Source organism: Nerophis ophidion, linkage group LG09, assembly GCF_033978795.1.
Source record: "Nerophis ophidion isolate RoL-2023_Sa linkage group LG09, RoL_Noph_v1.0, whole genome shotgun sequence".
NCBI classification, from domain to species: domain Eukaryota; kingdom Metazoa; phylum Chordata; class Actinopteri; order Syngnathiformes; family Syngnathidae; genus Nerophis; species Nerophis ophidion.
Genome location: NC_084619.1, coordinates 18,249,324 through 18,321,412, shown reverse-complemented (window position 1 = coordinate 18,321,412; position 72,089 = coordinate 18,249,324). Strand labels below are relative to the sequence as shown.

General features: G+C 40.1%; 1 protein-coding gene and 1 long non-coding RNA gene across 5 annotated transcripts; one reads left to right on the top strand and one right to left on the bottom strand.

The window, feature by feature from the left end:
• Positions 1 to 12,313: 12,313 nt before the first annotated feature.
• On the bottom strand, positions 12,314 to 18,782 carry LOC133559092 (uncharacterized). 3 transcript variants are annotated; one of them, XR_009808093.1, is made up of 4 exons: positions 18,555 to 18,782; positions 18,090 to 18,481; positions 16,213 to 16,311; positions 12,314 to 13,219 (listed from the first exon to the last, which is right to left on the bottom strand). It is a non-coding gene; the product is annotated as an uncharacterized LOC133559092 (long non-coding RNA). The 3 variants fall into 3 exon arrangements; XR_009808094.1 differs by lacking the exon at positions 12,314 to 13,219 and adding an exon at positions 15,735 to 16,033; XR_009808092.1 differs by lacking the exon at positions 12,314 to 13,219 and having other exon boundaries at positions 15,735 to 16,311.
• A 13,098-nt stretch (positions 18,783 to 31,880) lies between these two features.
• Positions 31,881 to 70,403, top strand: foxn2a (forkhead box N2a). Of its 2 annotated transcripts, none has more exons than XM_061910467.1 (6): positions 31,881 to 32,212; positions 56,357 to 56,934; positions 62,862 to 62,986; positions 63,160 to 63,209; positions 65,793 to 65,861; positions 67,620 to 70,403. In XM_061910467.1, exons 2-6 carry the CDS (start codon positions 56,371 to 56,373, stop codon positions 68,045 to 68,047), a joined length of 1,236 nt encoding a protein of 411 aa, XP_061766451.1. In that variant the 5' UTR covers positions 31,881 to 32,212; positions 56,357 to 56,370; the 3' UTR covers positions 68,048 to 70,403. The 2 variants fall into 2 exon arrangements, with proteins under 2 accessions (XP_061766451.1, XP_061766450.1); XM_061910466.1 differs by lacking the exon at positions 31,881 to 32,212 and adding an exon at positions 32,261 to 32,391.
• The last annotated feature ends 1,686 nt before the right edge of the window (positions 70,404 to 72,089 follow it).

The window sequence follows — 72,089 nt, the reverse complement described above, 5'->3', positions numbered from 1 at the left end:
TGGGTATTTGTTCTGTTGTGTTTATGTTGTGTTACGGTGCGGATGTTCTCCCGAAATGTGTCCTTCTTGTTTGGTGTGGGTTCACAGTGTGGCGCATATTTGTAACAGTGTTAAAGTTGTTTATACGGCCACCCTCAGTGTGACCTGTATGGCTGTTGACCAAGTATGCCTTGCATTCACTTGTGTGTGTGTAAAAGCCGCATATATTATGTGACTGCGCCAGCACGCTGTTTGTATGGAGGAAAAGCGGACGTGGCGACAGGTTGTAGAGAACGCCAAAGGCAATGCCTTTAAGGCCCACCCCTAATATTGTTGTCCAGGATGAAATTTGGGAGGGGCACTGTACTTTGGTAGTCTTCCGGGAAAATCGGGAGGGTTGGCAAGAAAAAGTATTAGCGGTGAATCCGGTGTTACAGCAGCGGGCCAGCTCTAATGTTAATTTGATATTGCCTCAAGGGCCAAATTAAATTACACGGCGGGCCAAATTTGGCCCGCGGGCCAGAGTTTGACACCCATGATTTACACGGTAAATGGTAATCTTACATTTTAAATACAGTATTTAACCGAAAAATTACTGTTAAATTCTGTGATACCCTGGTGATTTTTTACAGTGCATCTTTCCTCTGAAAACGGAGGAGCAGCGTCTCATTAAGATAAATGTTGGACATGAATACTTCAGTGAGGGTAATTATTGAGCAGTTACTTTAATATGATTAGAAACTACACATTTAAACCATAATATCAAATAATCGTCTCCCATGATAACTAATGAGGTAGTAATAAGGCATGGCAGGACCACATTTATATTTTGGGAGCAGCATCGAGGCAGGCCTGCATCACCTAGCCATTCGTCGGTTGCATAGGAACACGAGGGCCATGCCTACCCTGCAGACACGCTCCTTTCCGCTCTTTTCTGCCATGCTTCATTACCCTGTGCTCAGCCAGGCACGGAGACACTGCACCACTTTTCTCCACACTGCAGCCCTCTTACTGCTTCTAACCAGGCTCTTTGTATAGTCTTCAAGCTGAGTATTTGCTCACCCTCAAGCGTTGGGTCACTCTGGCTTTGTGTGTGTTAAGCAGAGACAACGCTTGGGACCCATTGTCAGGCGAGGAACCGTATTTGGCATCCAACTTGTGTGAGGGAGTCAATAAGGATACCACACGTGTCTCTAAAGGCAGTGGAACCGTGTGATTTATCCTTATGAGCACTATTGTTATGCTCTCATCTGGGTTTGGGTGGCAGCCTAAGAAGGATACCGAGATTTTCCTGCCTCCATCCACCATTTCCAACTCCCCTGAGAGAGACATTTTAAGGCCTTTCAAGGCCGACTGTAAGGCCTTCGGAGTAGGGGCGGGCGATAAAAGGTTAACGATATATTGCAGAATAACCTTTCCGCGACAGTAATAAGATAGTATCGGTTTGTCATTTGGAAATGACCAAGTTTTAATGGTCAAATCAACGTTAGAACCCAACATTGAATAAATGTCAAAAAGCATGTTTCAACGTAGTATTTGTGTTGTAGAATATTGGTTGGAAAATTACAAAAATTCAATGATCAATTTAACATCACAACTGACATTAAACCTTGTCAAAAAGCATGTTGTTTCAACATTGTATTTGTGTTGTTGAATATTGGAGGGAAAATAACCAAATTTCAATGGTCAAATCAACGTCACAACCTGACTTTGATTAAACATTGTCAAAAAGTGTGTTGTTTCAACGTTGTATTTGTTGTAGAATATTGGTTGGAAAATGACAAAAATTCAATGATCAATTTAACATCACAACTGACATTAAACCTTGTCAAAAAGCATGTTGTTTCAACATTGTATTTGTGTTGTTGAATATTGGAGGGAAAATAACCAAATTTCAATGGTCAAATCAACGTCACAACCTGACATTGATTAAACATTGTCAAAAAGTGTGTTGTTTCAACGTTGTATTTGTTGTAGAATATTGGTTGGAAAATGACAAAAATTCAATGATCAATTTAACGTCAGAACTGACATTGAATAAACGTTGTCAAATAGCTTGTTGTTTCAACGTTGTATTTGTGTTGTAGAATATTGGTTGGAAAATGACCAAATTTCAATGGTCAAATCAACGTCACAACCTGACATTGATAAAACATTGTCAAAAAGTGTGTTGTTTCAACGTTGTATTTGTTTTGTAGGATATTGGTTGGAAAATGACAAAATTTCAATGATCAGTTTAACGTCAGAACTGACATTGACTAAACGTTGTCAAAAAGCATGTTGTTTCAATGTTTCATTTGTGTTGTAAAATATTGGCTGAGAAATGACCAAGTTTTAATGGTCAAATCAACGTTAGAACCCAACATTGAATAAATGTCAAAAAGCATGTTTCAACGTAGTATTTGTGTTGCGTAATATTGGTTGGAAAATGCCTAAAATTCAAAGGTCAAATCAACGTCAGAACTGAGATTGAATAAATGTTGTCAAAAAGCATGTTGTTTCAACGTTGTATTTGTGTTGTAGAATATACGTTGGAAAATGGCAAAAATTCAATGATCAAATTACGTCAGAACCTGACATTGTTAAAACATTGTCAAAAAGTGTGTTCTTTCAACGTTGTATTTGTGTTTAGAATATTGGTTGGAAAATGACAAAAATTCAATGATCAATTTAACGTCAGAACTGACATTGACTAAACGTGGAAAAAAGCATGTTGTTTCAATGTTTCATTTGTGTTGTAGAATATTGGTTGGAAAATGACAAAAATTCAATGATCAATTTAACGTCAGAACTGACATTGACTAAACGTGGCAAAAAGCATGTTGTTTCAATGTTTCATTTGTGTTGTCAAATATTGGCTGAGAAATGACCAAGTTTTAATGGTCTAATCAACGTTAGAACCCAACATTGAATAAATGTCAAAACGGATGTTTCAACATAGTATTTGTGTTGTGTAATATTGGTTGGAAAATGCCTAAAATTCAATGGTCAAATCAATGACAGAACTGACATTGAATAAACGTTGTCAAAAAGCGTGTTGTTTCAACGTTGTATTTGTGTTGTAGAATATTGGTTGGAAAATGACCAAAATTCTATGGTCAAATCAACGTCACAACCTGACATTGATAAAACACTGTCAAAAAGTATGTTGTTTCAACGTTGTATTTGTGTTGTAGAATATACGTTGGAAAATGGCAAAAATTCAATGATCAAATTACGTCAGAACCTGACATTGTTAAAACATTGTCAAAAAGTGTGTTCTTTCAACGTTGTATTTGTGTTTAGAATATTGATTGCAAATGGACAAACATTTCAATGATCAATTTAACGTCAGAACTGACATTGAATAAACGTTGTCAAAAAGCATGTTGTTTCAACGTTGTATTTGTGTTGTAGAATATTGGTTGGAAATGGACAATAATTCAATGATCAATTTAACGTCAGAACCTGACATTAAATAAACCTTGTCAAAAAGCATGTTATTTCAACGTTGTATTTGTGTTGTAAAATATTGGCTGAGAAATGACCAAGTTTTAATGGTCAAATCAACGTTAGAACCCAACATTGAATAAATGTCAAAAAGCATGTTTCAACGTAGTATTTGTGTTGCGTAATATTGGTTGGAAAATGCCTAAAATTCAAAGGTCAAATCAACGTCAGAACTGACATTGAATAAATGTTGTCAAAAAGCATGTTGTTTCAACGTTGTATTTGTGTTGTAGAATATTGGTTGGAAAATGACCAAAATTCTATGGTCAAATCAACGTCACAACCTGACATTGATAAAACACTGTCAAAAAGTATGTTGTTTCAACGTTGTATTTGTGTTGTAGAATATACGTTGGAAAATGGCAAAAATTCAATGATCAAATTACGTCAGAACCTGACATTGTTAAAACATTGTCAAAAAGTGTGTTCTTTCAACGTTGTATTTGTGTTTAGAATATTGATTGCAAATGGACAAACATTTCAATGATCAATTTAACGTCAGAACTGACATTGAATAAACGTTGTCAAAAAGCATGTTGTTTCAACGTTGTATTTGTGTTGTAGAATATTGGTTGGAAAATCACCAAAATTCAATGGTCAAATCAACGTCACAACCTGACATTGATAAAACACTGTCAAAAAGTGTGTTGTTTCAACGTTGTATTTGTGTTGTAGAATATTGGATGGAAAATGACCAAATTGCAATGGTCAAATCAACGTCACCACCTGACTTTGATAAAACATTGTCAAAAAGTGTGTTGTTTCAACGTTGTATTTGTGTTATTGGAAAATGTAGAATGTAGACTGTAGAATATTGGATGGAAAATGACAAAGTTTTAAAGGTCAAATCAACGTCAGTACATTGAATAAACGTCGTCAAAAAGCATGTTGTTTCCACGTTGTATTTGTGTTGTAGAATATTGGTTTGAAAATGACCAAATTTCAACGGTCAAATCAACGTCAGAACCCAACAATGATGAAATGTTAACAAAAAGCATGTTGTTTCAACGTTGCATTTGTGTTATAGAATATAAGTTGGAAAATTACCAAAATTCGATGGTCAAATCAACGTCAGAACTGGACATTGAATAACCGTTGTCAAAAAGCATGTTTTTTCATTTTGTGTTGTAGAATATTGGTTGGGAAATAACAAATATTCTATTGTCAACTCAACGTCAGAACCTGACATTGATTAAACATTGTCCAAAGGTATGTTGTTTCAATGTTGTATTTGTGTTGTAGAATATTGGTTGGAAAATTACAAAAATTCAATGGTCAAATCAGCGTTAGAACCCAACATTGATTAAACATAGCTAAAAAGCATGTTTCAATGTTATATAAGATGTAACTCAAGCCTGCTAAAGACTTCTACAGCAGCATGCAGCTCAAAGATCATACATAGCCATGGTGAAAAAGGGGTCTCACTATGTCACGAGTCTTCGCTGTATGAAGCGTGGGTGACATTAGTGGCTTTAAATAGTGGAGCTAGGACAATTGACATTCAACAAAAAGTGTCAAATATTGACAATAAGCTGTGCAGCGACCCCTCGTAACTCTGAAAGGGACAAGAAAACGGATGGATGGATTAATAGAGTATATAATGTATATACAAAACAGGATGGCGGAACAGGAGTTAGTGCATGTGTCTCACATTTCGAAGGTCCTGAGTATTCCTGAGTTCAATCCCGGGCTCGGGATCTTTCTGTGTCGAATTTGCATGTTCTCCCCGTGACCGTGTGGGTTCCCTCCGTAAGCGACAAGGCCGAAAACCAACAAAGGATTCCCATGACCTTCGATCGCTTAGGCGGTACTGCAGCAAAAACTGACATCAGTCTGTATAGGATATCACCACATGGGCTAAGGAACACTTTGGAAAACCACTGTCAGTAATTACAGTTTGTTACTACATCTGTAAGTGCAAGTTAAAAATCTACTATGCAAAGCGAAAGCCATTTATCAACAACACCCAGAAACGGCGCCGACTTTGCTGGGCCCGATCTCATCTAAGATGGACAGATGCAAAGTGGAAAAGTGTTCTGTGGTCTGACGAGTCCATAGTTTAAACAGTTTTTTGGAAAATGTGAACGTCGTGTCCTCCGGACCAAAGAGGAAAAGAACCATCCGGATTGTTATAGGCGCAAATTTCAAAAGCCGGCATCTGTGATGGTATGGGGGTGTATTAGTGCCCAAGGCATGGGTAACTTACACATCTGCGAGGGCACCATTAATGCTGAAAGATACTTATGTAGCTGAGTGTATTTGGGATCTGCATAAGTCCCAAAAGTTTAAAATAAAACCAAAAAGCTATTCTTAAAACATTTTTGCATACCTTAATAGTTCCTCCCAAATGAGCCATTTCTAATTTCCCCCTTTTGTGACGTTTTTCTCATTGGTGACATCAGTGGATGTATCCATATATGGTCAAGTTAGACCCAAAGAGCTTTGCACGAGTCCGCCATTATAGTCCGACATTGTAGTCAATAAGCTCCTTTTTTTCCCATTTATCGTCTTGTTGTGGAGGCAAACTGTCTTGTACATGCACATGCATCCTCTGATGTTACCATTTTTAACATAAAGTGTAGTTCTACTTCTGTCAGTATAATCGATATGGAAGTGTTAAGAAACTACAACATGGCTAACAATGCGCAGTTGAAATGGAGGCACGAAAATAAGACCGCCCACAAAACGGGACATCCTGAAGAGACAGTCAGAAACTGGCTAGAAAACGGTCTGTAAAATATCTATGCAACATTTTGACCAAAGAAGCACCATTACATGTTATACAGACCACAAGGAAGTGTTTTAGATGTGATTAAAAAAGATCATAAGATGGCCCCTTTTATTTAAAGCATAATAATTAGCTGGGAGACAGCTCTTATCTCAAAACACTCTTAAATTTCGGGTAACACTGAATTTCAATAACGACGTTATATGGAGCGGGCCCCAACAAAGGTAATGATCTTTTCGCTGGTTTTCACATGGATACTTTGATAGAGACTTTTACTTTCTCTATTTGGTCAAGTTTAATGTCTTCTTGGTTCTGCGCCAAAACCGAGACCCTTTCACAAACGTTTTTTGAGGTGTAAAAAGTTGCAAACTTTGTTCTGTTCACTTTAATGAAAAACTATATTCCGTTTATGAATATATTTAATTAACATGGAATATTTATGTGTACGTGTGTGTGGAAGTCGCTTCCTAGCAGCTCCACTGTCGACACGGCACAAGAGCCAAGCGTGCAGGTGAAACAAAATTTTAATGTTTTTTCACAAGATCTTTTCCAAGTGCCTTTCAGCATGTCGTGACGTTGCCATCACTCCCAATCCTCTCTCTCGCTCTGCTCCCGACCGCTTACCGTTCAAGACAACAAATTAGATTAACACGAACCACCTGTGAAATCTAATCACCTGCCGGCTGTGTCTCGCCATCAGCAGATGCCTCGCCCCTGCCCGCTGGTGCTTGTCCTCATTACCATGGACAGCGGCGGTGACTTTTCCTCCTACAGGCAGCGCTGACTGTACTTTCCCTCCACAACGTGTTAAAGCGCATCCATGTGACATTACTGAGTCTTTGTGACCAGTCAGTCCACACTACCACAGTGCTTCTCAAACTTTTAGTACCACCTCAGAAAAAAACTTGTCTCTCCAATTACCACCATAATGACTAACATTCAAATATAGTAGCGTAGTAGGCCTAAGTATTTATTGAAAACAAGCCAGAGGTTATATTTAACAAGTTTAATATTTTAGACCACTGTAACATAACACTCAGTTTGAACAGTGACACTGTGTTTGAATATGTGATTGTTTTTTTGGGATGTAGCCCACTGTTTGAGAATGTCTGCACTACAACATCCAGAATCATCTGTTTAATTTTCTTACAAAAAATGCCATAAATTCAACTGATCGTCGACAATGAGCAAAATCCAACGAATCTGAACCGACTATGAAAATCATTAGTCTATGACCCTGATTGTGATATATATCGATATGACAAAAATTATCGTGATATGATTTTTTCACCCACCATATTCCAAAGCTCTTTTTCAAAGACTTCCCTCTCTCGGAGAAGGTCCTCTCCAAGATGGGTGCATTATAATGGCTTAAGTGAGTGCTCAAAGTGGAGCCTGAATGCCTTGCAAGAGACGGACAAAACATGTCTTCATCTAATCACTGAAGAAAAAAATGCCATTTGTTATTTCGCTTATCTCTTGTCAGATCTTGAGGTTTCTGACCTTGAATGAGTGGCGGGGTACCCACCAAGACAGCTCGCCAGGCTAACAATGAAAAATATATTTTCACATTTAATGACATTCAATGGCAGCATGGTGGTCTTGTAGTTCGAACAAGACATTCTTTTAGAAAATCAAATTATAATCTAATAGTCATGATTTAAAAAGTAAACACACTTACTTAAAGGGGAACTGCACTTTTGGGGGGATTTTTGCCTATTGTTTTTTTTTATGATTTTAAAGATGATAAAAAATGCTGTAGCCTTCAAAGCCCTCGAAAACAACATCACAACCCTCCATCAACATTTTATATACAGACTGTAAGTCTTTATATAATGTAGTAAGAGACACTTTCATAACAATATGTAATATGTAGTATATTTACCGTATTTTGGTAATGTTATGCACAGCCGGAACTATTTAATTTATTTACGTTTCCCTAGCAGCGCACTTCTGACTTCCTGCAACACATTTCTTCTTACCGGTACTCCCAGAATCAAACTCGAGTGTGTTTTCTAATCATGGCAGACTTAATAGACAACAAAGATGACTATTTTTGGACAAATGAGGATTCACAACCTTGTCTTTTTGAGGCTGAATATATTGAGGATGAACTACTGCTTCTTGAAGCGAGCACAAAGAAGATGCTGAGACATTGGAGCAGACGGAAGCCGAGAGAGTGTGGCATCGTCACGCTGCTGATGTGGAACTTTGAGTCAAGTAATTAATTAAAGGATTGTTTACCCAAATCATTTCGAAACGTACCTGGCCAGCTCGACCAAATGAACAACTGTCCATCTAGTGGGTCACTACACGACTGATCATGATTTACCGTATTTTCCTGACCATAGGGTGCACCGGATTATAAGGTGCAGTGCCAATGAATGGTCTATTTTCAATTTTTATTCATATGTAAGGCAAAACAACAACAAATATGTCCCGTGAAAAACTGTCCGACCGTAACTCTCTAATAACTAATGTTCCTTTGGTGAATAGGTATGTTTTTGCGCTTTCGTGGCGAGTTTACTGACTGATATAAATGAGAACTTTACACTACTTTATATTAGAAATGGCAACAGCAGAGGATGACTGTCCCATAGCAAAAAAAAAGAGAAAAAGAGGCTTATCGACTACCGTGTCGGACGGACTACGAAGGCGGAAGCGTGCAATTTTTCAGGATTTATGCAGATCTCAAATACAGATCAGCAGGTGCCAGAAGGTAAGAAAAGTATATTTTGCATAATATTTCATTATAAACAAAACGCCAGATAATATGTCTTACTTTATACACACACCATTATAATACTCCAATGTTTAATGCGACGACAATCCATCAAGTGGTGCGGTTTCATAGCTTACCAAAGCCGTACTAAAACATTTTGTAAGATTTTTGAGCGCCGTGTGTAACGTTCTATATTTTCCATGGAACATATAAAATCTTTGTGTTGTTTACTGGAGTCATATTGCTGTCATATTGCATTCTACACGTATCTCGTATGTTTGACTGCCATCTACTGGTCACACATATCATTACACCATGAACGAAATAATATATCTTCGAGGTCGGTAGGCAAAACCAGAATTATTCCGTACATTAGGCGTTACGAATTTTCAAAATTGGGTCCCACGGACCCCATCAAGTCATAAAAATTGGGTCCCACATTAAATTTTTGGGGGTCCCACCTTTGTAAGCATTTTTAAAACAAATGATAAACTTATGCATTGTTCTGTTATATCTCACATTCTATTTTGTGTTTTGGAAAAAGGTTGTCATTAACGTTACTTCATTCATTAAAATAAATAGCATAAAAATAAGACAAATTTGTATGCATATGTAAATGTATTCTGTTATAAACATTTATTCACTTTCTTTTTTCCTTCATGGATCTAAACTTTACCGCTGCTAGTAGTTTATTTCTATGTTTTTATTTAATTAGTTGTAGGTGTATTTATTTCAGTATAAAAGTGTAAAAAGTGTTTTGCTTCGGTCAGGAAATAGAATAGAATAGAATAAAATAGAATAGAATAGAATAGAAAGTACTTTATTGATCCCTGAGGGAAATTCAGCACCACAATTCGCTCACAATAGACGATAAAAATAATAAATAATATATACCATATATTATATATATAATATATGAATAATATAAATATATTCTACATATATTCTACATTTAAGTGCAGTCAGGAAGGACATATGCATTACACAGTCTGGTGGCTGTCGGTATGAAGGACCTCCTGATGGTAATGGTGTGCCAGGGCATACTTACATTTTATATTTAACGCTTAAATCTCTGGAGTCTTCACATGTATTCCTCATGTCAAAATGTTTTAGTTTTTTTTAATGTTGTTTTTTTGTTTGTTTGTTTTCCGCCCTTTTTTGTCAAAGAAAAGTATGTTTTTTTATGGCAAAATATTCCACCAAAAATATTTTTCATAGTGGAATATTTGATGTGACGTAATCAGTGTTGAGGTGGGGGGAGGGGTGGCGGGGTTGTATATTGTAGCATCCCGGAAGAGTTAGTGCTGCAAGGGATTCTGGATACTTGTTCGGTTGTGTTTATGTTGTGTTACAGTGCTGATGTTCTCCCGAAATGTGTTTGTCATTCTTGTTTGGTGTGGGTTCACAGTGTGGCGCATATTTGTAACCGGGTTAAAGTTGTTTATACGGCCACCCTCAGTGGGACCTGTATGGCTGTTGACTAAGTTTGTCTTGATTGACAATGAATTAACTAAATTGCTCTCTCGCTCTCTCTGTCTCTGCCCTTCCCTCAAGACTGTTGCTGCGTGCGCACACCTTTACAATTTGTTTTGTTATTACCCTATCTTAACCCTGGACGTACATTGAAAATACACACAACCTTGACACAAAACACCGGACATTTGAGGCATTTAAGAAACCCCGCCCGGACACCCCGGACAGTCCTACAAAAGAGGACATGTCCGGGGAAAAGAAGACGTAAGGTCAGTTTATTTAAAGCAGGGGTCTGAAACTCAAATTACCTAGGGGCCACTGGATGCAGTCTGGGTGAGGCTGGGCCGCAAGAAAACATTTCTTAAATTAGTTTTTTGCATACCTCATTGTATAATGACGTTTCAAATTGTATTCCTTGTGGGCCGCAACTTTCTCTGTGCAAATAAGACACATCGGGGTGCCTCTGTGCTCAACAAAGAAATATTACATCCCCCACTTTTCCTGGAATTGTCTTTGCTCATCACTAACCTTTCTTTTCACTGCAGGCTTTGAAAAAGACATGTTTGGGGCTGTGGAATATAATTGTATTTAGCCGACGCACGGAGAATAATGTTATTTCTGCAATGTGTGTTTTTCCACTTTTCCTCCCTACAGCAACACGGCGGTCGGTGGGAAGTACCAGGATAGCGAGCGCAAAAAAGTGACGGCTCTCGGAGTGTTATCCAGTGTCCTATAGAAATATTTGTAGTGTTCGAGTGCGGCAATGCAAATAAACCATAAAAAAAAAAAAAGCTTTGAATTGGTCCAGGGTTATCGGGGACTGTTATTACTGACAGGTGTAGCGGTGTGACTGCAGCCACGCACGCAAGAAAATTCTCGTCTCCATGGCAACGTCTCTGTTGCTTTCACTCATTTGCCGCTTTTCCACTAATGCAGGGGTAGGCAACCCAGAACGTTGAAAGAGCCATTTTGGACCCAAATAACATAACACTGTCAAGCTCCATTCATATAAAACTCACGGGCCGCACTAACATTAGACTTTCATATTAAGATGAAGGCCGCAAAATAACGTCTCGCGGGCCGCAATTGGCCCGCGGGGCGCGTGTCTGAGACCCCTGATTTAAAGGTATGGCCTTTAAGGGGTTAACATGCAGTATGTTTGCAACCGACTGGTTGTGGTTACAATAGAGGAGCTCACAGCTCTATGTGTTCATGACAGTAAATGTTTCACCTGATCATCATCACTTGAATAATGTCCCCCCCCCCCCCCACCCTCTTTTGAATAAGTCATTGCAAAAAGTAGATACTCCCCAGGCATGACAGAGCTGCAGGAGCATTAGCAATGCATGACACTGGTAGTGCCAGCCAACACTGTCGGGAATAAGACCACAATTGTCCAACAAAATAAAGTGTGTTTGTGACCGAGGAATGGCGGGGCGGACAAGTTGAGCAAATACACGCGAGTGTCAAGAGAACAAAGCTTTTGGGTGTTGAGTTGTTGTTTACAGCGAAGCCATCAGCCAGATGTCTCCGCAGACGTCCCGGCTTTGCATAACTGATAGGGCCTTTTTTAATTGACACAAATACGGGACATGTCAGAGGGTGTCGCTTTTCCTCTATGCAGCACCCGCTTGACTTTTAATGGACTACAAGTGTTCATTTGCGTGCGAGGAGCAGTCATTAAGGGCAAATAACTACATTTGGTTTGGCAATAAGAACGGCCAAGGATCAATGGGTTTATTCAATTACCCCCCACATGTGGTGTATTGTCTAACTCAGCCATTTCGAGGCCCTTTGAAGGGGAGCCCTGCCGTTCCAGAGATAGCAGCGGTCAGTACGGAGAGAAACAAACACACTCAAGGCGATGCAAGGAAAAAATGACAGTCGAGTGCAGTGTTTGTCTTCTGTAAACAAAGAGGTTTAATGGATCAAGTTGCAACAAACGGTACGATCACTTTCAGTCTATTGATTGTGTTTTAAACCTCTGGTCATTGATGTAATCAGGAGGAGGATCTCAGCAGAAGAATGTCATCTGTGGGCATGTAACAATTCTTGGCTGGATTGCAGTTCATGGATAGTTTCCATCCATCCATCCATTTTCTACCGCTTATTCCCTTTCGGGGTCGCGGGGGGCGCTGGCACCTATCTCAGCTACAATCGGGCGGAAGGCAGGGTATACCCTGGACAAGTCGCCACTTCATCGCAGGGCCAACACAGATAGACAGACAACATTCACACTCACGTTCACACACTAGGGCCAATTTAGTGTTGCCAATCAACCTATCCCCAGGTGCATGTCTTTGGAAGTGGGAGGAAGCCGGAGTACCCGGAGGGAACCCACGCATTCACGGGGAGAACATGCAAACTCCACACAGAAAGATCCCGAGCCTGGATTTGAACCCAGGACTGCAGGAACTTCGTATTGTGAGGCAGACGCACTAACCCCTCTGCCACCGTGAAGCCCTATGGGTAGTTTCATCTATGAAAAATGAGCTTTGTGACACGGTTGCCCCTGCCAGCTGATGCAGAGACAAAGAATTCAATTCTTTACTTAAAAATTACGAAGGTCCTGGGTTCGATCCATGGGCTAGGGGTTTTTGCATGTGACTGCGTTGGCTCCCTCCGGGGGGTCCGGCTTTCTCCCACCTCCAAAGACATGCACCTGGGGATAGGTTGATTGGCAACACTAAATTTGGCCCTGGTGTGTGAATGTGAGTGTGAATGTTGTCTGTCTGTGTTGGCTCTGTGATGAGGTGGTGATTTGTCCAGGGTGTACTCTGCCTACCGCCCGAATGCAGCGAAGATAGGCTCCAGCGCCCCCCGCCACCCTAAAAAAGGGACAAGCGGTAGAAAAAGGATGGATGGACTTAAAAAATAAAAAAAAACTGCAACAACAGAAGGTTAGTGCAAGGGCCATAACAGTAACAGAGTAACTCGTGCACACTGACACAAGACAACGATCCAGCGGTGGCAAGACGCAACAGGTGGACCTGAAAAGACTTGATTAGAAATGGTAAAAAAAAAAAACAGGTGCGCTGGCAGGGAACTAAACAAAGTGAAGGGGCAGAAGTTCAACACGAAGTAAAGTCAAAATATGAGCACCAGGATAGGAAATGAAACAAAACAGAAAAATAATTAATGACGGCCAAACCATAATGTGGGATCATGACAGTCTGACCTGCATCATGGTGCTCATGGCACTAGGGTTGTACTGTATACCTGTATTAATATAGTACCACAGTACTAATCAATCATAATCGGTACTATACTGCCTGAAAAGTACCGCTGCCTGACCAGGGCTCAGAAAATCTGCAGAGACTCCTGCCACCCCCACCAAGGACTGTTTTCACTGCTGGACTCGAGAAAGAGGTTCCGCAACCTCCGTAGCAGAACCTCCAGTTTCTGTAACAGCTTCCTCCCTCAGACTCTTGAACGTATCATAATAATTCCCTCAATTCCCCCCAGAATGGATTATCCATCCATCCATTTCCTACCGCTTATTCCCTTTCAGGGGTCGCGGGGGGCGCTGGCGCCTATCTCAGCTACAATCGGGCGGATAGCCGGCGAACACCCTGGACAAGTCGCCACCTCATCGCAGGGCCAACACAGATAGACAGACAACATTCACACTCACATTCACACACTAGGGCCAATTTAGTGTTGCCAATCAACCTATCCCCAGGTGCATGTCTTTGAAAGTGGGAGGAAGCCAGAGTACCCGGAGGGAACCCACACATTCACGGGGAGAACATGCAAACTCCACACAGAAAGAATGGATTAACTCGCTGGGATATAAAGACAATACAACATACATCCATAAACGTGGATGCATATGCAAAAGTGCAATATACATATATACACACTACATTGTCAAAAGTATTTGGCCACCTGCCTTTACTCATAAGAACTTGAAGTGACATCCCATGGAATTTTCCAAAATGTTTTGGTATCCTGGAGCATTCAAAATTCCTTTCACTGGAACTAAGGGGCCAAGCCCAACTCCTGAAAAATAACCCCACACCATTAAAAATCTTCACCAAATTTCACGCTCGGCACAAAGCAGTCCGAAATGTGCCGTTCTCCTGGCAACCCCCAAACCCAGACTGGTCCATCAGATTGCCAGATTGAAAAGCGTGATTCATCACTCCAGAGAACACGTCTCCACTGCTCTAGAGTCCAGTGGCGACGTGCTTTACACCACTGCATCCCACGCTTTGCATTGGACTTGTTGATGTATGGCTTAGAAGCAGCTGCTCGGCCATGAAGCTCTCTGCGTAGTGTATGTGGGCTAATTGGAAGGTCACATGAAGGTTGGAGCTCTGCAGCAACTGACTGGGCAGAAATGTTTTGCTCTAAGCGCTTCAGCATCCGCTGACCCTTCTCTGTAGGTTTATGTGGCCTACCACATGGTGGCTGAGTTGCTGTGGTTTCCAAACGCTTCACTTTTCTTATAATCCATTTGACTTTGGAATATTTGGGAGCAAAAAAATTTCACAACTGGATTTGTTGCACAGGTGGCATTCTATGACAGTTCCACGCTGGAAATCACTGAGAGCGGCCCATTCTTTCACAAATGTTTGTAGAAACAGTCTCCAAGCCCAAGTGCTTCATTTTATACACTGGGCCAAGTGATTAGGACACCTGATTCTCATCATTTGGATGGGTGGCCCAATACTTTTGGCAATATAATGTATATATATATATATATATATATATATGTGTGTATTGTCATGATCCGCTACTTGGATCATGTCATGTTCTGGTTAGGTTCTGTTTTCTGTTTTGTATTACATCCTGTCTAGTATTTGACGTCCTTAGTTCCTGGTGGGACTTCCTGTTTTGTTTCCGTTGCCATAGTAACGTATTGTGTCACCTGACTTCTGTCTTTCTCGCGCACAAGCCTCCTAATTTCTGTCGCTATTTAAGACTGCCCTTGTTTGTCATTCGGTCTCGCAGTCTCAACTTGCTTTCGATGCAACAGGTGACGTCGCCATCCCTCATTGTGGTAAAGACTATTTTGATACTTGTTAGCTACCACTCTATTCATTTGTTTATTTCCCTAGCTCACATGCTAGCGTCTTTCATTCTTCCTTTGTGCAAGTATTTATGTTCTTAATTTGTTCTATAGTGTTAAATAAATCATCATTCTTACCTTCACGCTGTGTCCATCCCACCTGCACGATTGAGAGAACGCAACCGCATCACCACTATGCCAGCTAAACGTCACATATATATATATAAATAAATATATATATATATATATATATATATATATATATATATATATATATATATATATATATATATATATATATATAAAATGTTCTTATCTGTACTGTAAAGTTAAATTTCGAATGACAATAAAGGGAAGTGTAGTCTAAAAAACCGGTCTGTGTTTGGTAAGCGCCTGTGCAGTTTATATCAAAATTATAAGAAGGACACAAGTGTTGCTGGCCTTGCTTTTTTTCAAGTACACTTTTTGCCGAGCACCTCTTTATTTTTGTTTTTTTATGTTTTTTCGGGAGAGTGCGTGTTTTTTCCTGTATTTTGTCCCCCTCAAGGCTGCCATGTGTAATCCTCCAAAAGGACCACATTGACACTTGGGCCCCGTAATACTCTGGCGTGTTCCTAGCTGCTGTAACCTGTATAAATAGACAGAATCAATACCGAATCACAAGATATTTGTTTGCCTATTGAAAAGATCATTCCCCTTGCCCTCCACGTTGAGAATTTTATTGCCTGCACCTGAAAGGAGGCACTTATCTGCTGACAGATAACAGACAATCAGCAAGTGCTGACACAATTCATAAAAGTGGGTTACCAGAAAGGATTGTCAAACAAAGGCTTGCGTTGGCAAACATCCTCCTTAACCGAGGACGACTGCAGGCAAGAGCTGGGTGAAGCTCCCCGGGAGACAAACCTGAAGAACAAAGACACATTGCATTTGAAACAAGTTGACCACGCCTGCTTTGCTCTGCTGACAGTTACTAGAGGGCGGGCTGGGGTAAGGTTTACACTCACATCCACAACAAAGATCAAGCCTTTTAAGCTCTTAGTGTTTTGACTGTAATTTAAATAAAAATGTGCTGTTTGTGAGGCTTTGATCCTTCGAAATAAACAACATCGGAACCGCGGGCGCCCATCCCGTGGGTGCCTCGGGACCCTGACCCACGTGGGATTGTTGGCGAATTTCCACCCTTGGAATAGTTTTTGAATAATCACTTTAATTGTTCTAAATTTTATAGCGAGATTGGGCTGCCGTACATAATATGAAATATCACATCCCATAATCTATAATTATCAAAATCTACAGAAGATATGATTGAGTCCAATATTGAACTAATGACTCAATCATCCTGACTTTGGACACACTGCACACGACTGAATGAAGAGCATACTTAGTCAAAAGCCATACATGTCACACTAAGGGTGGCCGTCTGAGCAATGCCAACACTGTCATAAACATGTGCCATATAGTGAAACCACACTAAACAACAATGACAAACACATTTTGGAAGAATATTTGCCCCGCAACACAACATAAACACTACGGAACAAATTCTCAGAATTCCCTGCTGCACCAACTCTTACGGGACGCTATGATATAAACAAACGCCATTGGTGGATCTACAACAAACATCCACTGTAATGATACCACGTACAATAGTGTATCTAGTCGATACTGTTATAATTACATAATTAATTTATATTATGTTTATAAACTCAGGAAATATGTCCCTGGACACATGAGGACTTTGAATATGACCAATGTATGATCCTCTAACTACTTGGTTTCTGATTGATACCCAAATTTATGGTATCATCCAAAACTAATGTATAGTATCAAACAACAGAAGAATAAGTGATTATTACATTTTAACAGAAGTGTAGATGTGTAGTCGTGAAACAGAAAATAAGCAGATATTAACAGTAAATGAACAAGTAGATTAATAAATCATTTTCTAAAACTCGTCCTTAATAATTTTGACCAAATAATAGAATGATAAATGTCACAATGTGTTACTGCATTTGTCAGCAGACTAATGGGGAGATTTTGTTGGTTTACTTAAAGACAAGTTGTCTTTTATGTTCACTATTTTATTTAAGGACAAACTTGCAATAATAAAGATTTGTTTAATGTACCCTAAGATTTTTTGTTAAAATGAATTTTTTTTTGTGGTTCACCTTATTTAGAAAAGTACCAAATAGTACCAAAATAATTTTGGTATCGTTACAAAACTTTAACCAACCATGCATCACTTTAGTTCTTGTCTCAAAGTAGGTGTACTGTCTCGACCTGTCACATCACGCCGTGACTTATTCTGAGTTTTTTGGTTGTGCTCCCGTGCATAGTGTTTTAGTTCTTGTCTTGCGCTTTTTTGGTATTTTTCTTTCAGCAGCTTCATGTCTTCCTTTGTGCGTTGTTCCCCGCACCTACTTTCTTTTAGCAATCAAGACTATTTAAGTTGTTGCTATCTTTTTCTGCGTGGACATTGTTGATTGTCATGTCATGTATGGATATACTTACTGCTCTGCAGTAAGTCTTTGCTGTCGTCCAGCATTCTGTTTTTGTTTTTTTTTGTCGCCAGTTCAGTTTTAGTTTTGTTCTGAATAGCCATCCCTAAGCTTTAATGTCTTTTCTTAGGGGCACTCGCCTTTTTTTTTTTTTTTTGGTGTAAGCATTAGACACTTTTTTACCTGCACACTGCCTTCCGCTGTTGTCTGCATATTGTGATCACGACAAACCATCGTCGTCTCACCCGACATGTTCCTGACATCTACAAAGCAAATAGCTACCAGCTTTCACCTACTGATATGGGAGAGTATTACATGGTTACTCTGCCGAGCTCTAGACAGCACCAACACTCAACAACAACACATTATTTGCGGATTATAATTACTGGTTTACAGTAAAGGGCTTCACGGTGGAAGAGGGGTTAGTGCGTCTGCCTCACAATACGAAGTTCCAGCAGTCCTGGGTTCAAATCCAGGCTCGGGATCTTTCTGTGTGGAGTTTGCATGTTCTCCCCGTGAATGCGTGGGTTCCCTCCGGGTACTCCGGCTTCCTCCCACTTCCAAAAGACATGCACCTGGGGATAGGTTGATTGGCAACACTAAATTGGCCCTAGTGTGTGAATGTGAGTGTGAATGTTGTCTGTCTACCTGTGTTGGCCCTGCGATGAGGCGGCGACTTGTCCAGGGTGTACCCTGCCTTCCGCCCGATTGTAGCTGAGATAGCCGCCAGCGCCCCCCGTGACCCCGAAAGGGAATAAGCGGTAGAAAATGGATGGATGGATGCAAAAAATATTTTTAACCCAAATAGGTGAAACTACATAATCTCCCACGGCACACCAGACTGAATCTCACGGCACACTAGTGTGGCGCGGCACAGTGGTTGAAAGACACTGCTCTAGATAACGTCCCATCCTGATGAGAATGCAAATATTACCTGTTAAACCACTCTGGCTATACTTATCGAGGAAAATGTCATTACGTGTCAGTGCGTGTGTGTATATCGTGTTCGCACGTGCCTACGCATGCATACCTGTGCACGCCAGACACTGTTCTCTTGACCTCTTCTACACTTCACATTTCAAAGGAGCTAATTAACTCAGTGGGCACGCCTTTTGGGTCCTGGTCCCATTACGACACTGGGACATTTTCGACATCATGAATCATTCTCAGTGAGTTAAGGTACAAAACCGTCCGCTCAAATAATGTTGAATGTATTGAGCTGTCGAAAATAACCAGTTAACGCATGTGATTAATTACAAAAAAATTGCACTTTCATCATGCATTTTGTTCAGGAGAGAACACACAGAAGATAATTTTAATAATAACAGAAGAAATTAACAAATTAAAAAGGTGGTTTGAAAAAAGCAGACTATCTTAGAATCTCAGTAAAACTAAAATAATGCTATTTGGTACCAGTAGAAGGGAAAGTGAAACACAAATACAGATAGACGGAGTAAATATCGAAATGGTAAAAGAAAACACACTTTTAGGTGTAATAATAAATGATAAAATGAATTGGAAATCTCATGTCAAAAATATACAACATAAAGTAGCAAGAAACACGTCCATAATGAATAAAGCAGAATACGTTTCAGAAAAATCACATCATATTCTTTACTGCTCGCTAGTGTTACCATACCTGAGTTATTATGTAGAAATATGGGGAACTACAACAACTACAAATGAGTGCTTCATTCACTAACTGTTACAAAGAAAATCAATTAGAATAATACATAATGTTGGATATAGAGAACATCCATCCATCCATTTTCTACCGCTTATTCCCTTTCGGGGTTGCGGGGGGCGCTGGCGCCTATCTCAGCTACAATCGGGCGAAAGGCAGGGTACACCCTGGACAAGTCGCCACCTCATCGCAGGGTAGACAGACAACATTCACACTCACATTCACACACTAGGGCCAATTTAGTGTTGCCAATCAACCTATCCCCAGGTGCATGTCTTTGGAAGTGTGAGGAAGCCGGAGTACCCGGAGGGAACCCACGCATTCACGGGGAGAACATGCAAACTCCACACAGAAAGATCCCGAGCCTGGATTTGAACCCAGGACTGCAGGAACTTCGTATTGGCAGACGCACTAACCCCTCTGCCACCGTGAAGCCTATATAGAGAACATACAACCTTTTATTTATTAAATCACAATTATTGAAATTCAATGGTTTGGTGCATTTGCAAACAGCTAAATTTATGTACAAAGCAAACTATAACCTGCTACCCAAGAATGTACAACAACTCTTTTCAACAAAGGAGGAGAAATATAACCTTAGAGGAATATCTCATTTAAAACATTTGTATGTTCATATAACACTTAAAACCTTTAGTATATCAGTATGTGGAATTAAATATTGGAATGGACGTGCAAACAATTCCGTTTAAGAGACTGTACAAACTACGAGTGTTTACAACGTACATAGAACAAGAATTATGATAAACATCCTGAACATTTTTTTTTCTTATTTTTATTGAGACAAAGATTATTTATGTATTTAATATTTGTTTGCTTACTATGGTATGTTATTTATGTATTATTTATTTGTTCACTGTTCTGTTACAGAGAACAAGGAAATGGGATAAAATTGCTATGGTATGAAAAGGGGTAGGATTAAATAAGCTCTGCTTCATCCTACTCCTTTTCGGACGTGCTGTAATGAAACAACTGGAATTGTGTGATGCATTGCATTGTATCGTATGCATGTTCAAAATAAACTGAAACTGAACTGAAAATCCTGTCTATATGAGATCCATCCATCCATCCATTTCCTACTGCTTCATTTGGGGTCGCGGGTACCTATCTCAGCTACAATCGGCCGGAAGGCGGAGTACACCCTGGACAAGTCGCCACTTCACCGCAGATAAATGTAGTCAAAAAGCATGTTGTGCCAACGTTTTATTTGTGTTGCAAAATAATCACATTTTGATTTGGGTTTTTGAGTCCTTTTGTGTTTTCTGTTTGTCTTGGACTCTTTCGGATCCTGGTTGCACTTCCTTGTTTGTTTTGTTACCATAGTTTCGGATTTGTTCCACCTGCTCTTGTTTTGACGCGCACCTGTGGTTACTGATTGCTGCCCTGATTTAAGCCTGCCTCCCTGTTTCTTTCGTTCTCGCTTGGTAGTTTGTGTTTCACGCCGTTTGTGTTTCGCAACAGTAACGACTCTGTTCCCGATTCTGTTTTCCGTTTCGCAACCAGTTAGCTTCCACGCTAAGTATTTGTTTTCCCTCTAGCTCCCATCCTAGCGCTCTTGGTTCTTTCTAGCTCCCATGCTAGTTCTGTTTGTTTTTCCTTTTGTGCCTAGTGCCAGTGTTTCTGTTTTCAGTCTGTTTTTAGTTTATACAAACCATTATTTCTTACCTTCAAGCTGTGTCCGAGCCCGATCTGCATCAAAGAAGAACGAACTGCATCACCATGCTACCCAGATGATACAATTTTGAGTTAGGAGCTCTGTCACAGATCCAATTGAGCTCATAAATTAAGGTAATACTGTACATTTGAATGCACAAGGTAATTTACTATACAGTAGCTGCATTAGGCATGTGTAATGTGACCTTTTAACTGACCCGCATATTTCAATGACTAGAATATCCCCTTGGATTGAGTACCCCCCTATGCAACTGGCTGCTTGACTTCCTCACAGACAGACCCCAGTCTGTGGGAGTGGGCGACAACACCTCCAGTGCCATCTCCCTGAGCACCGGCTCCCCCCAGGGCTGCGTCCTGAATCCTCTGCTGTTCACACTGATGACCCATGACTTCTGCGCCAGGTCCACTACTAACCACATTGTGAAGTATGCGGACGACACAACAGTAGTGGGCCTCATCTGTGACAACAATGGCATGGACTACAGGGAGGAGGTGAAACATCTGGTTGACTGGTTCAGAACCAACAACCTGGTCCTGAACGTTGACAAGATCAAGTAGGTCATTGTCGACTTCAGGAGGCACCGATCTAGCCTTTCCACTCTTCGTCAACGGCATAGCAGTGGAGATTGTAAGCAGCACCAAATTTGTGGTGGTGCAGATAACTGAAAATATGACCTGGTCCCTACACACCGGAGCTTTTGTAAAAAGAGCTCAGCAGCGCACGCACTTTGTGCGTCGGATGAAAAGAGCACAGTTCCCTCCCCTCCATTCTCACCACATTCTACAGAGGCACTGTAGAGAGCCTACTGACCAACTGCATCTCTGTCTGGACTGGAGCTTCCAGTGCCTCAGACTGGCAGTCTCTGCAGAGAGTGATGAGGACGGCGGAAAAGATCCTCACGTCTCCTCTTCCTCCTACCCAGGAAATTGCAAAAAGCCGCTGCCTGACCAGGGTTCATAAAATCTGCAGAGACTCCTCCCACCTCCACCAAGGACTGTGTTCACTGCTGGACTCTAGAAAGATGTTCCGCAGCGTCCGTAGCAGAACCTCCAGGTTCTGTAACAGCTTCTTCCCCTCAGGCCATCAGACTCTTGAACACATCAAAATAATACCTTCAATTGCATCCATCTATCCCATTGCGGCGTGGCGCAACCCGAGGGTCCCTGGTTCAATCCCCACCTAGTACCAACCTCGTCACATCCGTTGTGCCCTGAGCAAGACACTTCACCCTTGCTCCTGATGGGTGCTGGTTAGCGCCTTGCATGGCAGCTCCCTCCATCAGTGTGTGAATGTGTGTGTGAATGGGTAAATGTGGAAGTAGTGTCAAAGCGCTTTGAGTACCTTGAAGGTAGAAAAGCGCTATACAAGTACAAGTACAACCCAATTTTCTACCACTTGTCCTTTTTGGGGTCGCGGAGGGTCGCTGGAGCATAGCTCAGCTGCATTCTGGCAGTACGCAAGGTACACCCTGGACAAGTCGCCACCTCATCACAGTCCCTCAATTACCCCCCAAAAAATATATTCATTCTATTGCTGAAAATGTGGAGGCATATGAAAAACTGCAATCTATTCTATTTATTTATATCTGCACCTTATTGCTCTTTTACCCTGCACTACAACAAGCTAATGCAAGGAAATGTTGTTCTTGTCCGTACTTTAAAGTTCAAATTTGAATGACAATAAAAGGAAGTCTAAGTCTAAGTCTAATATATTATCACTGGCAAAAGTTGAGAATGGCAGCAGAGGCCCAGCCTTGGTAGGTCGCAGGCCCATTCCAAATGACACCGGACTGACCAAGCACCTCTGTGTCAACAACACCCATGTTGCCATTCCAACAGTTGCTCAAAGGAAGAGGAAAGGGAAAATAGACGGGCTGCGACAAAGCCGAGAGGACAGCGGGAATATAGTGCAGTATACAAACAATGTTTGTCACGAGTAGACAGTTTTATGAGCTCCAGACCCGCTGAAATTGAGTAGCGCGCGTGTGCACCGGCTCTTATCGCCTCGCTGGCAGTGAGGGGAGGGCAGGAGCCTCAACACTTGGCGCTCCGTAAAAATGGTCTGATTCATTTTCCGCCTGAGAGGGTCTCACTGGGGGCAGCATCAGAGCAGCCAGCCCACACAGATTTATGGACCATTAAAGCAGCGGGGGGGACTCCTGACCGCTCTGCCGCCATAGGCCGGATGGCTGAGACACACCGCGCCCTCATTCATGCCCACTCACTGCTCTCCAGGACTGGATAGATTCCTCATTGTTCATCCCCTCACTTTTACTGCCTCACATGAACTCCGCTTATAGTCTGTAATCCCGCACTTCTTCACCTTCCTACCCTTCTAATTGTGCTTCACTGCTGACAGGTTGACCCTAAACTTCAATATTATGTTATTTGATACGGCATTTTTTTTTTCCGACATGTGTGGGCCATGTTGTTTTAGCCTAACAGTTTTACAATAAGATTAGCACCATTTCAGGCACATCGGCTAATGGGCCTGTCTTTTCAAGGCATCCTCTATCAACAGTTTCCCTGGTGATTAATGCTTCTCTCTCTCCTCCCTCTCTCTCTCTCTCTCTCTCTCTCTCTCTCTCTTGCTGGCTTTGCAACTTCATCCCTGAGAGTGATGCCGGAAGGGAAAATGGGACACAGTCTACGCAGCTTGCCATCCCTAAGAATAGCTGGTTGCACAAGAGAATGATGTCAGCACAGGCCTTAAAAAAACATGAATGAATATAACATGATAATGAAAATGGCCACCTTCACCAATAAGCCAGTGCCATCTCAGTCCGCGTTGAATAAATAAAAACAGATCCACTTTTAGGGCCTTTTCGCACGTTGTCTTTGCATAATGTATTTGTTCGAGAGAACACACGCCATGAAAATGACTTTAATGACAGGTCTGACGACACAAACTGGAGACAAGCATTTTCAAGCGCGGCGTCTCGCAACGACTGCCGCAAAACCTGTTTGTCGGGTTAAAAAGGAAGGGAAAACAAAGGTGTGCATCAACGACAGACATTGCCCATGAAAGGACTGCACTGTCAAAACTTACCAGTATTTAATAGTATTTTACTGTTGTAATCAAATTTTACTCTAACTTATGCAATAAATGTCTGAAAAAAACAATAACCTTACATTTCACATGCAGTGGTTACTTTCACAGTAAAAGTATGTTACTGTGCAAGTAACACGGCGTGCATGACAGGTAAACTATATTGCCAAAAGTATTGGGCCACCCATCCAGATGGTCAGGATCAGGTGTCCTAATCACTTGGCCCGGCCACAGGGGTTTAAAATCAAGCATGTAGGCATGGGGACTGTTTCTACAAACATTTGTGAAAGAAAGGGCCACTCTCTGGAGCTCAGTGATTTCCAGCGTGCAACAAATCCAGTCGTGGCATTTCCTCGCTCCTAAATATTCCAAAGTCAACTGTTGGCTTTATTATCAGAAAAGGGAAGAGTTTGGGAACAACAGCAACTCAGCCGTGCAGTGGTAGGCCACGTAAACTGACATAGAGGGGTCAGTGGAGGAATTATGGTGTGGGGTTGTTTTTCAGGAGTTGGGCTAGGCCCCTTAGTTCCAGTGAAATTAACTTTGAATGATCCAGGATATCATAAAATCTATGCTCCCAACCTTGTGGGAACAGTTTGGAGCGGGCCAATTCCTTTTCCAACATGACTGTGCACCGGTGCACAAGGCAAGGTCCATAAAGACATGGATGACAGAGTCTGGTGTAGATGAACTTGACTGGCCGGCACAGAGTCCTGACCTAAACCCGATAGAACACCTTTGGGATGAATTAGAACAGAGACTCAGAGCCAGGCCTTCTCGACCAACATCGGTGTGTGACCTCACCAATGCGCTTTTGGAAGAATGGTCGAAAATTCCTATATACACACGCCACAACTTTGTGGACAGCCTTCCCAGAAGAGTTGAAGCTGTAATAGCTGAACAAGGTGGATTGACATCATATTGAACCTTATGGGTTAGGAATGGGATGGCACTTCAAGTTCATATGTGAGTCAAAGCAGGGGGCCAAATACTCTTGGCAATATAGTGTATGTGAGTTTATGCACACGGGTAACCTTTTAGATGAGACCACAGAGAGCTACTTATGAACGCTTATGAAATAGGGTGAGCACGGTATCACCGCTGTGTGAAAGTTACAGTTTGGTGTGAAGTCGCTTTCCGACAGTAAAGCTGCACTCAACAGATAGCCAAGTATAGATAACAAAAAAAAGCAGCTAGCTCCATTCTGCTGGACGTCTTGGGGACATTTTCAATATTGCGGTCCCAAAGTCTGCCATTATTTAGTTTGCTGTGGTTGTATTGGACGCCCAATGAGAAAAGCGTAATTTAACCCTCTGACGTTGTTGATTGGGGGCTTAACGACAAGTTGTATGTACTTCTAGTAGAGGACTTTAATCTGAACATGCGCAAGAAATTTCAAGTCATTCAGACTTATGGTGTAAGGCAGGGGTCCCCAAAAGTTTTGACTCATGATGTACACACACACACATATATATATATATATATATATATATATATATATATATATATATATATATATATATATATATATATATATATGTGTGTGTGTGTGTGTATATATATATATATAGGTATATACGTGCGTATACGTTAGGTCAAGAAAAAACACACAGGCTATTTCATCCTTACAAGCCTGTTTCACGGGTCTCCCTGCTCATCAGGGGATTTTATAATAAAACATATAATAAAAGATGTATTAAAATCCCCTGAAAAGCAGGGAAAAACTGTGATTTATATGTATTGAGCACTGTATAACGGATAAACCACAGTAATCTTGACCATATGTATATATATATATTATTTTTTTTTTTTTTTTTTTTTGCGCAAGGATGTAAATAATTTCTAGTTAGCGAGTGACAAGGCTTGTTAAAGTTGTTAAATGTTGGCCTTTGCAAATATCTCATCAGAACAACTGTTACAGTGCAAATACGTTTTGTGGAGTACATGAAACTGGATTTGTGAGAGAAATTTCAAGTCAATTCGATGTGGATATATATATATATATATATATATATATATATATATATATATATATATATATATATATATACATACATACATATATATATATATATATATATATATATATATATACATACATATATATATATATATATATATATATATATATATATATATATATATATATATATATATATATATATATATATATATATATATATATATATATATATGTTACAGCCTTATTCCGAAATGAAATGGAATAATTTCATTTTTATCCTCAAAATTCTAAACACAATACCCAATGATGTCAATGTAAAACTTTTTTTTTTTCTAATTTTCAACCTTTATTAAAACCACAAAACTAAAAAAAATCGTATATAAATGAGTATTCACAGCCTTTGCTTGTTTGATGCACCTTTGGCAGCAATTACAGCCTCAAGTCTTTTTGAATAAGATGCCACAAGCTTGGCACACCTATCTTTGGGTAGTTTCACCCATTCCTTTTTGCCCATTCCCATTTGCAGCACTTCTCACGCTCCATCAGATTGGATAGAAAGAAATGGTCTTCATCCAGGAGGACGCGTCTGTAAATTCTCACTGAACTTGATGGTTGCTATGTTTTTCAACCAATCTTGTTCAAATTTTACAGACATACTTGTCAGTTCACCAACTAACTTCACCAAGTTCTGTGGGGATTTTCCAAAACCCCTTAAAGTTATATGGGATGTTTTATTGAGTGCATTAAGCTGTGTGAGAAATTTTAAGTCAATCCCATTTATTGGCAGCAAAGGCAATATAGAGGAGTTATTGTTTTGACAGTTTAGTTCTGTGGTACAAGAGACAGTTAGCTTGCATAAACAAATCCATCCAATCATTATACAAAACCCAAAACTAGTGAAGTTGTCATGTTGTGTAATTCCTAAATAAAAACAGAATACAATAATTTGCAAATCTTTTTCAACTTATATTTAATTGAATAGACTGCAAACACAAAATATTTAATGTTCAAACTGAGAAACAATTGTTTTTTTTTGCAAATAATCATTACCTTAGAATTTTATGGCAGCAACACATTGCAAAAAAATTAGCACAGGAACATTTTTACCACTGTGTTACATGGCCTTTCCTTTTAACATTTGGGAACTGAGGAGACCATATTTTGAAGCTTTTCAGGTGGAATTATTTCCCATTCTTGCTTGATGTACAGTGCCACACATTTTCATTGGGAGACAGATCTGGACTACAGGCAGGCCAGTCTAGTACCCCCCACTCTTTTACTATGAAGCCACGCTGTTGTAACACGTAGCTTGGCATTTTCTTGCTGAAATAAGCAGAGGCGTCCATGATAACGTTCCTTGGATGGCAACATATGTTGCTCCAAAACCTGTATGTACCTTGCAGCATTAATGGTGCCTTCACAAATGTGTAAGTTTCCCATTCCTTGGGCACTACGACACCCCCATACCATCACAGATGCCGGCTTTTGAACCATCCGCCTAGAACAGTCCGGATGTTGTTTTTTCTCTTTGGTCCGGAGGACACGACATCCACAGTTTCCAAAAACATTTTGACATGTGGAGTCGTCAGACCACAGAACATTATTCCACTTTGCATCAGTCCTTCTTAGAAGAGCTCGAGCCCAGCGAAGCCGGCGGCGTTTCTGGGTGGTGTTGATAAATGGCTTTTGCTTTGCATAGTAGAGTTTTAACTTGCACTTACAGATGTAGCTACAAACTGTAGTTACTGACAGTGGTTTTCTGAAGTGTTCCTGAGCCCATGTGGTGATATCCTTTAGACACTGATGTCGCTTTTTGATGCAGTACCGCCTAAGAGATCCAAGGTCACAGGCTTTCAATGTCACATGCAGTGATTTCTCTCCAGATTCTCTGAACCTTTTGATGATATTACTGACCGTAGATGGTGAAATCCCTCAATTCTTTGTAATAGCTAGTTGAGGATTGTTGTTCTTAAACTGTTCGACAATTTGCTTACGCATTTGTTCACAAAGTGATGACCCTCGCGCCATCCTTGTTGGTGAATGACTGAGCAATTCATGGAAGCTGCTTTTATACCCACCCACCTGTTCCCAATTAACCTGTTCACCTGCAGGATGTTCCAAATAAGTGTTTGATGAGCATTCCTCAACTTTCTCAGTCTTTTTTTCCCACTTGTGCCAGCTTTTTAAAAATATGTTGCAGGCATCAAATTCCAAATGAGCTAATATTTGCAAAAAAAACAAAGTTTTCCAGTTCGAACGTGAAGTACCGTATCATGTCTTTGCAGTCTATTCAATTGAAAATAGGTTGAGAATTGATTGATTAATTGATTAAAACTTTTATCAGTAGATTGCATAGTACAGTACATATTCCGTACAACTGACCACTAAATGGTAACACCAGAATACGTTTTTCAATTTGTTTAAGTCGGGGTCCATGTAAATCAATTCATGGTACAAATATATACTATCGGCATAATACAGTCATCACACGAGTTAATCATCAGAGTATATTCATTGATTTATTTAGATTATTTAAAAATAATAATTTACATTAGTTACAATGATTATTTACATTATTTAACGTGGCGACTTGTCCAGGGTGGACGACGCCTTCCGCTCGATTGCAGCTGAGATAGGCTCCAGCGACCCCCCGCGATCCCAAAAAGGGACAAGCAGAAGAAAATGGATGAATGGATTTACATTATTTAAAAGAACAATTTTATTCTGTTTTTATTTATGATTTACACAAAGAGCCAACTTCACTGGTTTGGGGGTTTGTAGAATATTAAATAAGCATTGTTTACATCAGGGGTCACCAACTCGGTGCCTGCGGGCACCAGGTAGCCCGTAAGCACCAGATGAGTAGCCCGCTGGCCTGTTCTAAAAATAGCTCAAATAGCAGCACTTACCTGTGAGCTGCCTCTATTTTTAAAATGTTATTTGTTTACTAGCAAGCTGGTCTCGCTTTGCTCGACATTTTGAATTCTAAGAGAGACAAAAGTCAAATAGAAAATATTTTAAAGACTTGGTCTTCACTTGTTTGAATAAATTCATTTATTTTTTTTACTTTGCGTCTTATAACTTTCAGAAAGACAATTTTAGAGAAAAAATACAACCTTAAAAATGATTTTAGGATCTTTAAACACATATACCTTTTTACCTTTTAAATTCCTTCCTCTTCTTTCCTGACAATTTAAATCAATGTTCAAGTATTTTTTTTATTATTGTAAAGAATAGCCCCCCGCGACCCCGAAAGGGAATAAGCGGTAGAAAATGGATGGATAATAAATACATTTTAATTTAATTCTTCATTTTAGCTTCTGTTTTTTCGACGAAGAATATTTGTGAAATATTTCTTCAAACTTATTGTGATTAAAAAAAAAAATATTCTGGCAAATCTAGAACATTTGTAGAATCAAATTTAAATCTTATTTCAAAGTCTTTTGAATTTCTTTTAAACATTTTGTTCTGGAAAATATAGAATAAATAATGATTTGTCTTTGTTAGAAATATAGCTTGGTCCAATTTGTTATATATTTTTTAAAAAGTGCAGATTGCACCCATTTAAAACACGTCATCAAAATTCTAAAATCAATCTTAATCAGGAAAATTGACTAATGCTGTTCCATAAATTGTTTTTTCAAAAAGATTCGAATTAGCTACTTTTTCTCGTAATTTTTTTCTGTTGAATTATGAATTTTAAAGAGTCAAAATTTTTTGGATTGATTGATTGATACGTTTATTAGTAGATTGCACAGTTCAGTACATATTCCGTACAATTGACCACTAAATGGTAACACCCAAATAAGTTTTTCAACTTGTTTAAGTCGGGATCCACATTAATCAATTCATGGTACAAATATATACTATCAGCATAATACAGTCATCACACAGGTTAATCATCATAGTATATACACTGAATTATGTACATTATTTACAATAATTATTTACATTATTTACAAATGAAGATAAGCTATGTTTCCAAATTTAATTTTCATTTTTTTCTTGTTTTCTCCTCTTTTAAACAGTTCAATTAAGTGTTTTTTTCATCATTTATTCTCTACAAAAAACCTTCCTTAAAAGGAAAAAAAAATGTACGACGGAATGACGGACTGAAATACCCATTTTTTTATATATATGTTAAAGGTAAATTGAACAAATTGGAGGGAACCCACGCATTCACAGGGAGAACATGCAAACTCCACACAGAAAGATCCTGAGCCTGGAGGTGGCGACTTGTCCAGGGTGTACCCCGCCTTACGCCCAATTCTAGCTGAGATAGGCGCCAGCGTCCCCCGCGACCCCAAAAGGGAATAAGCGGTAGGAAATGGATGGATGAGCAAATTGGCTATTTCTGGTAGGAAGCCATGAGGAAGACCCAGGACACGTTGGGAAGACTATATCTCCCGGCTGGCCTGGGAACGCCTCGGGGTCCCCCGGGAAGAGCTGGACGAAGTGGCTGGGGAGAGGGAAGTCTGGGCTTCCCTGCTTAGGCTGCTGCCCCCGCGACCCGACCTCGGATAAGCGGAAGAAGATGGATGGGCTATTTCTGGCAATTTATTTAAGTGTGTATCAAACTGGTAGCCTTTCAAATTAATCAGTACCCAAGAACTAGCTCTTGGTTTCAAAAAGGTTGGTGACCCCTGGTTTACATCAACTGATCTTCACATGGTTAGGGTTTACCTAGGAGTCTTGTTCACGAGTGGGGGAAGAGTGGATCGTGAGATCGACAGGCGGATCGGTGCGGCGTCTTCAGTAATGCGGACGTTGTACCGATCTGTTGTGGTGAAGAAGGAGCTGAGCCGGAAGGCAAAGCTTTCAATTTACCGGTCGATCTACGTTCCCATCCTCACCTATGGTCATGAGCTTTGGGTCATGACCGAAAGGATAAGATCACGGGTACAAGCGGCCGAAATGAGTTTCCTCCACCGTGTGGCGTGGCTCTCCCTTAGAGATAGGGTGAGAAGCTCTGCCATCCGGGAGGAACTCAAAGTAAATCCGCTGCTCCTCCACATCGAGAGGAGCCAGATGAGGTGGTTCGGGCATCTGGTCAGGATGCCACCCGAACGCCTCCCGAGGGAGGTGTTTAGGGCACGTCCAACTGGTAGGAGGCCACGGGGAAGACCCAGGACATGTTGGGAAGACTATGTCTCCCGGTTGGCCCGGGAACACCTCGGGATCCCCCGGGAAGAGCTAGACGAAGTGGCTGGGGAGAGGGAAGTCTGGGCTTCCCTGCTTAGGCTGCTGCCCCCGCGACCCGACCTCGGATAAGCGGAAGAAGATGGATGGATGGATGGATGGATCTTCACATGTTAATAAATGGATGATCCTTGACATAGGAATGCGACTCACAGATTAGTGCGCTCTTCATAACTGTTTTGTTTCGTTTTAACTATCACGTGACCCGTGAGTGTATATGCAGGTCTGGTTTACTTTAGGTGGGGGCCATGTTGAGGGTCCACTCTAGTGGGTGTGGTGACACATCCTCTCCCCGCCCCGAGGTATTTTGTGTGTACAGTGTAAACAACGCCTACTTTCAATACGCATTGTGTTGAACAAAAACAAAATGCTTTACACCAGTAAAGGTATGCGACTTAAAAAAAAAAAAAAAAGAAAAAAAAAAGTGAAAGCCCATTTGGTTCGAGCGAAATAGGATAGCGTGCGCGCACTCGTGGAGCCCCCTTTCGCTGCGGCAGTTGCCAGGGGAGATAGGAGGGGAGGGGCTGTGATTGGCTGGATTGGCTGTGTTGCCATGGCGACGGCGAGGGGTTTGGTAGCGTTGCCGTAGCGCCGTGTGATCCGCGCGCTGCGTGCATGGAGGAAGCAGCTGCTGATCTGATCTCTGACATTGTGCGAGGCAGCCACACATCCGAGTCGTGTCTTTAAAACACACACGCCGAGCCACGCCGTGCATGATTGTGAGTATCCTTCAACAAATATCCGTTTTTTTGTTGTGTGTTTTTTTTTTTGTGGCTCATTGTGTTAAAAGTAAAATGTGGTGAAGTGACTTCGCTCAACGAGGGGCCAGCATGGCAGAGCATTGACGGCATGTGGCAGCTAGCTAACCTGACTTCCCCCATGGCTTTCCCCACCTCCGGTATTCACTTCTCCGGTCCTTTATTGCGGCCACACGGCGGTCTGCATTCGCGGTCGTGTCACCTTTGTCGAAATGGACTCCGGCGGCGTGGTTAAAGTTGGAACCATGCTAACGCTAGCGGTGGCTTTACCCTCCCTGACCTACCGAGCTGCTGCTAAACTAAAAGCTACTTGGCGGGGCTAACTCGTGGGAATGGGAGTTTTAAAACCAAGCCAATGTTTGTCAACCGGTAATAAGTTACTCAGTCTAGTTTGTCGAAAGTTGTTGGGCAATTGTTCACGTCACTGCGTGGAACTTCGTATTCCACGTTGTGTGTGTGTGTGTGTGCGTGTGTGGTGATTCATGCCTCCATACATGAACACAATATCATACCGTTGAGCCATATTTGCTTGTCACTCGCTTTAATTACTTGTACTATATATTGTTTTTTAATGATTGATTTTTACTTATTTGTCTTCTAGACGCATTATTAAATAAATATGTCGAGCAAATATCGACAGGATCAAAGGTTGCGAGGCTACATTAGCTGAGCACATGATGTAATGGATTATCACAAGATTGTCCCAGATACCGAATCCTCTGTAAACAATATCTGAATGTGGAAATTATCCCTTCGTTGCACTTTAGTAGAAACTTAAGTTATTTACAATTCCCATTCCAAAACTTGGCATCGTACACTGCAAAAACTGAAATCTAAGTCGGATTCAATATCTCAAACAAGGGTGATATTTGCTTACCGTATTTCCTTGAATTGCCGCCGGGGCGCTAATTAATTTAAAATCTCTTCTCACTCCTGCGCTTACCAAAGGCATGTGGTAAAAGTAAGCATGCGCTAATTATTTTAAAACCTCTTCTCACTCCGGCACTTACCAAAGGTATGCAGTAAAAAATTGAATGTGATGTAAGCTTGGACCTTAAATCCTACTGAATAGCTCTTAATCTTCTTCCCTTTATGCGATTTCAAATTTCCGGTATTGAAAATTTGAAAATGATGACAGGGGAAGTGTCACTCGTGACGTCATGAGTTTGATAATAAGTTTGGTAATAAGTTACTCAGTCTAGTTTGTCGAAAGTTGTTGGGCAATTGTTCACGTCACTGCGTGGAACTTCGTATTCCACGTTGTGCGTGTGTGGTGATTCATGCCTCCATACATGTACATTATATCATACTGTTGAGCCATATTTGCTTGTCACTGTCTTTAATTACTTATGCTATATATTGTTGATTTAAGTTATTATTTTTTTAATGATTGATTTGACTTATTTGTCTTCTCTATGCATTATTAAATAAATATGTCGAGCGAATTTCGACAGGATCAAAGGTTGCGAGGCTACATTAGCTGAGCACATGATGTCATGGATTATCACAAGATTGTCCCAGATACCGAATCCTCTGTAAACAATATCTGAATGTGGAAATTATCCCTTCGTTGCACTTTAGTAGAAACTTCTGTTATTTACAATTCCCGTTCCAAAACTTGGCATCGTACACTGCAAAAACTAAAATATATGTCTGATTCAATATCTCAAACAAGGGTGATATTTGCTTACCGTATTTCCTTGAATTGCCGCCGGGGCGCTAATTAATTTAAAACCTGTTCTCATTCCTGCGCTTACCAAAGGCATGCGGTAAAAGTAAGCATGCACTAATTATTTTAAAGGGCTACTGAAATGAGATGTTCTTATTTAAACGGGGATAGCAGGTCCATTCTTAGTGTCATACTTGATCATTTCGCGATATTGCCATTATTTTGCTGAAAGGATTTAGTAGAGAACATCCGCAATAGAGTTCGCAACTTTCGGTGCTAAGAGAAATGCCCTGTCTCTACCGGAAGTCGCAGACGATGACGTCACATGTTTGATGGCTGCTCACATATTCACATTGTTTTTAATGGGAGCCTCCAACGAAAAGTGCTATTCGGACCGAGAAAACGACAATTTCCCCATTAATTTGAGCGAGGATGAAAGATTCATGTTTGAGGATATTGATAGCGACGGACTAGAAAAAAAGAAAGGGTCGGAAGGGTGTCTCCACGGGTGTCTTGACCCGCAGTGTCTCAGGGGAGTCGACGGCAGCTATGGACGGCACAAGCTCAGCTTTTTTCCGGTAAGAAATGACTTTTTAACCACAAATTTCTCACCGAAACCTGCCGGTTGACATGTGGTCGGGATCCATGTTCTCTTGACCGCGCTCTGATCCATAGGAAAGTTTCACCTCCAGGAATTTTAAACAAGGAATCACCGTGTGTTTGTGTGGCTAAAGGCTAAAGCTTCCCAACTCTATCTTTCTACTGTGATTTCTCCAATATTAATTGAACAAATTGCAAAAGATTATGCAACACAGATGTCCAAAAAACTGTATAATTATGCCGTTAAAGCAGACGACATTTAGCTGTGTGTGTGCGCAGCGCTCATGCTTCCTAAAAACCAGTGCCGTCTTGCGTAGACGTCATCATTACACGACGTTTCAAAGACGAAACTCCCGGGAAATCTAAAATTGTAATTTAGTCAACTAAAAAGGTCGTATTGGCATGTGTTGCAATGTTAATATTTCATCATTGATATATAAACTCAGACTGCGTGGTGGGTAGTAGTGGGTTTTAGTAGGCCTTTAAAACCTCTTCTCACTCCGGCGCTTACCAAAGGTATGCAGTAAAAAATTGAGTTTGATGTAAGCTTGGACCTTAAATCCTACTGAATAGCTGTTAATCTTCTTCCCTTTATGGGGCGCATGGCGTAGTGGGTAGAGTGGCCAGCCAGAAACCTGAGGGTTGCAGGTTTGCTTTCCACCTATCAACATCCAAAAAATCGCTGCCGTTGTGTCCTTGGGCAGGACACTTCATCCTTTGTCCCCGGTGCCGCTCATACTGGTGAATGAATGATGAATGAATGATAGGTGGTGGTCGGAGTGGCCGTAGGCGCAAACTGGCAGCCACGCTTCCGTCAGTCTACCCCAGGGCAGCTGTGGCTACTGATGTAGCTTACCACCACCAGGTGTGAATGAATGTTGAGTCCCACTTCTCTGTGAGCGCTTTGAGTGTTTAGAAAAGCGCGATATAAATCTAAGTTTTTTATTTATTTATTTTTATACGATTTTAAAGTGCCGGTATTGAAATCAGCCTCCTCCATTTTGAAAATGATGACAGGGGAAGTGTCACTCGTGACGTCGCGAGTTTGACCAGGCGGTAATACTAAGCATGCGCTAATTATTTTGGGAAGCGAGTTTGACCCGGCAGTAATTCAAGGCAGGCACATACTGTATGCCCTGCGCCAATTCAAGGAAATACGGTATTTTCTGTCTGATAAAATAATTATTCTCACTAAGCAAATTTTATGTTGGTGTTTTACTTGTTTTAAGGGTTTTGGTCCTAAATGATCTCCATAAGATAGTACAGCTTGTTGCTGAGATTGTATGACCAATGATGAGTAAAACATGCTTGAAGCTAGAACAAGGGTAGGGAACCTATGACTCTAGAGCAGTGGTTCTTAACCTTGTTGGAGGTACCGAACCCCACCAGTTTGGTACCTACAACTTTCACCGAACCCTTTTTTAATGAAAAATAAAATATGTATTTTTTTCAAATTCATGATATGTCTGCCAACAAGGTGACTTTCATTGCTAATTGGACTTTGGTCGCAAGCTCAGGTCTGATCATCCTGTAGCTGGCCGCCTCTGGAGAGGGTGAATAGTGTTAAAGGCCGAAACACCCAGTGACCCAGAGGAACACTACTGATGATGCGCAGCAGTGTAAATTATTTTATCCTTCAGGTCTTCCATTCACGTTCACTGTTCACCTACAAGGCCACCAAGTGTATGTGCTGGCAAACACCTCATTCTGTTTTTAATTTGTTTTAGGAGTCTTTTTATGTGTTTTAGGAGTTTTTTTTACGTGTTTTCGGAGTCTTTTTTACATGTTTTAGGAGTCTTTTTTACATGTTTTAGGAGTCTTTATGTGTTTAAGGAGTCTTGTTACGTGTTTTAGGAGTAATTTACGTTTGAGATGTCACTGTGTATCTCTTCGGAGTCATTTTATGTGTTTTAGAGTCATTTTTAAGGTTTTAGAAGTTGGTTGTTGTGTTTTTAAATGTTTTACTAGTCATTTTAATGTGTTATGTCATTTTATGCATTTGTGTTTCGCACAAGAGGTAGAACATCTCACTCTGTGTTTTCTGGAATATGTTTATTTTTTACTGGTGTACAAAATGAACCGTGCATGAACATCACCTTGTTCAAAGAACAAAACCAACACAGTGCATGAACTCACAACAGATTACACACCTTACACACATCACCATGAATTGATTAACGTGGACCCCGACTTAAACAAGTTGAAGAACTTATTCGGGTGTTACCATTTAGTGGTGAATTGCACGGAATACGTACTGTACTGTGTAAACTATACTGTTTCATATAATTTATTCTCTTCCTTTGCGATCTACTAGTAAAAGTTTCAATCGACCAATCAATTAGAGGGAACATTGTTTGGGGGTATCCATAATACGAAGTTTTTATTTACACGATAAGTCGGATGTGTCTTTACCTCCATGGCGGAGGCTCCGCCGCACCCCTGAGGCCGAGTCACCGAACCCCTAGGGTTCGATCGAACCCAGGTTTAGAACCACTGCTCTAGAGCCAGATGCGGCTCTTTTGATGACTGCATCTGGCTCTCAGATAAATCTTATCTGACATTGCTTAACACGATAAGTAATGAATAATAACTTTCAAAATATAAAACATTCTCATGCATTGTAATCCATCGATCCGTTTTCTTCCGCACCTGTTCAAGAAATAACAATGTTATTAAAAATAATTAGGGACTTATTATACTCTAAAAATGTTTGTCTTACTTAGAAAATGCACGCATTTAGTTGTATTCAGTGTTGAAAAATATGAAATGGCTCTCACGGAAATACGTTTTAAAATATTTGGCTTTCATGGCTCTCTCAGCCAAAAAGGATCCCGACCCCTGAACTAGAATATCAACTGTTGCAAAGCTGTGTCATTAACACTCACAAGTGTAAAACTACTTTTTTTAAAGTACAAATCCCGGTTCCATATGAGTTGGGAAGTTGTGTTAGATGTAAATATAAACGGAATACAATGATTTGCAAATCCTTTTCTACCCATATTCAATTGAATCCACTTCAAAGACAAGATATTTGATGTTCAAACTCATAAACTTTTTTTTTCTGCAAATAATAATTAACTTAGAATTTCATGGCTGCAACACGTGCCAAAATAGTTGGGAAAGGGCATGTTCACCAATGTGTTACATCACCTTTTTTTTTAACAACACTCAATAAACGTTTGGGAACTTAGGAAACTCATTGTTGAAGATTTGAAAGTGGAGTTCTTTCCCATTCTTGTTTTATGTAGAGCTTCAGTCGTTTAACGTTGTAATAATTTCTTACTTCAAGCATGAAAAAAAAATCACGATGCCGAGCGCATGTCATTATGTCAAGATAATGGCAAAAGCATTTACTTAATTTAAGAATATTTTTCAACATATTTAGCAAAAAGGTCTAATTTTTTTTCTACCAAGAAACGTGCACTTGTTATTAGTGAGAATATACTTAGTTTAAGGTATTTTGGAGTTCTTTCAGGTTAGGTAATTTTACTTGTATTGGAAAGTCTTGACAAGCCGAATTTTCTTGTTCTATTGGCAGATAATTTTGCTTAGTTCAAATAAAATACCCCTCATTTTTGTATATGTTTTTTTCTTGTTTTTGAACACAGACTTTTCGCAGTGTACTTTCTCCGGTGTACTAACTATACCCATAACAAATTCTTTTATTTTTATATTTGTTTTTAGTTTAGGTATGCCATTCATATTTCTCCACGTTGTTTTATTTTACAAGTTGATAAACGAGAAGTGCACTCTTTTGGAATTTCCTGTCATTCTCAATCCTTATGTAAGAAAAGCACACACGTTTTTCTTTTTAATGCAATCTCACCAGGCAAATACATGTCGACAAATGTCCGCTTCCAAAGGATTCTATGGAAGTTGCTGTATTTCTGTACATATACCGCTTAAAAACATCCAAACACTTCCATTAATGTTTTATGTACACAATGTAAGTATATATGTAATATGGTAACAGGCACATTCCTAATAAAGTGTAATATTTACATATTTTGCTAATTTTAAGGATATAGCAACGTGATCATTTCACAAGCGCATCACAACGTTCGCTTTGCCTTTTAACAATTAACAGCTACTACTCCTTGCTGCAGACTTCATGAGAGACAACAAACCATAAAAAACATCACTCACTGTACAATGTCTGCTCTCACTTGGATGCCAACTGTCAGGTTGTTAGGATATGTTTTTGTTTATTAACTTTCACAAGCTCAGAGGCGAGAAATCCGCTCACCAGCTCAGGATGTCAATGCTCTTGATCAATGTGCTGCTTAAAATAGGTCCATAACGTTAGTGGTTATAATAACTATCGCTAAGAGGTAAATATTCAGGTAATGAAATGTAAATAGAGTATTTTTGCCGCTTTTTTAATGTTTTTTTTATTTGGTTTTATGGTCGAAATAAACACAATGACGCCATGACTTCATGGCTCCCATACACTGGCTCCTACAGACTTTTATTTACAAGTTGGTAAGCATAAAAAAAAACAATGTGTGTTCTTGTCTCTAATAAGGATTGTGAATTATAGGCAACATTCACAAAAAGTGGAGTTTCCCTTTAAAGTCCCTATGATAAATAATAAAACTTATACAAAATAAGATAAGGTGAAAAGAACAAAAAAGGCAGATGTTATCAATCTGTTGTTGGTTTATAGCCTGCGTTTCTATGGACACAACCATCTGTTGTCTTCGTTGTTGTCTTTTGTTCTTACATGTATTCTATGTCCACATGTACTGAGTCCTTTGCAGGGTCTTGCCTCCCAGAATAGACGGGGGCCTGCTAACTTTACTGACATACATTACTATAAATAGGGCTCTACGATGATTTTATTGTGCATGTTAAAATGCCTTCGATATCTATAAACACCTCAAACGCTATGACCAACATTTCATTTTATCCAGTTTTTAGGTAGACGCACCAGCCTATGATGTTTAAAATGAGTAAAATAAAATAGAAAAAATAGTTTGTTAAAATGTAGCTGTTAATGGCTCTGATTTTTCCATACAATTATTATTGGTAAAAATCAACAATTAATCATTGTTGTTTCAAAACAAACAAAAAGATAATCTGCTAACAGTTAATATGCTAACCCTTAGCATGCTTAAAAAAAAACACATTTAAAAGGTTTTGGTCATTTTATAATGGTGATATATTGTATACAAAAACTAATTATATCGGATACAATGCTAACCAACATACGAGTATGCTTAAAATTTGCATGCCAACCCCTCTGTGGTATAGCAACCTTTTTTTCGCAATCGATGATTTAGGGCACTTGATTCTGTGTATTGTTATTTTTATTCATTTTTGGACATGAGAAAACGGTCAGCCGTTACAGTTAACCAATTAACCAATTTACCCTTTCCTTTTGTGCCATGATGTTGATTTTTTTATTAGTACAGTTTGTACACATGGACTACGTTTACCAAAGACTAATGTGGCCCAAATCAGATTTTTCTCCAAATGAACATGGAAGTCGCTGACTTGCTAGTGCGAATACAAAAAAAGTCCCCACACCTTAAAAATGTAAGTTGTTTTGTACATGAAAATCAATTAAAGTAATGTAATCTATGAATGGATATTAATAATGTAATATATTTGTGAGGGTTCGAATCTTTTTATGGCCGTTATGTAAAAGTCACATACATCATTCAGGTCACATTGCGTGTAGACTTAAGTCATATTTGAAAAGATCAGATTCCAATAGGATTCGGACTACCTACTGATGTGGCCTGAATCTGATGAGAAAAGATCAGATTTGAAAGACTTTGGAGCGTGTAGACGGCCCCAAAAAATCGGATCTGTGTCACTTTATGGCAATAAAAAAATCAGCTGAGATAGACTCCAGCGACCCCCCGCGAACCCAGAAGGGACAAGCGGTAGAAAATGGATGGATATTTGGTGTGCAGTGTAAACGGGTCCATGATTACAATTACGGGTTGTGCTGCCCAGATGTGTTGTCATAAAGTAGTAAACAAATGAAAACATCTGCACTATCTGCACTTGTTTAGGGTATAGAACTAGAAATGGCACATTGGTGTGGGAGGATTAAGATTGTCTCCTCTGTAACATTTCGTTCTCAGTGATATTGGTCAGGATTTATTGAAATGTTAATAATAGCGATCGACTTTTCTGAGCATCTGTAATTATTTTTAGGCTGGTCACATGGTGCCGATGATGCCACCAAACCGTAAACTCCATTATCGAGAGCTATGATTTACTCTTCATGACTGAGTAAAGGAGCATACATGCCGTTACTGTAGTTAATGTCGCCATTGTGCATTTCATTAGGTGCTTTCATGGCACTTTGCATTTAATACAGTCAAGTCATTGAACAATTGTGCCTACCAGTACATCTTAGTTTGTGTTGACATAAATGTGACCTTTTTAGTTGTGTCTTAGAAATACCGTTATAACCAAGCAAAAAACAAAAGTCATGGTGTCATGCCTCATGATCCAAGGACATAGTTATGGAGATATGTGAATCTTGACCAAAATGGAGCACCCAAGTGACTGACATCCCTGGAGCCATTCTGCTAGCCTGGCTTAAAGGCCTGAGCCGGAGTGTAGGCCCACTTGCTGAATGGCGTTCATTAGATTAGGGCAAAGTCCAGACCAAACTGATTTCCAGCTGAATTGTATTGGATTATGGTCCCGGCAGTCACATTGTGTGTTGTTTTTATTTTAATTTTTTTGTATTCCTGTTTAGACTACTCTTACAGAGCTTCCGTTGTTACTGGGATTTTTTTTCTCCAACAGAACACTGTACTCAACTCTGTGGTAACAAAATGTCTTCTTTTGAACCGTTGTGAAAACCAAACTTCATTTTTACAACTTTGACTAGTTATTAATTTTTCTCTTTTAAACAGTTGCTCCAATTCACTCTGTTAGTGATCCAGATGCACCTCAGAGTATGTGTGCTAACTGAAGAAATGTGACTCACTAGATTTTCACAAATGTACTTATATATGTGTGCTAAGTACCGAGCACACACTCTAGATTTCAGATCAGATTCTGCTCAGTCAGCACAACATGAACATGAAACACAATAGCAAACATAACCCTAAAGACTGAGTTAGTTTTTCCTATTTATGCTTAAGTCGCATAGAAAATGCTGTTCAAAATGGTGGTGTGGCCATGTAATCAGCCTTATCAGAGTATTGTGTACTCTGACCCAAAGTAAATGGAAGGTTGTGTCCTCTAAAATCCACCATGTGCTTTTGGGCGTGTGACTGGTCGTGGTTTTCGATTTGTTACAAAAGCAAAACTTCTAGTTCGATTGCTTAACTCTGTCTGTATTATAGTTGTGCCCAGGCCCTCTAATGAATTACTTTGAAATACAAACCCCGTTTCCATATGAGTTGGGAAATTGTGTTAGATGTAAATATAAACGGAATACAATGATTTGTAAATCCTTTTCAACCCATATTCAATTGAATGCACTACAAAGACAAGATATTTGCTGTTCAAACTCATAAACTTCATTTTTTTTGCAAATAATCATTTACTTAGTATTTCATGGCTGCAACACGTGCCAAAGTAATTGGGAAAGGGCATGTTCACCACTGTGTTACATCACCTTTTCTTTTAACAACACTCAATAAACGTTTGTGAACTGAGGAAACTAATTGTTGAAGCTTTGAAAGTGGAATTCTTTCCCATTCTTGTTTTATGTAGAGCTTTAGTCGTTCAACAGACGGGGGTCTCCGCTGTCGTATTTTACGCTTTATAATGCGCCACACATTTTCGATGGGAGACAGGTCTGGACTGCAGACGGGCCAGGAAAGTACCCACATTCTATTTTTACGAAGCCACGCTGTTGTAACACGTGCTGAATGTGGCTTGGCATTGTCTTGCTGAAATAAGCAGGGGCGTCCATGAAAAAGACGGTGCTTCAATGGCAGCATATGTTGTTCCAAAAGCTGTATGTACCTTTCAGCATTAATGGTGCCTTCACAGATGTGTAAGTTACCCATGCCTTGGGAACTAATGCACCCCCATACCATCACAGATACATGCTTTTGAACTTTGCGTCGATAACAGTCTGGATGGTACGCTTCCCCTTTGGTCCGGATGACAGGATGTCGAATATTTCCAAAAACAATTGGAAATGTGGACTCGTCAAACCACAGAACACTTTTCCACTTTGCATCAGTCCATCTTAGATGATCTCAGGCCCAGAGAAGCCGGCGGCGTTTCTGGATCTTGTTGATAAATGGCTTTCGCTTTGCATAGTAGAGCTTTAACTTGCACTTACAGATGTAGCCACTCCGCTTACGTGGAGGGATTTCTCCAGATTCTCTCAACCTTTTGATGACATTATGGACCGTGGATGTTGAAATCCCTAAATTTCTTGCAATTGGACTTTGAGAAACGTTGTTCTTAAACTGTTTGACTATTTGCTCACGCAGTTGTGGACAACGGGGTGTACCTCGCCCCATCCTTTCTTGTAAAAGACTGAGCATTTTTTGGGAAGCTTTTTTCATACCCAATCATGGCACCCACCTGTTCCCAATTAGTCTGCACACCTGTGGGATGTTCCAAATAAGTGTTTGATGAGCATTCCTCAACTTTTTCAGTATTTATTGCCAACTTTCCCAACTTCTTTGTCATGTGTGGCTGGCATCAAATTCTAAAGTTAATGATTATTTGCAAAAAAAATTTTTTTAGCAGTTTGAACATCCAATATGTTGTCTTTGTAGCATATTCAACTGAATATGGGTTGAAAATGATTTGCAAATCATTGTATTCCGTTTATATTTACAGTTCATCTAACACAATTTCCCAACTCATATGGAAACAGGGTTTGTATAAATTACTACTCTATCTTTTATAATCTGTGTTTTTGTGGATACCCTCTAATCTTTCACAGTGATGTGACTTGATGAAATTGCCTGAATTGATGAAACCATGGTGGGTGGCTGTGAATGGAATAAATCAATTAATTTGACATTTTGTTAAACGATGAAATGATTGGTCTGCACATTTTTGTGTCGCTAGTATATACATATTTGTACCAATTGCCTCACAATGGATTGTGATCAGAATGCTTTGGAGGACATGCTACTATGGTTATATTAGAAAGATCTTCATAGTTTTATAATGATTAGTCAGATTGTTAGTAACTTATGGACAATTGTATTTGGGTGCATGGCAACCATATTTTTCAATCTTGCTCACATTTTCCAGTCGTATTTGTCAGTTTCCTAAAGATTTTGTGATTATTACTGTTTATTGTTACATCCCGAAGCACGGGCTCAGTAGAGATGCATGTTTAGCCAAACATTAAACCTTTTCTGTGCAGCCTTTTAGAAGAGGAAGAGTAATTTGCAAAGTGGACATGGCGTTTTATGGCTGTACGTCTGTGATGTCGGACATCTGGAGGATGCGGTCTAAAACTCCTCGGTAAGGTAGTCTGTTTGTTAATGTTAACTAACAAGCTAACATAACTAGACTTAGCTAACTAGTAACAGAGAGATGAAGTTGTGTGAAAAATACTTTTAACCATAATTATTAGCCAAGATACGCCAGCTTAAGTTTATCAGTCCAGTAAAGTTAGAAACAGATTGGCACATTCATAGTTATTGAATTAATAACTTAATACTTAAATGTTTTTAAGGGATAATGAACCCGTCCGTATACCTCTGTGCAACTTTCCAAACACCACATCATCCTCATCACAAAATGCTATTTTCTTTTTGAGGAAGTCAGATTGTTTTGGTGGCGTTTTTTTGTTATTAGCACTGTGTGTGTGTGTGTGCGTGTGTGTGAGTGTGTGTGTGTGTTATATATATATATATATGTGTGTGTGTGTATGTCTGTGTGTGTATATGCATTTATTTATATGTGTATTTGTATGTATGTATGTTTGTATATATAAGTGTCTGTGTTTGTGTATGTGCAAAACCCGAAACCAGTGAAGTTGGCATGTTGTGTAAATCGGAAATAAAAACAGAATACAACAATTTGCAAATCCTTTTCAACTTATATTCAATTGAATAGACTGCAAAGACAAGATACTTATCGTTCGAACTGGTAAACTTTGTTATTTTTTGCAAATATTAGCTCATTTTGAATTTGAAATGTTTCAAAAAAGCTGGCACAAGTGGCAAACAAAACTGAGGAAGTTGAGGAATGCTCATCAAACACTTAATTAAAACATCCCACAGGGGAACAGGCTAATTGGGTGCCATGATTGGGTATGAAAGAAACTTCCATGAAATGCTCAGTCATTCAAAAACAAGGATGGGGCGAGGTTCACCACTTTGTGAACAAATGCGTGATCAAATTGTCGAACAGTTTAAGAACAACATTTCTCAATTAGCTATTGCAAGGAATTTAGGGATTTCACCATCTATGGTCCGTAATATCATCAAAAGTTTCAGAGAATCTGGAGAATTCACTCCACGTAAGCAGCAAGGCCGAAAATAAACATTGAATGACTCTGACATTCAATCCCTCAGGCGGTACTGCATCAAAAAACGATATCAGTGTGTAAAGAATTACACCACATGGGCTCAAGAACACTTCAGAAAACCACTGTCAGTAATTACAGTTCGTTGCTACATCTGTAAGTGCAAGTTAAAACTTTACTATGCAAAGCGTAAGCCATTTATCAACAACACCCAGAAACGCCGCCAACTCTGCTGGCCCCGAGCTCATCTTAGATGGACTGATGCAGAGTGAAAAAGTGTTCTGTGGTCTGAAGAGTCTACATTTCAAATTGTTTTTTTGGAAATTGTGGATGTCGTGTCGTCGGGACCAAAGAAGAAAAGAACCACCCGGACGGTTACAGGCGCAAAGATCAAAAGCCAGCTTCTGTGTTTGTATGGAGGTGTATTAGTGTCCAAGGCGTGGGTATCTTACACATCTGTGAACCCACCATTAATGCTGAAAGGAACACACAGATTTTGGAGCAACATATGTTGCCATCCAAGCAACGTCTTTTACGCCCCTGCTTATTTCAGCAAGACAATGCCAAGCCACATTCTGCACGTGTTACAACAGCGTGGCTTCATAGTAAAATATTGCGGGGTACTCGACTGGCCTGCCTGTAGTACAGACCTGTCTCCCATTGAAAATGTGTGCCGCGTCAAATACCACAACGGAGACTCGGACTGTGGTATATCAAGCAAGAATGGGAAAGAATTCTACCTGAAAAGCTTCAAAAAATTGTCCCATCAGTTCCCAAACTTTTGCTGAGTGTTGTTAAAAGGAAAGGCCATGCAACACAGTGGTAAAAAATTCCCCTGTGCCAATTGTTTTGCAATGTGTTGCTGCCATTAAATTCAAGTTAATGATTATTTGCAAAAAAAAAATGTTTCTCAGTTTTAACATTAAACATCTTGTCTTTCCAGTACATTCAATTGAATATAAGTTGAAAAGGATTTGCAAATCATTGTATTCTGTTTTTATTCAGGAATTAAACAACGTGCCAACGTAACTGGTTTTGGGTTTATTATACATATATATATAGGGGTGTGTGTGTGTGTGTGTGTATATATATATATATATATATATATATATATATATATATATATATATATATACCGGTATATATAATATATATTTAATTATTTTTATTATTTGTAATTGGGGACCTATATAATTTCCCAGGGACCCGCTCAAATCACTTCTACATTCAAAACCTATCACCAGCGCTGCACCACTGACCCAGAGAAAACTGCGAGTGCCACGACTTTGGTAAAAGTTGTTCAAAACACTATTGAATTCAAGAAAGAACATGGTGGGACCAGCGTGGCTCTTCCCTCTCCTCCTTTTTTTATCTGTAAGAAAACTGATTTGGTTTTGTATGATTCGATCTTTGTCGGACCTTATGTTATGGGTTACTAAAACCAAAGTACCAGTGTATCACTTTGAAATTTTTTTTGTTATTTTATCTCCTCTTGGCTACAATATGATAGAATTACAATATCTCACCATATTCCCAAGCCCAAAGTTATTTTGTGAGTTCGGTTAATAATTTGAAAAGATCCTGCAATACTTATGTGCTCTAGTGGAGAAAAGTGTAGTGATTTGGCAATGCAATCTATGGCTCACATGAGTGCTTGCACGGACTATGCACATTTAATTTAATTGCCCCACCTCCTTTCTCTCTTGGTCTCATTTCTAAATGGTGGACACAAGACGCTCTAGATTAGGACACGCCTCACTGATGTGACGGTTTCTTTGAGTGATTGGTCGGGAAGACGGAAACACAATAGGTCTTTGTCCCACCACCCCTGGCATAATTAACAAAATGTGTTTAATTGGTTACACCACGGCTGTACTGACACAGGACTTGCCAGCTGTTGTGCAAGCGGTGCGCACCTTTTAGCACATCTGGGGATGAATTGGGTGTTTTGAAAATAACAACAAAAAATAGAGTAACACATGTAAATCAATCTTTGTATAAATGACAGCTTTACACTGGACTTGTACAATCTGGTAAAGTCTGTTTAAGTATAGGAGTTCAGTATGTGTTTAACAATGAATCTCCAGGGATATATTGATGTTTTCTTGCAAACATTGCTTAACAAATGGAAACTGTCCCTCGTCTCCCTGTAAGATGGATCAGTATTCATGAAGGAAACCATCAAATGAACAAATCTGTTTTAGCCTTTTGCAGAAACTACAACTAGAGAAGAAACATACTGCAGGTCTTGGATGTAAAAATAACAATTTTACAGCAAGCTTCATTGTTCTGACATTAGTGCTGCAATATAAAGTATGTCTATTGCCTTTTTATTGTAACTCTCTTGAATCATCAGTATTTATTTTCTCATACAAACATTTTGATTCCAGTTGTCCTCGAGTTGATATTGGAACATTTTGTCTTATTTTTCCTCATGCTCAATGAAGTTTGCTCTGATTTAGGTTGAGTGACCTTTCTGCTGGTTCCTTCAACATAACATGTTCTGTAAACACAGGAAATGTGATTGTGCATGGCAAACACCTGTGTGTTACAGGGGATCTGTTCAGCAAAACCAACTTTTCTTATCTTTTGGTACCTGTATTTGTGTTTGGGATCTGTGTAAGTCCCGAAAATTTAAAATCAAACCATGGAGGCATGGCGGAGATATTTATAAAACAATATTGCCTTTTCTTCATACTTCCTCCTAAATGAGCTGTTTGGAATTTCCCCCATTTGTGACGCTTTTCCCATTGATGATGCCAGAAAATATATTTATATATGGTCAAGTTTTGCCCAAAGAACTTTGCACAAGTCCGCCATTGTAGTTCAACGTTGTAGTCAATAAGCTCCTTCATTTTTTTCTACATCTTGTTGTGGGGCCGACTGGCTCGTACATGCACATGCATTCTCCGCTGTTGTGATTTAAAATACAAAATAGCATATAGTTCTAATTTGTGTCTGTCAGTAGACTCGATATGGAAGTGCTATAAACTACACCATGACTGACGGTGAAGAGACACAGTTGAAATGTAGGAACATAAATAAGACTGCCCACAAAATAGCACAACTTCAAGAGACGGTCAGAAAGCGGCTTGAAGATTGTCTGTAAAACATAATATATGCACAATTTTGACCAAGGAACCACCATTACATGTTATGTAGACCACAAGAAAGTGTTTTAGATAAAGAGAAAAACAATTATAATATGACCCCTTTAAAACCTGAGCAGAACTGAGAGTGCACAATATTTTAAAGATTGACAAGAGACAAGTAAACGGTATGGCAATGATTGCTGTTTGGGTGGTATTTGGAAGTATATGAGGCCATCGTGGGGAGGATTTGTCGACGCGACAGGCACATGACCCTCTAGATAAGGTTTCAGAGTGTTTGCTGGGAGGCAGCGCTGTACTTTGGTAAGCTAACCTCTGATGAGAGTCCAAGTGAAGTTTGAAACTAATAAAGTCAGTGTTTGTGCCCAACAAGTCAATCTTTCCCGTGTTACTTTTACTTTGTTACTTGCCTTTGTGTCATTAACAGGTTAACATTGTAAAACAAAATGGCCTTTTCTTGTGAAAGTTCACTTTTTTTGGTATAGAACCGGCCAACTCTCTGAAAATGGACTTCCTCAACAGGCAGGAGGTGTTTCCTTCCCTCCCAGTCGTCTGTTTGTAACTGTGAGGTGAATACTGAGAGCTTGGAAACATGACTGGAGGAAAAAACAAAACAACTGCTTCTCTGTGGGCGCTGAGAGCAGGTTGTATCCCTATGTCTTGTGTAAGATTTTTAATTCACAGTCACTGATTAGAATGCTTTAATCCATTTAGTAGTTTTGCGTAAGGTTATGTCATTCTCAATTAGTAGCCCTCACATCTGCTCACACATTTCTTTCTGTAATTCAAGTTGTTGTTTGATAGGTAGTAAAAACACTACAGAAGGTTTCAAATAACAGCCATTGGGGTTTTGCGACACACCTTTGTTTACCGAGAGGTGTAACTGGTTTGTGTCGACTGGTTTAGTCAGTACCTGGGAAGATTCAAGAGGGTGCGGTTCAAATGTGCGCAAACTTAATTCATAGATGACATTTCTTTAAAATCCTACATCATACCTAATGCATAACTATCAATATGATCAGTAAAGCCTGCCTTTATGGCACCTAGTCATAGCAGCATGTCATCCATGTTTGCTGCGGCTTTTCCCACCCCTCTTTGTCGGACAGGTTTTGCGGAGAACAGCATTAGACTGCTGGTCTCAGCATTTTCCGCCTGTATTGATCTCCCCACATCAGCTCTCTCTTCGTGAGCGCAACCGCTTCCCTGGCCACACTCGCTGCCGTGGCAACTGATTCCTGAAAGTTAGATCGGCTGCCTAAAATCCATGTAGGTGCGTCTATCGTCCACCTTTTCCATTTCCCCGTACCTATATGACGCATTAGCGGCTTGATCTCCCACTTAAAGCTATCTCCGAGTGTCTTTGTGTGTGTTTTTTGAATAGGCTAAGTGCTTAACAGGATAAAAGAGCAGTTTGAAAGGGGTGGGGAGAATTGCTTGGCACCTGCTGTTAGTCCTTGCCTGTTTGCACATGAATATGATGCGGCTGGCGGCACGCGGGGCTATTTTAACTTGCAGATGAGCCATCAGGTCAGCACCATTCCAGCTTTGGTGTATTTTCTACGATGAGCTGAAGTCAACAGGCTGGTCCACCTTATTGACTCTACTTTTTTGCACAACAGTGTCCCATTAACAGTTGGATTTTTTACATCCCTCTGAAGCTTTTTTTTAAAACAACAATGCTAAGTGCAGTCATCATGACAAATGCAAGGGTAATTGACCAGCTACAACGGTGGTCAAAAAGTAAAGCACTTCCCAATTTGGCTGGATGCAGACCTTTTTCTCCCCTGATCCATGATTGTTGTCGCTTTTGTTGATATTTAAATGAACAGTCCTCTTCTTGGAGGAGCCAGTCAAATGGGATGATCATTGCTCAGGCACCCGAGCGCCCAGCTGAGAGGTCAGGACTGTGAAGATGGAAAGAGGCGAAGCCCTCTTGTGCTTCAAGGTTAATCAGTGGTCTGACATTTTACCCTGCCCATGACTTTTCCTCATTTCCTGTCAACAAAACCTGAACACTTGTAGAAAGCCAGTCTTTTACATTTTTTTTTTTAATGAAATGTAGATTTCAGATAAACAAACACACCTATTAATCAAACGTCACCAGTCACCAATTTTGCTGTGCCACACCTGTGCTTATGTGACTGTTGCCATGTTTGTCAGTGGAATGTTTTTCCAAACATAATCATGACATGAATGGAATGGAGATAACAATCTTAATTAGGGTGTTGATTTTCAATATGCATTATCAACTTTGTAGCTCCAGTTCCTTCAAATTTAGAGTCTATTCCGGGTTTTCCACTTGTAACCTGAGGCCCAATCCTCATTACTCTACAATTTATAAGTAGTGACATGCACTTCAAACATTTAGTTTTTCCAAAGTGATGGACTCGTTTTAGATAGAAATGTTGTTTTCGCAGAGAAAATTTTATTTTACTTCAAATGTCTCTCCGCATGCCACCCTCTCCATTTGAAAATACATCAAGTAGAAGCCTGTCATGTCAGGATGCAGTATCTTTTTTTTTTTCAGTTGTTTTTGTCTCTGCAGTTGAGATTTTCTTATAACACAAATGGACCTTTCTCTCGCATTGTGACTATTGCTCTAGTTTTGTGGGAGTTGGCATGATAAACTAATGATACTAATGATAAATATATAACCCATCTCACTGGTGTGCCTTTTATTTGTAGCTATGTCCTTCCTTAGAAGGAGTTGCCTCTTTTAGGACGTGCAAGATTTTTAGCCTCTTGCCTTTAGCCTGGATAACTTTCTGAATTTAGGGATTCTTTAACATGGAAGTCATTGTTGATTGTAGGACTAGTTTTAGGACGGGGTGGCGCAGTGGGAGAATGGCCGTGCGCAACCCGAGCGTCCCTGGTTCAATTCCCATCTAGTACCAACCTCGTCACATCCGTTGTGTCCTGAGCAAGACACTTCACCCTTGCTCCTGATGGGTGCTGGTTGGCGCCTTGCATGGCAGCTCCCTCCATCAGTGTGTGAATGTGTGTGTGAATGGGTAAATGTGGAAGTAGTGTCAAAGCGCTTTGAGTACCTTGAAGGTAGAAAAGCACTATACAAGTACAACCCATTTATCATTTATTTATTTTTCCCCCTGGAAACCCAATGAATTTAGCGTCTTTATAGCTAGTTTAGTAAGTCTCTTCAAAATCAAAAATTGTATCTAGATGCAAGCTAACAATATGCCATAAGATCCTAACAGAAGCACAATAAGTTGCTACTTGATGTGATTAGATTTTACATTTAAAATCATGTAAATATGTTAAAGTAGGATTTTTCATGTAAAATTACATATGTTGGGCATTGCATCTTCTAATATAGCATACTATTCATGTACCTGAAATACTTTTAAACCCCACACAATTAATACCATGAACAAATATTGACGTTTCTTTTTGTCTTTATTTTATTTTGTCATAATTTTTTTCAAACTCAAAAATTGATTTAAAAAAAACAACAAACAACAATATTTGAATAGATCATAATGGACTACCTTGCCCATGTTCATTATGTACATTTTTAAAATGAGTATTTCCCCTCTATTACCTGGCAACTGAAATGAAAAAATGCAGCTAAAAAAATAAGAGTATTGTCTGCATTGAATTAAAAAAAATTAAATATCAATTAGCCATCAATTTAATTACAGTTTTAATGCAATATCCCCTCCGCCCCCTCCACCATCTTGATCCAAGGGACAAGTGGTAGAAAATGGAATGATGGACGGACTCTCAAATCATTTATCACTTTGTTGTGTAATTTCTAGCTAAAATACACTAATTCAACAATGAAATAATTATTTGGTGGGGTACACCCAGAACTGGTCGCTAGCCAATCACATCTTTACAGTACAAACAACCATACTTTCTCACACCTACGGACAATTAAGACTCTCCAATGAACATTATTGGACTGTGATAGGAAGCTGTAGTACCCAAGAAAACATACACACCAATTGTGAGAACATGCAAAAGCTAGAGATGCCCAAACTTTCATTTGAAGTCATTGTGTGACCAACATGCAAACCACTAGGCGGCCAAATATAATTGATATGTATTTTTATATATAAAAAATGATTATTACTGTTATGTTTTTTTTTATCATTTTTTAATATTTATCCCTATTAGTTGATTATAAATAATTGCAACTCATGTTTTTTTCTTCATAATAACCTATTTTGTTAATCAATTCCTAGATTCTGACCAGAATTAACTACCCACTATAAAAATAACCCAGGGACAGTCAAATAGCAATCTCATCGCAGTGAAAACATCACATCCACTACAAGTGCCAGGCTAAATAAACCATGACTCAACCTGAAGCAAATTGGGATTTGTCTGCTATATGTTCCACCACCCCCACTGAAAGTTGAGTGGTAATTTAGTAAATGCACTAATGGCCGTCTTTTTCCCATCCTGTTTTCACTGGTCGACTTTGACAAACTGATTTTTGTGTCAATGAGTATGCCTTTATGTGCGTGTGGTGTGCGTACACTCCCGCTCCCATCTCTGGGCAAACACTCTTTAGTTTGACCCAATTCCTATCTTATCACAGAAATAAAAAGATACGCCTATCTGCCAGATTATATGTCCTTTTTAAATGTCCACATTTAATGCTTTGCTCAGAGGCATTTGATGTCCTCACTTGGGTGCTGCAGCATGCATTTCCATGGTGGCGGTATCAGCTAGCATGGATAACGTATTTCCCTACTCTCATTTGTGAGATTTCTGCTCTTAATTGAAGGGACAGCATGGTTGTCATGGTGACACCCAAGACTTAAAGCTTGTTGTGAGCTGAGCCAAAGAGTAATCTCTTTGTACACTTGGCCTCAACTGCATACAAGGCGTTTACTTGTTGTATTTGTGTGGGGGAAATGCATTCAACTTAAGATGTAAATAATGTAGGGCACAATAAGGAATAGTTCGAGGCAGGTAAAATACCCCATTGTCAGGCTAAACCTTACTTGTTCAAATGTGCTTTTGATAAAGCCCTGAACTAAACACATTTTTTTGCTGTCGCTGATGAAAGGCAATGAGCCGTGTCACTTCCTTCTCAGACCTTTTTACTGTTACACAGAACTGATGGAGCACTTTTAGAAACAAATCTGTCCATGGTTTAGTAAAAATGTGTAGTGGGCAGTTAAACTTTTTTACTTTCTCATGTGATTCACTAAGTTCTCAAACAGAAAGTTTAACATAACATGTCCACATAATGCAGCTGGGGCCATACCTACTCTTAGAAAAAAATATTTTCTGGGGCATATTTTGTGAAGTTTTCTTCTACTCCCTGACTGCTTACGTTTATCGTAAAAACTGAAAATCTGAAGTTAGCTTAGCAGATATGAAAAATGTGGTTGTCTTTATCTTTGATCAGCTGCTAAATCTTCACTTTTTTATACATTTGAAACACTTTTTTTTGTGGTCTATGTAACATTAAAATTAAGTTTTAAAGACCACCTTGAAGCTGCTTTCTGACAACCTCTTCATGATGTGCCGTTTTGTGGCTGGTCTTATTTACGCGTCTCCAATTTGACAACATCTGTCTCCTCTTTAGCAATCTTGTAGTTTTTAGCGCTGCCATATTGTGTCTACTAACAGATATCAGTGTTCCCCCCAGAAAATTTGTTAGTTAAGGTGGTGACTCTCCGGCGGGGTGATGATCGGTGTAACTCAGCCTGTCGCCATCACCATACCATATCAACTTTATTTATAAATTACGTCTCCACCTCGTCGCTGCCACCACAGCCTCGGGGGCAATAGACTACAGACTGTGGTGAAATAGGCTGGCTTCGTCGCGTGAAGAAGCCTATAACTTTTGGTTGTTTTCCGCTCCATTTGCTGAATGGCAATATACGATATATATCTTAATATTTTTTCCGTAAAGTAAAAACAAAACAGTCCTAGTTACTAAGTACGTCATTGTTATGACTTAGTCATTTACTAAGTCAAAAATAATGACAAAATAATGGCTTACTAAGTCAAAAAAATGACTTACAAAGTCAAATTAATGACTTATTGTACGTAAGCATTTGAAAAAAAAAAAGAGTTGAAAGTGGGGCCACATGCTGACATATGTTCAACTCATCATGTTTAATTTATTACAGCATTTGGGAAGCCTGTAGTTGATTTTTATTATGTAAATGTTATATTTTTATCAACATGTGATAGCAGGGATCCTGCCATTCAAAAATTCAAAAGCTGCTACATTACTAAAGATTAATGTAACTATAGCTGAAAAAATAGCACAATAGCAATAGGAGAGACTATTCATCTCTGAAGGCCATGGAGTTCATGTAGGCTTTATGATCCAGTTACATTATTATATAGACTATAAGAGACAGCTTCAGGAAAGTCTTCATTTAACATAATGTCCTTTTTTGCTGCTTTTGCACAGCTCAATCAACATAGAAAAAGGTAAAGTGAAATAATTTAGTTGTTTAATGTAGGTCAATAATTATTGTCTTTCTCTCAGACAGACAGGGCTTTGCTGTCCGTAACATGCACGCACGCACGCACACACACCGCACAGTGAACTAACGTTATGCTAAAAGCTAATTAGCCTACACTTCAGGGACTGCGAGCGAGCTGAGCTGCCGCTTATGTTTCTATAACGTCAACGGGCTCATAGTGATGTTACTAATAGTTGACTTGAATTTATTATCATTTGGGGAGAGTCCGCTGCATTATGCTCACTTGCTAAACACCTTTCTGCTTACCCCATCGTCTCTCCTCTCTGCCTGCCTGAGCACCGACGACATGCGCTCTGAATACGCACTGCTGATTGGCTGTTACATGTGCTCTGAATACGCACTGCTGATTGGCTGTTACATGTGCTCTGAATACTCACTGCTGATTGGCTGTTACCGCTCTGCGTGTAACCAATCAGATGGTTCTGTGGGTGCAGATACCAAATACACAAAAACCAATAGTTAAGAAAAGTCAGTTTTGCCTGGTAGGTCCCCTTTAAGCCAAACAACCCCGCTCTCAAACATTACAGTTGTATTTTTTAGTCCTTTTTTTTATATAACATTTTTAACATACAGTACATACTCACTGTATTATATTGAACCGTACTGTGCACGACGGGGCTGGCTCCCATTGTTTTATTTAATGTACTTGGCTGAAACCTAATTACATAAGCCTATGAAATGTCTTATAGTTGTTAGAGTACAGATGACTCTAAGGCCCGTGCATGTCTTAATCTTGAAAGTGAAAAATTGAGACTTAATTTCAGCATAATGGGGATCAGCCTGTAAGAGCCTTCCGTTGTAAGATGGAGACCGTCATCAGACCTGTATGGTTTCATGCTCATTTACACATAACAAGCAGGTCTAGCCTGAAATTAGGTGGGCGTCAATGAGTGGAGCCTTAAGTCCGCTCAGTTATTAGAGAGGATCTCCTTGAAAGTCCTTGGCTAAAGTCAAGATGTGGCTAGTTAAGGGGCTGGAGGAGACGGGTTTTGGAGAGGCCTGGGAAGTACAGCTGAGATGCACAAGCAAGACCACAGTCGTTTTGAGCTTTAATGAGAACTCAAAAAAACAATAAGACCACCTCTATGTGGGCACACTGGACAATATTAAAAAATTGTACATCGATGTACTGTGTCCAAATGTCATTTTTAAAACAGTCCTGTCCATACTTGCCAACTTTGAGACCTCCAAATTCGGGAGATAGATAGATAGATAGATAGATAGATAGATAGATGGATGGATGGATAATACTTTATTGATTCCTTCAGGATGAAGGGGGTTGGTGGTAGCGGGGGTGTATATTTGAGCATTCGGAAGAGTTAGTGCTGCAAAGGGTTCTGGGTATTTGTTCTGTTGTGTTTATATTTTGTTACGGTGCGGATGTTCTCCCAAAATGTGTTTGTCATTCTTGTATGGTGTGGGTTTACAGTGTGGCGCCTATTTGTAACAGTGTTAAAGTTGTTTATATGGCCACCCTCAGTGTGACCTGTATGGCTATTTACCAAGTATGACTTGCATTCACTTGTGTGTGTCTGTTAAAGCCGCATATATTATGTGACTGGGCCGACATGCTGTTTGTATGGAGGAAAAGCGGACGTGACAACAGGTTGTAGAGGACGCTAAAGGCAGTCCTCTACAACCTGCTTTCAAGGCACTCCCCTAATATTGTTGTTGGGGTGGAAATCGGGAGAAATTCGGGAGCATGGTTGCCCTGGGAGATTTTCGGGAGGGGCACTGAAATTCAGGACGGTTGGCAAGTATAGTCCTGTCACACACTACTGATAAAATGTTTAACATAGGTCTTGTTCTCTTTCTCTTCAGATCTCTTTGATTTAATGGGTCCAATCATTGGGATGTCACCAGACAAGAAAACGGAAATTCCGGATATGCAAGAGGAGCGGACATGGCTTCGAGGTGTTTGCAGTGTGGGAACGCTGCCAGAAGCGGAGTGCGCTGCCAGTCCACTTGCGACCAATGTTGATCGGACTGGAGGTGCCGAAGATGAAGAACTCACAAACCTCAACTGGCTCCATGAGAACCTACTTCAGAACTTCACTCTGGGTGGTCCTGAAGCTCAGCCCAGTGGCAGCCCCCTCTTTGATATTGAGGGAGACAATGGCTCCAACCAGGGACCCTCGTCTTCGTCCACAGCCTCAACTCACAGTAGGGGCAGGGAGCGGGACTCCTTGAAGTCGAAGCCACCTTTCTCGTTTTCGCTCCTCATCTACATGGCCATCGAGCAGTCCCCTAGCAAATCTTTACCAGTCAAAGAAATCTACGGCTGGATTCTTGAGCACTTCCCTTACTTCTCCAATGCTCCCACTGGATGGAAGAACTCTGTGCGTCACAATCTCTCCCTGAATAAATGCTTCCGCAAAGTCGACAGGAGTTTAGGAAAGGTATGTTATTAAACTGCTTCCTGTCTTCTTCACACAAATCATAAGTCAACTATACCTTTGTTAAATTACGCTGTATTAAAATTTTCACGAGCAAATTTTTTGCAAATCCCTAAACAGTGTAACTCCCTTGACCGTGTCAAGGACTGCCACACAATGGTTAAGTCTTCTGCTGTAATAAGACTTGGATTCAGTCCAGGTCACAGAGGAAATGCAAACAAAGCACATTTGCATATAATTTCTATGTGTAAAGTCGTGGAACTGTACACCAAGATCAAGTAATATGATACATTTCTTCTCATTTAAACATATTATAAAGCTGTTATAAAGCATGTAATTAATAGTCCTAGAGAACAGAGGCTTTAGTCTGAATTTTATTCTAATTACACTATTATTTGCAGAGATTCTGTTCTGTGTTTGGTTAGCGCATTTTCCAATGAGCCTCATAGATCATAGGTTGATGACTGCTCTGAAAATAACTAATCATAGCGCAAATATGTCAAAAATGTTTTTGTCTTAAATCATTGTTTCTTAACCATAAGAAAAGCCACCAAGAAGGGCCGCCAAAAAATTTCTGTTTCTCAGCTGTGGTCAGTCTGGGCTGGAGCGGTACATTGATATATTTGATACACTTTTAGATGTGGCAATAATGACAATCTCAAACAGAAGAAGTCTGATCCAAAGTCAGGCAAGTTTCTTCATCGTAAATGTTATGCCTAAAGTGGCAAAGCTCTATTTCCATTTGCACTTTAATTGCATTGACTGTTTACTTAGAAAACATAGTCATTAATAGTTTAGTGTATTTATTTTAGCACAGCATAATTATCTGTAAATGTATTTTTTGTCAGTTATTTGAGTGCCTTCTAATGAAAAATATTCAGTTAGTACTTATTTTTCTAATAAGCCTGACCTAAGCCTAAGGTTTATGTGTCTTTAAGAGTCTTTATGATTAATGAATTGTTTCATATTATTTGAAAACGTTGTACACTGTAAATAGGTTAGATATAATTATTGAGTATGATTAAAATCAAAAGGAGTAAGATTACTAATGTGATTACAGTGTTACTCTTAAAGTGGGCCCCAGCCCCCTTTTATAGTGAAAAAGTGTGGCCCGAAGGTCAAAAAGGTTAAGAAACCCTGTCTTAAATCAAATGGCGAAGTGGAAAATAGGCCTAACACTAACCCTTGGGGTACACCACAGGGTATGAGTGTGCAAGTATAGCTATGGTTTGTAATGGAAACACAATTCATGTCATGTAATTGTGATTTTAAATATTGTACTACTGTTAATGTACTATTTCAGTACCGGTAATAGTAGTCATCCATTGGTTCTGGAGGATCATGGGCTTATACCCTTGACAGTCAGTTGTGCTTGTGTTGTGTCAACGCTAGGAAGCGGCGCTTGAGTTTCCTTTCCGGGGCAAAAGTTTTGGGGGATTTTGTTTGTTGCCCATGCAGCGGATTCCCTCTCTCCACGTCACCAAAAGGGAAATAGATCTGACCAATCTAAGTCTATGAACACAAACTGATGAAGCCTACTCGGATGAGCGGCGACACGTCTTCTAAGACAAACCAAACAGTCCAGTTGCGATCGATTGAATACCCTGAGAGGACAATGACCTGGATGTATGAGAACATTCATAGACATACTCCAAGGGAAGGGCAGGAGCTGATACAACTTGGCATCACTGCAAACTCTCTTTAGGGACTCCTTTTGATTTATACTTGGGTTTTCTCTTATGGCCTTACCCATGAATGGGTATGCCGCAAGGCAGCGGAGGTTTGGAATCAGGTGAGCTGCTATCTAAGGCTGTCAAATTCCACCTACCTGACTGGCTACCAAGCCAGTATGGGCTGGAATGGTGAGTTCCAGGGTGTATCCACACGCCAGTGGGACTGCACAATGCACCTCTGGGGCTCCAGCTGCTCCAGAATCCCCCATATCTTAGCCTGGATCTGTAGGAATCCAGTTACCATGTTGTGCCCTGAGGAGGCAATATGACGGTCTTGGTGTAGGGCAGGGGTTGGCAACCTTTACCACTGAAAGAGCCATTTTGACCCGTTTCACAAAATAAAGAAGACAATGGGAGCCGCAACCATTCTCGCGAATATCTGCTGATGGTCACCCAGATAACAATACTAAGGGCGTGCTATGAAGCCATTGCCTTTGACGCCTTCTACAACATGTACAAACAGCTTGCCAGCACTGTAACATGTTGTATGTGGCTTATATAAATATAATTCAATTCAATTCAATTCCGCAGATACACGTACACGACTGCAAGGCATAGTTGTTCAACAGCCATACAGGTCACACTGAAGGTTGTGATATTAACAACTTTAATAATCTTACTCATATGCAACACACCAAACAAAAATGACAAACACATTTCGGGAGAACATCCTCACAGTAACACAACATAAACAAACATAACAAACACCCAGAATCCTTCGCATCCATTATTATTACTGGCTATATTATACACCCCGTTAGTGCTAAACCCCCCCCCCTCTCCGTGCGTCGGTTGAGGTGGGCGGGTTTGGGGGCGCGGGGGTGTATAATATAGCCAGTAAGAGTCATATATGCAAAGGATTCTGGGTATTTATAGGGGTGGGACCTAATAAGTTTACTTCTTCCCACTCCCTTTTGAGCCAATCTTGACATCTACAAAAGATTAGTCACATGTAATGTTTTCAATGTAGATGTAAAAATAATGTATTTATATATTTCTTTTGTATTTTATGTCATTCTCTTGTTTTGTTTGCATGGCTCAAAATAAACCATTCATTCATTCATTATTTGTTATGTTGTGTTACTGTGAGGATGTTCTCCCGAAACGTGTTCGTCATTCTTGTTTGGTGTGGGTTCACAGTGTCGCGCATATTAGTAAGAGTGTTAAAGTTGTTTATATCACAACCTTAAGTGTAACCTGTATGGCTGTTGACTAAGTATGCCTTGCAATCTCGTACGTGTGACGATAGAAGCAGCGAAATACATGCGTCCGGTCGGCACGCAGATAGCATGGTGTAAAGGCGGGCGCTATGACATGTTGTATAGGACGTTAAAAGTAAAGCCATCACGGCACACCCTCAATATTGTATTCCGAGTGAAAATTTGAGAATGTTAGCCCCGGGTGATGTCCGGGAAAGGCACCAAAATCCGGAAACCCCCCGAAACAATCGGGGGGGTCGGCGATTATGCAGCTGAGCCACATCAGCGTGGCCAAAGAGCCGCATGCGGCTCCGGAGCCGCGGGTTGCCGACCCCTGGTGTAGGGGAAGCTTTAACAAGCAGGGAGGACTTACACATTTTGTCCCACTTTTCGTCCTGAGACTAGCCCACTACCGTAGTTGAACGCTATAAAAAGTAAAAGCTTTCACAATTTTAGGACAGCTACAGTAATGAATCGCACCTAACACCCTATGTTTTTACACGCCACACCGTACCGGTAATACGAACTGAATTATCTTAGCCTGCTTGAAACATTGACTGGTTTGGAGTTGTTATAAAACTGTTGTGGTCTTACTTTGTGTTGTGATTGGTTTAAAAAAATGTCTGATTGAAACTAACTTTAAAACTGCAAGCATGCGATAAAACCATACCTTTTTCAGCTAAGCATTTGTTGTTTTCAAGGATGCAGATGACAGTTTGATTTACAGAAGTGCTGCTCAGTCTCTGATGGCACCACTTAATCAGGAAGTTTCCCAGACTATAATCTTAAGTAAAACCCTCCGTATTAACAATACTGTATGTGTGAAAAATCATAATGCAAACATTGTATTTACTATTACTGTTGTTTGTGATTGTTTAAAAAAGATGCATAAACACATGGAAAGTAAATGCTCAAATGTCACATAGTTTGACTTTGTCTATAAAATGGTTTTCAGCATATCATATGCGGAACACAATAGTAGCCATATTGAGCTTCATTATGATTTTGGAGTAGTGACCGGTAGAGCCCGTGGTGCCAGGACTGCGCCTGGCTACATCCTGATATTATTTAACCACGGGAGGGGATGATGGGTGTTAGCACTCTGTGAGTAGCAATACGGACTAGCGCAAGTCACTCAGCATGCAGGTACACAGCGTGAGCACTTCGTCTGCTGAGAGACCAGCGCCAGTTTCACATGACACTGGCTGGTGGTTTCCGTTGCCATGGAGACATTTCCTTCTTCCTGCATCAGGGACGGGCTGGTAATGTGAGTCAAGGTTATTCTCCACCCTCCCTCCCTCAGACTGGGCAAGAATACACCGCCATCAGATAATGTGACGGTTAACACACTCCCGCACACATCACCAACAGACAGATTCATCGCTCACACAAGAGCAGTTAACTCCTTATGCCAAGCATGTGGAGGAATTCGGATACATTTGCTGTCTTCTGAAAGCGGAAATGCTGTTAAAGGAGGCAATTGATGTGTTTGCAATGGGAATTTCACAGGCTTGTATTGCTTTAGAGGGATTCCGTCAGCTTGTAACATCTTGCCTTCTTCAAGGAAGAGTTTGTCTTGGATGATAGAAGACATCAGATTCATAAATGTGATCTCATTATAATGTTGTATATATTTAAATAAATGACACAACTTTCTGGGCCACTAGGTTGCATTATAATGCTGGTTGCATTGATCTTTAAAAGACTGTGAGGAAGTAGGGAATATCCTACTTAAAGCTACTCAAACCTCAATGGGTTGAAGACAAAATCATGGCTAATGACCACAATAATCATGTTGTTTAGGACCTGAGGTGCACAGCATGAGCATTCTTCACTTTTTCTGCAATATGCATTTATAAAACTAACTATACATTTATATAACCAGCATTCACTGTAGTCTGGAAGAAATCATCTCTCAGTGCAACAACTGACAATGTAACATTTTCCTAAATAGGAAATGTCTCATGTTAGACTCCTGTTTACATTTTTGTAAATAAGAAGTAATTTTCAAGGACTTTAAACTATTTAAAAAGAGATTTTTGTAAGCCCTACTAAAAACACATTGTTGTCTGTCTGGGTCTTTTTGTGTCTTTAGTTTGTTAATGCCTATCTCTAACAATGTGTCAGGTGGGTTGGTCAAAGACAAGCGATTGTGCACCCTATCCACTTTTTCCAGTAGTGCCCGAGCCAATTGTTGGGCCACAAGCGCTTCTTAGAGAGCGGCAAAAAAAATATCTGTTTCTCAGCTATGGTCCATATGGCCTGCAACAGTACTCCATTGTAATACACTTTTCCACCACTTGATGACAATCTTAAACATACAAAAGAAGTCTTGAGCTAAAGTCATAGAGAAAATTCTTAAGGGCAAAAATTTTGACTGAAGATGTATTTTCATTTGCACTTACATTTTATTGACAGTTTTTTTTTAAGACACATATATATTATTCTTATTATTATGTATTATCAAATTAGTTAGAATTTATACTTTCAACACTGCGTAATTTTATGTAAATGTATTTTTTATTAGTTTATATGAGTCTCTAGTTTTGCAGTTTCGTAGCATTTATTTTGGTAATCAGCCTGACATAAGCCTTGATAAAAATCTTTGTAATTAACACATGGTCTCATATTATTTTGCAAGGTTATGAATTGTAAGTTGGTTAGATATATTTATTGAATATAATTAAAATCAAGAGTAAGTTGACTAATTTTGTGTTTATATTTAAGTGGGCCACATACATCTCTCTAATGGGGAAAAGTACTTTGTCGAGGTCAAAAAGGTTAAGAACCCCTGCGGTAGAGGACACAGATGCTAAAAACACTAGCATAGCTATAAGAGCTTCAGTGTAGCATTAAACTTTTTCTGTTTATGACATCATAAAACCCCTAACTTAAAACTTGATAAACAAGTAAGAGAGGGGATAGATTTTGTGGTAACATTTATCCTCATTTGAATCATAACAGTCTGATGTCTGACTCTTCACTCTCTTTCCCACAGGCTAACGGAAAAGGTTCTCTCTGGTGCGTCGACCCGGCATATCGCCCCAACCTGATCCAAGCCCTTAAGAAGCAGCACTTTCCTGCCGCACATGCCTTTTGTACACCACCCGCCTCCCCGCCCAGGTGACCCCTTCTTCAATGCACCGCAGTCAAAAAAAAATCATGACAGGATGTGACTATGCGGGAATTTGTTCTCAAATCAGAGCATCGCTCTCAGTAAAAAAAAATAAAATAACATTTTCATTCTTTAAAAGCACAAAGTATGATGCTTCATGTTTTTTTTCTCTCTCTTGCAGTGCCTCCTCACCTCCTCGTCATCTTTTTTTACAAGGCTGCTCATTTAAAGGTGAGGCAGAGCTCTGGCCCCTTGTATTGTAGATACATGCGCTGTGACATTGTGCTTCAGTTTTCTAGCGTATGTTTGTGATTGTACAGCAGTTGTGTTGCTTTCGTGCATTTCAGTCACAGAACATCCTGCATTTGTCATGTTTTCTAAGTTTGATTTATTACTTTCAAGTCATCGATGCCTCGTGGACCATTCGATGTCTCAGCTATGTCTCACCTCCTCTCCCTGCCTCTTAGATTTGTAACCTTGACAACAGGCAGAGGTTCCGCTGGTGCTGAGTGTGGAGCACTCAGTCTGGCTGTAATCATTAATAATTTAGAGCCATGAGGCTTTTAGACACTTTGTCAGGTTTGAAAAGATTGGATGCGTTTTCCATATCAGTGGCAGGAATTAATCTTCTAGTTTGTTTTGATGAATCTCCGTTGTGTCCATTCCATTGCATAGGCATTCTTCGAGTCACTGTGGCTTTGTTTCCACCAAGTGGTGCAATTCTGGTCTGCTGGTCTTAGTGCTGTAATCCCTAATTTCGTTTGCTTTTTTACTATGGGGCGCGCGGGCAGGATGCGATAGCTTCATTGGCTCTGTATAGTATGGCACAGCGTATACTGCCGAAGAATTACAACAAGCTGTTTTCTGTGTCTGTAGCTTTAATGCTAATGAGCTGTCCATGCCTGTCACCAACAGAGTGTGTGACTCCAAGACACACTTTTTTTTTTGTCGGTAATCAGTTCCAAAAGATCTGACAAAAATAGAAACTTCTGATAATCAAACAATTTTTTTCCATTACAATATTATACACATCAGATTGATTCCAGACACACAAAAATAATGACACAAAAAACATTTTATAGGGAATGATTATAGTTTGACTTTTTGATTTATTGATTGATTCTTTTATTAGTAGATTGGACAGTTCAGTACATATTCTGTACAATTGACCACTAAATGGTAACACCCGAATAAGTTTTTCAACTTGTTTAAGTCGGGGTCCATGTTAATCAATTCATGACATTTCTAAATACATAAAAATGACACACTACTTTTACGTTTATTGAATTAAGCAAAGAGGGTACAGCTACACGAACGCCACTGTCGTACTTTGCTATGAGTTTTTCTTAAATTCAGTAGTGTTTTTTACCTTCTTTCTTACCATGGAGGATTATTTTGCCTCCGTGTTCAATAAAATAAAATAAGCACAGAGCCTGAGTCCGTAGCGCGTTGAAATCGGGCAAATGGAATAGTTTATCTACAAAGTTTGGCTGTATTATAACCTAAATGGTATACGAGGAAAATATTGGATGTACAAATTTGATGCACCATATTAGGGATGGGCAGTAAATGGTAATAATGATAACCGTGATAAAACTCCAGACAGTCAAAATTACTATTCAAAAAAAAAAAAGTGCCCTAGTGTGTGAATGTGAGTGTGAATGTTGTCTATCTGTGTTGGCCCTGTGATAAGGTGGCGACTTGTCCAGAGTGTACTCCGCCTTCCGCCCGAATGCAGCTGAGATAGGCTCCAGCACCCCCCGCAACCCCAAAAGGGACAAGCGGTAGAAAATGGATGGATGGAGGGTGATTGATAACTGCACTTTGATTAACTCACGGACTGACTGGCGCCAGCTCGCGAGCTTACATGAAAACAAGAGACATTATTGTATTTCCCCATTAAGAAACAACATACCCCAATCTAAACGTATATATAAACATATTGCTGTCTGACCAGGCAAGCTATTCAGTTGTGCACATTGAACCTACAAGCTGTGCTCTCTTAGAACAAAGTGATTGTTCTATGCTCCGAGGAATACGAGACTCAGGTGTTTTTAGGATTGCTGAACGGAGTAGGACGCCACAACGCAATACTGATAAATACTAAAAAAAAAATGTGTCCTAGATTTTCTTCTTCATGCAATTTTCATTTAAATACATCTTGATATTCTCCAGTACAAAACAATGTTTAAAAAAAATAAAGCTTAGCCATTCAAATAGATACATACTAAGACTACAACACTATCAGTTAAGTGCCATTAAGACAGATAAATACTAAGACTAAAACATTATCAGTGAAGCACATGTTGTGTGTACACTACTAAACCTCACTCCCACCCATCCCAAGCGTTTAGCTCGATGCTCAGCACGCTCGCCTCTCATGCGGACGACCAGGGTCCGCATCCCTGTGCGGAATGGGATAAAGGCAGGTGGCCGAACCACCTGGGTTAGACCCAGGGCAGGCTCATTTAGCCTTGGGCGGATGACGAGTAGTCTTTTCTTTATGACATCATGGAAACTTTAAAAGAAACCACTTTGATAAATAAATCAAAAGTGAGGGAGATGGTTGATTTTGCTTATCTCCGGTGGTCATTAGCAGGCTCTTAAAACCCAATTCATCATTAAAAAGTACATTTTGCTTAAGAGGCATCCTTTAAGATCCAGCACAACTTCATACAATACATTTGGAAAAGAAAACAAACCAAAAAAACATCCCATACCAAACTGTGCTGCTTGGCAGAGCAATGTTGGTCTTGTTGGATCCACCTCTCCCACCTTAGGACTGACCACCATGCATGTTCTCTCCTCTTCCAGAATCTGATATTGATGCTGCCACTGCCATGATGCTCTTAAACTCTGCCCCAGGGCACCACGTTGACCCATGTAAGAGAATCCAGCAGCAGCCATTCTATCACTCTCTTACATACCGACCACCCCATTGCTTAAATGTTTTCATTTTATTTGCTGACATCTTGACACACCTCATCTGTGTTCATGTTGTAATTTGATGTGCTTGGTTCCTATTCAGGGGGAATTTCCGAACCTTTTGCGTGGCTAATAATATATACAGTATGACCGCAACTTACAAGCTTAATTGGTTTTGTGATGTAGGTTTCAACTCAAAACACTTGAATCAGCGTCTCCCAATGAAATGAACTGAAATCAATTTAATTGGTGCTTGCCCCCCTCCCAAAACAGCACAATTTTAACATGAAACATGCCTTTTTAAAAGAAAATCAAACTTTAACACAAAAATATTGTATAAAAACAAGACAATAGAAGTGAATTATATTTATATAGCGCTTTTTCTCTAGTGACTCAAAGCGCTTTACATCGTGAAACCCAATATCTAAGTTACATTTAAACCAGTGTGGGTGGCACTGGGAGCAGGTGTGTAAAGTGTCTTGCCGGAGGACACAACGGCAGTGACTAGGATGGCGGAAGCGGGAATCGAACCTGCAACCCTCAAGTTGCTGGCACGGCCACTCTACCAACCGAGCTATGCCGCCCCAATAGAATGTACTACTAACAACTACAGTAGCATTCTGAAGTAATGTAATAATGATATACTACATCTAACTTGGAGAGTGGAGTTTAACGGTATGTCCTTCTATCTGGTTCTCCGTCAAACAGACCATCAGCAGCATTTCCATATTTTCCTGGATGAATCAAATGCCCGCTGTTTAATTGTTATTAAAACATTATGGGGTGCCGTTAGACTCATTCTGCTTCAGTATAGTGCAGACTATCAATGATACACCTAATTTGCTTTGCCACACATGTTTCTGATGATTTATTTCTTTAATTCAATGACTATCATCCACTTCTTTTCAGTACTGTTCTTTACATTCATTTTTTTCCTTCCCATGATTGGTAAATAAAGTTATGTCCATCTCTAGCTATAAGCTAATGCTAGCGGGTAAACCAGATGTTTTGGTGGGCTTTCACAAGGTTCACTGTGACATTCGCCACACCTATGGCGGAGATGCTTGTCACTCAGATTTCCACCTGTAATTAAAAGCATAACAATTAACTGAGAGACAGCGCTTGTCTCAAAACGCTCTTAAATTGGGACACTCTTTAATTGAGATAACACTTTATACTCAGAGACTATGTATATCGATATCAATATTACTAATACAATTATCAATGGAGTTATTACTAGAACTAAGCACGGGCATAAAAATCTTTTAGTTGATGGTTACAAATTTGGACAATGAATTGTGTCCAAAAGCAATTGAGTCCAAATGAATGCAACCAGCAGAGGTGCTGTTATTTTTGGAAAGAACCACAACATGACTTCCATTTTGGCAGCCTCACCACAGACATTGAAACAGGAGTTCAGGACAGACAAAATAATAAAACCAATATATTAATTGAATCTCTTTAGTGATTTAGGGCTATATAAGTAAACATTGATTGATTGATTGATTTTCATTCTCACCATGGTAACAATAAAATGAAGTGCAATCCATCAGTACAATACAAATAAAAATTACTAAATTGTATAATAGTCAAGAAAACACTCTCTCTCACACACACACCAACAATGTTCTTCATAGATCCCTAGTAATCCGAGTTAAGGGTTCTCCTGTATTGGACTCTGTGCTCATTATGCTTTGCTCTCTCTGCTCTCGGCAGGCAATTCTGACGGCCCTCTGGACCTCTCCAGACCTGACTCGGTCCTGGTGAGCAGCGATCCAAAGCAGGACCACAACTACAGCAGCGTCGCCCTGCAGCGCTGCTCCTCCCGTTCCTCCTCCTCCTCCTCCCTGTCCTCCTTGGACGAAGGCGGCTGCGACCGCCGGCAGTCCCACCGCGCCGGCAGCGAGGGCTTCCACAGCGACGAGGACTCCGATCTCTGGGACGAGAGGGGCGCCAACCTAACGCAGCGTCGTCCGCCCGCCATCAAGTGGCCTGTCAGCAAAAGAGCGCGACGCGAGGTCAAGCCGGAGCTGGATGAGGAGCTTAAGGAGGCCGCAGGCTCCTTGCTGCACCTCGCCGGTATACGCAGCTGCACGGAGGGCTCCAAACGAAACGTCAAGAGCACAAAACTTCACAGGAAATAAGGATCCCCAGTTGTTAGACTCCGGGCCCTGCGAACCCTCACCTCTGACCCCCCCCCGCCACTTCCCAGTCGTGTGTCTCGGTGTGCCTCCTTCTCCTTATCTTATCGTACATCGCCCATTTTGAGCCTCCCCTTTTCTTTTGGTGTTTGTTCGGGATATCTCTGTCCAGCAAAACAAATGGCAATAGTATTGTTCACACAGGAGAACAAAGCCATAAAGAGACCTTCGTAACTCGGGGGCGGTCACAGCATACGGGGGCGGACGTCTGGGTCACGGAGACGGGGAACCAAAATCGGAATAGACGATGGCAACTCAAGATGTTCTTTTTCCTCATGACAGGTGGGAAAAGCCACAGGTTTTTTTGTTGTTTTTTTTCTAACTCAATGCGTTTGCATGCTTCCTCCTCAAACCTGTATCCTCTTCCAAGTGAATCTGTATGGAGCGAACAAGCGCATGTTTGGAACAGACACAATCTAACCTCCCGGTGTTACAAGTTCTCCCTCTTTTTGTGCTAAAGAAAAGAAAAAAAGACGGCGCGGTTTTAACACAACTTGTGCTCTACACCTCCTCTTGTGAGAGAAATGCAATAATGAATCCACATCCTTAACTTTTTCACATCATTTATTATGGGACCCTTTTACCATCAGAGACGCTCGTTCAACTACATTGACGCGAATGAAAGTGTTATTGTCTTGTTATGCCATGGACATCCATTTTAGGATTAGCAAGATGTGGGAAAGCAGAAGTATTAATCTGCCACTGCCAAATTTAACTTGCAGACTTTGCTTCGCCGCTTTGCTCTGTTTTTGAGAATCGTCCTGTCAATCACTTTCATCCACCAAGTGTGTTTTGTTTGCATCATAGGATGTCCTCCGTGGCTTTTATTTGTTCCGGTGTTCTTTTGAAGTGTGTTTACGCCACATCTTGCGGACAAAAAGAAGCCCTGCTGCTCCACTCGTCATGCATGTTAGATAACCACTGGCTCTCGCTGCATTGTGTCTGGTTCAGGAGAGATCGCAGGAGAGCTACTCCAAAACATAACTGGAATCCATATGATGACGAGTGCTGCTCTCTTGAAAGGCCCCCGCTTCCGGTGGGCCGCTTGCTCTTCCTCCTTAGAACAAAATAAGGAAGCCCGAAACTCTTCTCTCAAGCTGTGAAATGTGGTGCGGGAAGTTGCAAGCCACATTTCTCATTGGGGCTTTAAAACGACAAACAAAACGTGCCACAGGCTGCATTGCATGGTCCGTGCCAAACATTTTAATCGTGCCACTCATGTAAAACTGCAACTTAGTATGCCAGATGTCACACAAAAAAAAAAAAAAATTGAGTAGTTTTGACTTCCTTGTTTTGTTTTGGGTGTGTTTTTTTTCTTTTCTTGTAATCCCCTTAAACAGGAAATGCTCGCAGACTCTGGACAGTGTAGCGACGAAACCAATCTTTTTGATGTATTTTACTTCTGAATTGCTCCCGGCAGATTAAGCTACAGTAATTCTGGCATACACTGGTCTTATTTAGCTGTGAAAGAAGAACAAATCGATTGTTCCTGACCTTATTTATGACATTAATTTATGGATGGGAGAGACGAGGCGCATTTAATTTCTTTTTTCGTTCTTACATTAACTCCTCATGAGAACTCTTTTGTCCTGTTCTTGGTTTATTTCGCAGCAATACACCCATTCACCCTCTTTTACTGTGTTATATTAAGTATTTTTTGCCAATTGTCTATAGAGCGGGTGTTTTATTTCTGCAATTTAACTCTGACTGCCAGATTTTCTTTGCTTTGTTGTTAAGCTGGATATAAAAGAAGCATTTTTTAATCATGCTGCCAAACTTGATTTCCCCACCGAATGAATCAATTTACATTTATATGTACATGTTCAGATATTTTGGACTGCCACTCATAAGTCATGCTTCCAGGTATTGTGACTGCCACTGGAAAGTGGAGCAGAATGACCCACGCAGTCCCTCAGGCTGCTGCTCCTGTGTTGTTGCAGGCCGACAGTCCATAATACACACAGACTTTGTGTAGCACTTGTCTAAGAAAGGTTATGTCGCTCTCAGATGTAAGTCTCCCCACAAGACAACACCTCCCCGGTTGCTTATCGGCTTTTATTGAATGCTCATGTTGTTCCTCAGAATTATGTTGCAGCTGTTGCATTGAAGAAGAAAAAAAAGCAAAACAGAAAACTGCCAGCCCACTTTGGTTTGCTAACGAACCAACACACCGTTTTGGTTTTTGTACGCTAACCTCTGTTGATAAAATGTTTATAAGATTTATTTTCGCCAAAGATATGCAATTGCATTATATATGGTATTACAAAAATATTAATAAAAACCTGTTCTTGTTACCACAGTAAGCATCTTTTCTGTTTTCTCAACATCGCCTCCTGCTTTGAGCGCTATTTAGCTAATCATAGCCTATTCTTCACTTTTAACCACCCATTCATGCGGCGGCCTTCTCAGTTTTCACACGAGCATGTCACAGCTGGCAAATATTTCCCACCAAGTCCGGCTGTTGAGTTGTGTTTTGACTGCTCAAACTGTGCACGCCGCGCCACGTGTGACACTGCCTCCCTTCTTCCTTCTTCTCTTCCAACATGGCAGGCGGCCACACTTGCACCTTTTTTAAGATGGGGCGGGCGGGCCCGCGACGGATGCGGCATCCTTACCGCGCTCCTTGCTGTGAGTTAATTTGTCACAGAGGGCCGAGGGACGAACGCGGCGTTGTGACCCTGAACAAGAGCGTGTGTGACCAGCCTCAGGCCCCATTGGCGCTGCACTATTGTTCAATAGAGTCCTGTGTGTGCAGACTGGAAGTAGAAGGGGCGGGGGCTTCTCCCTGCTGACTGCCTCAATTCAGCTGGAAATCAGAGCAGCATCACCCCCCGCCCCCCCTCCCAGCTCCCACACGGCCCTAGCAACCACGCCACGCCGACAGTTGCCAGGCAACCAGACAATGCTGGAGCCACTGGCGGTGTGAGTTTTGCTCATATAAGAGGGGCAGAAGATGTCTTTTATTTCATATTTGTGTAAATACCTATGAATGCAACATAAACTGTTAGTAATACATAGACATTACTCAATTATGGGTTTCACTTTTCCACCAAATGAGGTCGTGCGTTGTAACGATAATGCCAGTGTTCAACAACGCCTTCCATGCTGAAGTTCCTCCCTGAAAAGTTAATCAATAACATGACACTGACTGCAAGTGGCATTTGGTCACTTAATTAAAAGATACGCAGGGGGGTGGGAAGATGCTGTTTTAATGATAATATCTTCCCTTTTTCCCCCAATTGTAATTCCATTTTAGGATCATGTATGTTCCCTGTGGGCATCTAAGCCTTTGTACCAACATCTTCAGGATGCTGCCGCACAAGAGCGTCACATAGACGACAATCTTAATTCTCCAAAGAATACAAAGAACAAAAATGGGCATCTATTCCGCATTTTAATCTTTTACTGAGTGTGTCCCCTTAGAAAAATACTTTTAAAGAAAAAAAAAAAAAAACTACCGCAGATTAAATAGAAATCTAAACGTAAAAAAGTAGTTTTTTTTGTTCTAATAATACGCTTAGTGCCCTTTAAAATAAATCTGATTTTTGGCTTTAAATAAATCCAACTTCTTCACATATTTAACTAGTTTTGCACACTGCATTCTGTGATTGTTCAGGATGTGCCCATCTATGGGAAAAGTTTATAGTTTAAAACATTATCCTTATATAGGAAGAATGGATGAATCACCTTTTAAACGATGAGTCGCCTACCGAAAAGGTGAAAAACATACATACTTATGTATGCGCTGAAAAGCATTTTTTGTTTCATTATAGCTATTTAAAAAAAATTGTTTTAACAAAATACATTTTTTGAAATTATTGTTTACCATTTTTACTTAAACATCAGTATATGTTTTTAATCAGTCCCAATACAAGAAACTCCCAATAAAAGGTAAGTTAAAAATGGAATAATTGAACAGAATAGATTGCCTTTTATTGTCACTATGTGCATGTTTAATGCAAATTACTCCTAAACTGGTACAAAC

Bases quoted from the DNA above. Each gene is read 5' to 3' on its own strand.
- foxn2a (XM_061910466.1), top strand. From the start codon at position 32,343: ATGTGGCAGCTAGCTAACCTGACTTCCCCCATGGCTTTCCCCACCTCC. The intron at 32,392-56,356 runs GTATTCACTTCT...CTTTCTCTTCAG, and splicing joins CATGGCTTTCCCCACCTCCG to ATCTCTTTGATTTAATGGGT. The intron at 56,935-62,861 runs GTATGTTATTAA...TCTTTCCCACAG, and splicing joins TCGACAGGAGTTTAGGAAAG to GCTAACGGAAAAGGTTCTCT.